Source organism: Periplaneta americana, chromosome 10 (genome assembly GCF_040183065.1).
Source record: "Periplaneta americana isolate PAMFEO1 chromosome 10, P.americana_PAMFEO1_priV1, whole genome shotgun sequence".
NCBI classification, from domain to species: domain Eukaryota; kingdom Metazoa; phylum Arthropoda; class Insecta; order Blattodea; family Blattidae; genus Periplaneta; species Periplaneta americana.
This window is the reverse complement of record NC_091126.1, coordinates 155,216,559-155,288,647: the sequence shown is the minus strand read 5'-3', so window position 1 is coordinate 155,288,647 and position 72,089 is coordinate 155,216,559.

The following is a 72,089-nucleotide window of genomic DNA, read 5'->3' as shown; positions in this document are numbered from 1 at the left end:
CCTTTCCGCTGTAAAGCGCTCAGGCTCTCCTGAGCTCTAAAGCACGCGCTTGCGCCTAGGGGCATCAATTGGCACGACTGCCCTAACCTCTCCGCAGTGCGTTACGTGACAGCACCGGGCTTCCCCTTCTCCCTTCATCTTCATCCATTCTTTACACTTACATGAAGACTTACACATACACTCACCTTAGTATACAAAACTCTCCACAGGTACACATCATGCATAGCGTGGCCCACCAAAGTGGTTTGCAACTTGGAGTAGGCACTGGATAGGCGTACACACTTTTACTGAACGCTAGGGTTACCTTACTCTTGAGTGAAAAGCAAGGCAACAGGTTCGAAAAGCAAGACAAAGACAGGACAAAAATATTTGTAGATGTCCTATTCCTTAGGACTTTACATTCAAAAGTCAAATTTAAGATGCAAAATTGTTATTACTCGTTAACTATCGTAGGCATATATTTAATAATTATCTATAGAATAAAATAAAATAATCAAAATACACTTAAAACAGAATTATATTACAATACCTTCCAGTGCCAGCATTGTTTACAGAAAATAGATAACAAATAACAATCTATTTGTTTTACCAAAGTTTACACGTAGATCTAATTAAAAAATCTACTTCACTGATCATATATTTGTTGACAAATTACTGAAACAATGCCCTTCACTACATTCGGAAGAATAAATTAGCATGTTTACAGTTTTACTGATGCTTATTATGCAGCAGAACCACCGATTTTATGAACAAAGTGCGATCTGCCATTATTTCTTGGTGGCTTGTATTCCAAAGAGAATACTGACCAGAGGAGCTAATACTTGAAACTCTATTGTACTTTTTAGCGAGTTCAGTGTCGGAATAAAATATATGGACGAGAAAATAAACTTTGTTGACCAATAACGGTAGTAATTTTAGCACTATTGTATCCTTGAAGTGAGTTAAGTCTCTGCATAAAATGTGTGAACCAAAAACTAAAGTTTTATTCACATATCAGAATTTATGTTTTGAAATATCTTTATAGAAATGAATTTATTGGCATTTTTTTCATAAAGATACAGACAGTTAACAAATCTTCAAAAACAAATACGGACGACCGGACTCACCTTCAAAATACGAATATGCCCTACTAAATACGAACGTTTGGTAATCCTATTCAACGCACTGCTACATGTGCCTCATTCTTGATATATTATACAGAACATAAGGCGTGGCTTTTGAGACAAACTATGAAGCCTGGAAGGTATCGTCATGTTAATCACACGTTACGCCCGTTCTGGTTGGATGATCCTTCACCTCTGCTGAGGCGTGTTGAAATAAGGCCAATACAAACTGATAGGGTGATAGGCCTTTGTGTTCTATGGCTGTCACTTACAAGATGATGATGATTACCATTATTATTATCATTAAACCGTGAGTCACGTTACAATCTTGCCTATGACTTACGATTTCTGCTTTATAGAAGACGTTGAATTTGGACTGGATTATGTTTTGTATGATGGCCTTGAGTTCCATTGGTATGGACGTTGTCTTGTCAGTTGAGATCTTACAACACGTTGCCTAATCCCGCTATTTTCTGGATTGTGACCTTGAGTTTCCTTTGGTACAGAAATACAGATACTCTTGTATATTTGTCTAATATACTTACGATAGGTCATACTCGTTGAAATGTAAGTGTAAGTTTCGTGCACACTCAGTTGTTTCATGAATCAGCAATAGTTAGAATTATTAATTCAAAATTGATGGGACAATAATAATTAATATACTGTCCAAGTAGAAGATTAGATAATTTTTACGAATACCTTTTAGTTCATTATTTTATATAATTAAGATTATCAATATTTGTGTGTATATTTGTGGCAGATTTTTAGGAGATAAAAACAGATGAAGGATTTTTTCCCCAAACGGAAACGAAAAATAAAATTAATTCTAGCGTTGCCGCCTTATCTTGAAGAAGAATAAAAAAAAACTTGAAGAGCTTGTGGCGAAAATATGTGGTTTGCGGCATGTAATAATCTCTTTAGGCACGAAAGGTGTTTCTCAGTAAAATTAATGTTCAATTGTTGGCAAAAGTTTAATTTTGACGCTACATAATTCAGTTGTTGAAAACCTTCGTTAAATATTACAACGCCAAGAACCATGGATATGTGAAGGGTTCATAGTGGGCCAAGCGCCATTTACTAAAACCGTAGAAAACATGGTTTAAAATGAAGTTATTGCTAGGCTTCGTAATTCAGCTACCTATAAGCTGGAATGAAGTTGCCCCATTCGAAGTATATGTGACGTCAAAGCGCAGGTACAGTTACGTTCGTATACAAAATAGTTTTTCACGCTCTGCCTTCTCGCTCTGATAAGTCGAAGCCGGGACGCAGCCATAGTGAGTAGTCTTATCGATCACTGCTCTTACTAGTCGTATTATTTAAATAACTACATCTTTGTGGCTGATTGAATGTTCATTGTAGAGGTAAAATGCCTTAAGTAAGACCAGTGGCGGCTCCTGCATATTTCTTAAGAGGAGGAAAGAAGTTAACAGCGCAAAATGACACCTTCTTGAGGAAACATGCTACAAATTAGCCTACATGCAATACATGTAAGACCAGGCAGTGTTGGGGGTTGGTCTTCCCTTTTGTATAGCAATAATCTGTTTTTGTAAACTGAATTTCCTAAATTGTCAAAAATATAATATGTTTCCACTTCCATTCATTGTTGAATAATTACACAAATTAAAAATTACAAGGAAATTCAGAACCTTGCAGGATTTTTCACGCACACTACAGCATCACACGTGTTGGAAGAGACAAGCTACTAACACGTAACCGGAAATGGGAATGAGAAATAATCTGTTAGGAAAGCGAGAACACTGCACCCATCCACGTGGTCTGTGTTGCCACATGTACATTTTGCAAGTTAGTATCACGTGCTTTTGAAGATTTCAGTTCTTGTAAAGCCATACTTCCATTATTGTTCAAAGCTGCCGGTGGCCGATTAATTTTTTTATGTTAAAAATAATGTAGTTTGCAGTACTTTCAATTTCAAATATATTTGTACAAAACTGACAACTTGACTGTTGTCCTGACTAGTAGACAATGAATGGAAGTGAATTTCAGGGGCCAAAAAGATCTGCTATACTAACGTAGAACTACTTCCTCTTTGTTTTATATAAATCCAACTTCAACTTTCAGATATTCTCGAAAGTTTCAAACCATGAATAGTAGCTTATATAAAGTGCAATGAATAATATAGTTTGATTTATAATTTTTAAAAGGTTTATATGGTGTATTTCATAGTTTTGCGTTAAAATTGTTTTTATTGTGTCTCCTCCTAGATGTGTTATAGTCTGGTTGAATGAAGCATTGTTAGATGGCAGCGGTAGCGAGCATGCTGCAAGACCAGGCGGTTTCGATTTCCCGCCCATGACTGATTCAGAGGAGGATCTCCTGCCTATCCGTTCATTTACTTGGTTTAAAACTCTGCTTCTTTCTCTGGCCGCTAGCGCGCTGTTGTCTATGTGTGTTAACTGCAGTAAAAGAGGAATGGATTGCCTTTCCTCCACACAAACAATCTCGCATCCTTCTCACAGTTTTCTAGCAGCACATGAGTGCGCGTCGTTTAAAACTCGATCAACCGAGGTTTTCTTATAGCTGTGAACTTAAAAATTATAGAAACTTCCTCGAATTTCAAGGCACATATTTTATTTGGTATTTACTTTCAAAAGAAGAAAAAAGTGAGGAGGACGTTCCTCCCTTCCCTCCTCCGAGGCACCGCCACTAGGTAAGACGCTCAAGCGTGTAATATTGCAGGGCATAGTTGAAGATATTTGAACTAATATTTTCACTTCAAATATAGACAACATTACATATGCATTGTTTAAAAGTGACAAAAACAGTGCACTTAAGGCCATTGCAATACCAAAAGGCACAGAATGCGTGTTGAACCTAATCCAAAAGAACCAGTACCATAAAAATCTGAAAATTATGAAGATATTAACTCCACGTTTAGCATGTATTTGTGTAGCTTACCATAATGTTCAGTGCCAACATCCCAATTAATAAATTACATAGTCTATATTTTAGGGTCCACACCTCTGGAGTGTCCACACTTGTGGAGTAACGGTTAGCGCATCTAGCCGCGAAACTAGGTGGCCCGGGTTCGATTCCCGGTCAGGGCAAGTTACCTGGTTGAGGTTTTTTCCGGGGTTTTACCTCAACCCAATATGAGCAAATGCTGGGTAACTTTCGGTGTTGGACCCCGGACTCATTTCACCGGCATTATCACCTTCATCTCATTCAGACGCTAAATAACCTAAGATGTTGATAAAGCATCGTAAAATAACCTACTAAAAATAAAACCTGTGGAGTAACGGTTAGCACGGTTAGCCGCGAACCCAGGTGGCCCGGGTTCGATTCCCGGTCGGGGCAAGTTACCTGGTTGAGGTTTTTTCCGGGGTTTTCCCTCAACCCAATATGAGCAAATGCTGGGTAACTTTCGGTGTTGGACCCCGGACTCATTTCACCGGCATTATCACCATCTCATTCAGACGCTAAATAACTTTAGATGTTGATAAAGCGTCGTAAAATAAGCTAATAAAATATAAAAAAATATTTTAGGGAATTTTTAGAAAAGTACATAGAAAATTGGTGGGTTTTCAATAATGAGGAACATATGCAATATTCCAACGAAACAGGAAAAATATCAGACAATAGGAATATCTTGTACTACATCATGCACCAATAACTTCATTTGCTATTGAAAGAATTCCTTGCAATATAAGATTATTTTAAGTTACATCCGCATATGTTCAATTTCCGTAACTTATGAATGCACTTTACTATTCACTGTAAAGATCACGACGAAAATGAACAACACGGCTCAAGCATGTGTTCACTAGTATAGCTTCAGAATGTTGGGAGTTGACTGTACTCCACGAACACGAAGCGAAGACCTGTTTGCTTATATCCTTATCCGTCGCATTACCTGCTTCCGGCATCCTATATACCCAATGTGTCTTCAACTTCAGTCTTTTGGTAGGTGGAATACGAAGCCTGGTTTTAGCATAATTCAATGGAAACATATAGGAAGTAATATAAAGTACACAAATTAAAACTACAGTACATGATATGTCAATCTTCATTAAACTATGGTATTCTCATAACTTTAACCCCTGCTTTCTCCGTTTTTAATAGACGGCGTTTGGCCCACTATGGCTCTGAACCCTTCATTTATAATAAAATTAACTATTTTTAGTGTTCTTGCATTACGTTGCAAATTGATGAATTACTGTCACCAGGAAGAAGTCTGAATGCACAGGGACATCATTTTATTTTTAATAACATTTTTAATATTAACCTGGCTATACCTTTGGATCAACACCGTTTGCTACCCCCTTCCACAACTGGAGTTCAATGATACTGGTGTAATATACAAACAAATCACTTTGCTAGGTATAGGAGAGAAGAAAAGTAGTTCATCCATATACGTAAACTAGGAAATAACGCGATTTTGAGTTTGATCATTTTCATTAGGTTTTTGTTTAATCAAAGTACAGTATGGTATTAACAATGAGTGTTTTTACTCACGAACTGAGTTATCCATGCCAACGTATTAATTATGCAGTGTATATTATACTGTCTACAGCACTTTAGCGTACAATATAGAGAAAGAAGTTAAATTGAAAAAATAATCATAATATTAATATTTAAACACTTTTTGAAAATGGTGCCCGTTCATTTCGACACAGGCTTCAGTTCTTTTGTGCATATTATCGCACTATAAATTATTATACCTAATTCCAATTGCCAGTTTCGTTTTTCGTACTAGTAACTCATGTTCAAATAATTCTGTACATACTCAATAAAAGAGTACCTTACTTACTTACTGGCTTTTAAGGAACCCGGAGGTTCACTGCCGCCCTCACACAAGCCCGCCATCGGCCCCCATCCTGAGCAAGATCAAAGAGTACCTTACGTACTGTAAATTCAATCTTCACGTCTGCCCGACCCGCACAGATAACATTACTCAGACACGCTAACTACTGTCCGTCCAAGTGGTTATGTCGTAGGATCGTAGAAAGGGGGGAAGTCACGTGAGAGTTAATTATTTTATTAAAGTTATTTTAGACAGTTGTACAGGGACATCATATTATTTTTACTTGCATTTTTATTGTACCTGCATTTCTGAATGTACTTCACTCCCACCCCTTCACTAATGTCCTTGCTCCCGTCAGACACACAAACTTACGGCCGCTGTTGCGTTCGGAGTCTTCAAGCAGTGAAGTAAACACTTCAGTGTGTAGTGTGTTTCAGAAATATGGTTGCGTTTTCTATAGAAGAAAGAACCTATATTAATAATATCTTACTAAACAATTATATTGAAGAAACGATAAATTCAATTTCAGAGGATATGATTCAAAATGTTTTTAATAATATGCGTAAAGAATTGAAGCCTGCATTGTAATGAACGGCAACCATTTTCAGCAACTTGTTTAAAAATTCATATTAGCTTATTTTGAATTGAGGTGGCTAGAAGCAAAGGAATGCTAGTGACATTTGTAATAACATGAGTTAAGTGCATCCAGTGTAAGCTAAAGTATCTACAATTTTAGTGGCAAAGGGATATTTTAATCGCATCACACATTAAAATTTGAATAAAAATTTCACCGGTTTTACGAAAGCTTAAATATTTAATCCCCATTTTCTCAAAAGTAACTTAAGTGCACTTACAGCCCTTTACTTATGATCCCCTCAATTTAAATGCACTCTCTATATTGTATGTTAACATCAATAATTAATATGCTAAATAAAGTAGACATTACATAACGCACATAGCCGCCTGAAAAGTTGAGTTTTTAGAAAAAAAAAATGTTACTACTCTACTGTATTTTGATAAATTCCGTAAAAGTGATAATCAAACTGAAAATCGTAATATCGTATTTCCCTACAACATAAATGGATACACTACTTTTCTCTCCTCCTATACCTAGTAAAATGATTAGTTTACATATTGCACTAGTAACATCAAACTCCTGTAATGGAAGGGGGCAACAGTGTTTCCGAGTATAGTCAGGTTAATGTTAAAAATGTTGGTAAAAATAAAGTGATGTCCCTGTATAATATTACGTAAACGTCCAATTTCTAACAGAAATTAATGTTCTCACAAAAGAGGTAAGACGACAGCCCAGCCACTAGCTGGCGAATAGAAGCAGGTGAGGGAAACCGGAATGCGACGTAGGCAAATGGACGACAGTACCTGTGCGAAAATGATGCAATATTGAAAGCTCTTTCGTCACTGGAAAACGCGAATACATTTTTGGAACGTACTGTTTACTATGACCGTAAGCTACTATGACTGTATATGCGGTCTTGGATCTGTGTGGAGGACGGTTGAACTTCATTAGTAGAAGGGGTGGGAGTGAAGTTCATTCAAAAACTCAGGTACAATAAAAATTGAAGTAAAAATAAAATGATATCCCTGTATTTCGTGAGCAAGAGCCAGTCTCCGCTGCTCCACGGAGCATTCAATTGCCCTGCCCTGACTTAGAGGAAACAACTAACCGGGAAACCCTAAAGCGCTGCAAGTCAAAAACCAACCTCAATGCTCGGTAAGAATACCGGTAACTTAGGTTTGACTCATTCCGTATTCATCGAACAGCATTATCAGAATTTAGCTACCATCACCACCGCTGCTGTTGATGCTACCACAACTGGATCAGACGTCTGCTATAACCTGTTCCTGTTAGAATATTCCAGAAAACATTCGTCCCCCATTTCTCGCATATGTTGGATATCGACACTGGGTAACCTCTGCAGTTGAAAGCGTCATTAACTAAAGCAACATTACTGCTAGCACCACCAACAGTAGTCTTCTCAATCTGAACACAGACCGGTTTCCCTGTTATGACGCTGTTTGTATTTGTGGCCACGTTTGATTAATTACTTTCAGTGTTACCCTTTGATGTGAAACCCCTTGACACAAATATGTATATGTTTTATACATGTATAATATAATATAGTAGTTGGTTGTTGAAGTTCCGGTTGCATAGCACCCTTCCTGCTGGAGGCAATAATGTATTTAAATACGGCTTTTCTGATGTTGGTGATGAAACGAGGCACTGGAGTGCTCTAACTTGCCGGTCTCATACATCAACCCTCGCTACCCACTCTCTCCAATACATAAACATTCCTTTCCCTATCAGCCTCCCGTATTCTTGATCATTTAACATCGTGCAGAATAATGAACTACACGTTAATGTTTGATACTATTAGAATAAGAATTTGAAGTGATGAGCTTTGTCCCTGTAGTACAAATGTAGCACCACACACAGTGAACACGGGAGTTTTAAGCCACTACAATGATATATATTATTATGATGTACCGAAATACATATGATATTTCCATGCAGATATTCTGCCTCATCATACGATGAAAGAGTAAAGGAACGGAGAAAAACTCTCTCCGGCGCCGGGATTTGAACCCGGCTTTCAGCTCTACGTGCTGACGCTTTATCCACTAAGCCACACCGGATTCCACCCCGGCGTCGGAAGAATCGTCTCACATAGATATCTATGACGTAGTGCAGAGGGCGGCCACTAGAGGGAACCCAAGAGCTGGAACTTAAAAGTGAGACGATTCTTCCGACGCCGGGGTGGAATCCGGTGTGATAAAGCGTCAACACGTAGAGCTGAAAACCCGGGTTCAAATCCCGGCGCCGGAGAGAGTTTTTCTCCGTTCCATTACTCTTTCATCGTATGATGACGCAGAATATCTGCATGGAAATATCATATGTACTTCGGTACATCATAATAATATATATGATCTGCGTAAATCACTTCGTGATTTAAGACGGCGCTTATTCCATCGGATCCCGGCCAACTAGTCACTCATTACGAGTGCACCTCAGCACATGTGTGGACTTCGGTCCCAGGTTCATAGATATCTATGACGTAGTGCAGAGGGCGGCCACTAGAGGGAACCTAAGAGCTGGAACTTAAAAGTGAGACGATTCTTCCGACGCCGGGGTGGAATCCGGTGTGGCTTAGTGGATAAAGCGTCAGCACGTAGAGCTGAAAACCCGGGTTCAAATCCCGGCGCCGGAGAGAGTTTTTCTCCGTTCCGTTACTCTTTCATCGTATGATGACGCAGAATATCTGCATGGAAGTATCATATGTACTTCGGTACATCATAATAATATATATGATCAGCGTAAATCACTTCGTGATTTAAGACGGCGCTTATTCCGTCGTATCCCGGCCAACTAGTCACTCATTACGAGTGCACCTCAGCACATGTGTGGACTTCGGTCCTAGGTTCATAGATATCTATGACGTAGTGCAGAGGGCGGCCACTAGAGGGAACCCAAGATTTGGAACTTAAAAGTGATACGATTCTTCCGACGCCGGGGTGGAATCCGGTGTGGCTTAGTGGATAAAGCGTCAGCACATGGAGCTAAAAACCCGGGTTCAAATCCCGGCGCCGGAGAGAGTTTTTCTCCTTTCCATTACTCTTTCATCACTACAATGATGCCTAACACTCGAAGAGTTTATGAGAAAAGAGAGGAAATTATCATCCGGAAATGAAACGAGAATTAAGGCAGGTTCACAATAAACCGGAAACGAGAATCGGAACGAAAACGAAAACGGTAAAATTGTTAAAATGTGTACATTTAAATGTGAGCATACACAATTAACGAAAACCTTGCCGGCGCCCGAGATCGGGAACGGAGAGTTGGCCAAGTTTCAACTTTGGAGTTCACGTTTCCGATCACAGCCCACTAGATTCATTCTATTGCCATCTAAAAACTATTTTGTCGTCGTATATTTTGTGACAAGAAGACCGTGACATAACCTATGCATTATTTTGTTCTGTGCTGTGCATCATGGAGCAAGTTTTATTTGTTGAGATTCTAAATTTTGAGTGTTGAGGAAAATCCTCACTTTTACGATAAGCGGCACGCCTCGTATAAAGATGAGAAAATGAAGGAGAATACGTGCTTTCAATAGCTGCATCTTTGGACACCGATCGGAAGCGAATCATATTTTATTACTCTATTGGTTGTATTACACACTACATGTTCATGCTTCAATTCATTAGCTACTGTTGTGTTCATTTTTGTTCAATTACAAATGTTTCTTCTCTAATTATTTTACGTTATGGTAGACTTAAAATAGGTTGTGATAATATAGATGCATGGACATATTTATAGTACCGTACCTAATGAAATGTTTCAGTTGAAATTTCGAAGTTGGTTAACCTGTGTTTATGTTGGCTGCCTTGTACTCATGAGAGAACGCCATTGGTTAATTATACACAAATAACATCAGAATGCGTAATATCGACTTTACATATCGTTATTGACATGCATATCGGTATGCATAGTCGTCTACGTGCTCAGTTTATTGTGAATCAAAAATTTTCATATTCACGTCCTCTGCTTCTCGTTTTCAGTCTGGTTCTCGTTACCGGTTTATTGTGAACCAGCCTTAATGAACTACAAGTTAATGTTTGATACTATTAGAATGATGGCCGGTTTCACCAAGTTTCTTTAAATCAACACCAACGATTTGTCAACAAACGGGTTGTTTAATTTTAACGAAAGCTTTAAAAGTTGACTGTTTCACCATGCCTCGTTTCTGTAAAATTAACGTGCGTTTACTAACGTGGAGATTTTGTAATTGAATCTTGCATGTTATATTTCTCATACGACCACGGATTCGAAATCGCCAATTTCATTGGATACATATGATCACGGACGACTTTGTTTCGTTTGGTATGAGGAAACAATGATAGGCAAACGGGTAAACGGCAGTAATTTCAAGAACATCTGAAAGTTCTTAGTTCATGATATTCTTCCTAAATACAGCATGTTGTCATATCGTAATTAAAAACAAAAAGACAGAAGGAATAACGTTAAAAATAATTGATTTGGGTAACATATGAAAAAGAATTAAACAGTTTTCCAAATATAAATAGGAGAAATGTAGATGGTAACCTCAGAAGTAAATCCAAGAAGAAATTTGCGAACAACAAGTTGGACAGCTTTAGAATTTGATGGGATAATTATATACATAGCATTCTCAGTATTTGTTCTTAGGCCTAACTTTAGGACGGAAAATCGCCTCTTCTATAAATTGCATACTACTTTTCCATCGTATTTCATGCAGATTTATGTAGGTACCTGCAACGATTCTGTCTTGTTTGTGTGGCAGGATTCAGGAGAGGTGTTATTAAATTTGATTTTAAGGGGTATTCATTGTTTTCTACGTATAAGTAAACCTCTTTGCACCCTTCCCATTTCAAAAGGCATCCTCCTCTTACATCCTTGGATGTGTACTGCTATTGTGTACTGACTCTGACCATCTATTTACAATGTCGCTAAACCTAGCAGTGAGGTATTCTGATGATTTCGGAAGTGAACATGGATTTCTTTTGTGGCGATGCAGTTGATCGTACCTATGCAAGGCATAACAAAATCCTAAACTAACCTAACCTAACCTGTCTTATGTGTAAGGTGTATGAGTGAAGTACGAAGGAAACTACCTCAGCACTAGTTTAACCACAATTTCTCTATGCGGAGTTTTGATTATGAAATTGTTTCAACATTGAATGAAAAATAGAATCTTCTATTGTAGAATCTTTCGTTCATATTACTGCCAGGAGATACGATTGGAACATGTACAGTACACACTCTATCGTGTCAATGCCAACAGATAATTTATGCTCCACCATGCCGAAATGTAGTAATTATACACCTGGTAGCAGTCCTTTAATGCATGTCATTAAAGTACACCTATTCATTAAAGTTCAGGTTTTCGATTATTCTCGGATATGCATTCGAAAAACGAGGGAAACGTCACGGAGGCTGGAAATCCAATACTGTCGCAGAAGGTTATGTTCTGTTACGGTACTATAATAATTAATGTTAATTGTAAATAATATTCAAATAAATTCAATTTGTTATCTCGTTTTTCAATTCTAAATCAATTTCCAGGTTATATCATAATTAGTTCATGTTATTCTCTAGGTTATATCAAGGTCAATGACATTATTGTTCCTCGGAAAAAAGCAATACTTTCGCGTCTGCGCACATCTCACAATTTACAAGCTATGCACAAGGTCACTTCCGCTCTTGGGTCAGATACGAATAAAATGAATACTTCTGAATAATTTCAAGTCAGAAATATGGTCGTGCATAAAAAGTCGTATGAAACTTGCCTATAATTGTAATTAAGACGCTCGTATGAAAATTATGAAACTCGCTTGCGCTCGTTTCATAAACAAAGATACTCCCGTCTTAATTACTATCATTATAGGCTCGTTGCATAATGTACTATTATGGTAGCTATGGGCCTATCATAAAGATAATGAATGTATTAAGGTCGTAATGTTGATAGTGCACCAATTACTATTTTAAAACTTCCCGTAACATAAAAATTTTAAAGCGAGAAAAATCTGTTGAAGAGGCGTTAAGTGGGTGATTCCTATCTGTCGTATTCTAACCTAAATTCAGTTTCTTCTGTAATAATTCTTACTGCTTATTTCCTTAATGTTTAGCTTTTCTTGGAATACTTTATCACTTAAATCTTCAAAATCATTATTCCGAGTGTTATTACCACATGTAAGTTCGCCATTATGTTTAAATTTTCAATAAATTATTTCAGAATCGAATACGTCCATCATGTTTTTCACTTTTTAACGCATCGTTACTGTTTTAATGCAACAAATAGGTCCTAATAACTTAACGATGAATTTAAAGATGCGTTAGCAATAACAGTGCTTGGTGAAACAGAAAAACTGACTAACGTACCATTAAATTATTTAACGAGACGTTATAATGATAACAAAGGTTGGTGAAACCGGCCATAAGAGTTTGAAGTGATGAGCTTTGTCCGTGTAGTACAAATGTAGCACCACACACAGTGAACAAGGAGTTTTGAGCCACTACAATGATTACTAACACTCGAAGAGTTTATGAGAACAGAGAGGAAATTATTATCCGGAAATGAAACGAGAACTACCTACATGTCTGTTTGTTAGATCCGAACATATTTCTGGCCAATCTTTGTTTTACGCTTCCTGTTTACGTTATCCGTAGGATGTATGGGGGCCCCATTAGGGGTGAAATTGGGGAGTCTGAGCCATCTGCATCTACAATATTTATTTTTTAGATTGATTTATTGACGTGAATATTTAACCTAAATTTTATTCATTGGAATTGTTTGTAAATTACTCTTGAAACAATCAATCATTATTAGACGTTATTTTGTAGAAGAGATAAAAGACTGCACTTGGAAGGCAGACTTTTGGAAAACATTTCTAAACACAAGAGAAATCTGAAATGTTTTATGAAAATTACCCGTATTAGATTATTTCCAAAAAATTACGCACTTTAACAGTTTCACTTTCATTTTGGTGTTTCCAATTCCATTTGAAACTCTAACAGAGTTCAGGCTTTTGGTATCTCTTACAAAAAATACCCACTATTTTTTTTTTTTTTTTTTGTAAATAGGTAGACAAATTTACCGTCGCCCATACAAGTTAAATACAACAAAACTTTTATTACATTTTTCTTTCGATGAAGCACCGTTAAGCAGGAAAAAATAGTCTTTGCCCAATGTTTGCAGCGCTCTATTGCGGCAATGTCCCGAGAGAAATGGCTGATTTCTATACAAACAGACAAGTAAAAATAATCTGAACAGTAAATATCTTAATTTTTTTTTTTTTTTGCAAATTAAACCGCTTAGCCAAGAATTTGAATTGAATAATAGCGAAAATTGTTGAAATAAAACTTACAACGCAGCGCAGATTATAGCAGAGGGAGAGGGGAAGGTAAGGAATGCAGACCGCGTTTCCTTATAGTTATTACGAGGGTACGGATTTTTAGGTAGTTAAAATTAATTTTAGGTACCTAAAAAGCTTAAAAATGTAGGAAAAAGTCTCCAAAGAATTGAAAATAGGCTCAAACAAAAATAATGTTTTTATTAAAAATATGTTCCAAATCATCAGGAATTCACTTCTAGAATTTAATAATTTTAAATGCTTATACACCGTTACCACCACTACTACTAAAAGTACAAGAACAAAAAATATCTAACTAGTTACACATAAACTAAACAATTAAATGTGAAAAATAAATTTTAAACATAAATTCAGTCAAATATAATCAATTTTACCAAGCCTTGTCCGTCAATGTCCATAATTAGCTTCACAATAAATTAATACTTTTTTCAAATTTTCAACTAAAAAGCAATGCTGTCTGCCACTCAACACAAATTTGTATGCTGAAAATGAACGTTCCACATCCACTGAAGTAAAAGGAGCGTATTTCAATTTTGACACTAGCTGTACAGGAATGTTACATTGTAAATCCGTGTTCCTCCCTGCTAGGATATCTGAAGCAGTACGCAGGTCCTTCAGTTCTAAATTTCTCTGTAGAACTTGCTACAGTTTATCCCGTACTTCATTTCCAAAAGTACCAGGAACATATTTGAAATTTAAAATTCAAATTTTCGGAATAAGATTGGGCGTTTTCCCCTATTAGAGATAAAACATACTTAATAGGTCAAAATAGACTTCGTCGTCAAAATAGGCATTTTTAGGTGCTATTAAAATACCAATTTTAGGCATAGTTTTATAAACTTATACAGGGACATCACTTTATTTTTACTTCAATTTTTATTGTACCTGAGTTTTCGAATGTACTTCACTCCCACCCCTTCTACTAATGAAGTTCAACCGTCTTCCACACAGATCCAAGACCGCATATAAGTCATAGTAGCCTTACCGTCACAGTACGTTCCAAAAATATGTTCGCGTTTTCCAGTGACGAAAGAGCTTTCAATATTGCATCATTTTCGCAAAGGTACTGTCGTCCATTTTCCTACGTCGTTTTCCGGTTTTCCCCACCAGCTTCTATTCGCCTCTCAGTAAAGGCTAGTGGCTGGGCTGTCTTAGCTCTTTTCTGAGAACATTAATTTCTGTTAGGAATTGGACATATACGTAATATTATACCCATACAACTGTTTAAAATAACTTAAATAAAAGGCCTCGTTAAGTAATTAACTGTCACGTGATTTCCCTCCTTTCTACGATCCTGCGACATAATCACTTGGACGGGCAGTAGATAGAATGTCTGAGTAATTTTATCTTTTCGGATCGAGCAGAAGTGAAGATTGAATTTACAGTACATAAGGTACTCTTTTACAGAGTAGGTACAGAATTATTCCAACATGAGTTAGGCCTACTAGTACGAAGGACGAAACTGGTATTTGGAATTACATACATTAATCGAAATGAACCGCCACCATTTTGAAAAATGTGTTTAAATATCCATATTATGATTATTTTTCAATTTAACTTCATTCTCTATAGTGTACGCTAATGTGCTATAGACACTATAATATACACTGCATAATGAATACGTCCGTATGGACAGCTCAGTTCGTGAGTAAAAACACCCATGCTTAATACTGTACTGTATATTGATTAAACAAAAACCTAATGAAAAATATCAAACTCAAAAGCTTGATATTTCATAGTTTACGTAAATGGATGAATTACTTTTCTTCCCTCCTATACCTAGTAAAGTGATTTGTTTCTATATTACGCCATCGAACTCCAGTCATGGAAGGGGTTAGCAACCGTTGATTCAAAGGTATAGGCAGGTTAATATCAGAAATGTTAGTAAAAATAAAATGATGTCCCTGTATTTTAAGAATTAAAATAGGTTTTTACTTAAAATCCGAGGCCTAGACTTATATTTACCGTAATGTTACGAAAAGCGTCATAGAAACTTACCGACTTCTACAAAACAGTAAATGTTTGAGAAAAAAAAATATTTTTTTTAAAACACTCCTCATGATCTATTTGTGCAGGGACATCATTTTATTTTTACTAACATTTTTAATATTAACTTGCCTCTATACCTCTGGATCAACGCCGTTTGCTACCCCCTTCCACGACTGGAGTTCGATTATACTGGCGTAATATACAAACAAATCACTTTACTAGGTATAGGAGGGAAGAAAAGTAGTTCATCCATTTACGTAAACTAGGAAATATTGCGCTTTTGAGTTTGATTATTTTCATTAGGTTTTTGTTTAATAAAAATACAGTACAATATTAACAATGAGTGTTTTTACTCACGAACTTAGCTGTCCATGCGGACGTATTCATTATGCAGTGTATATTATACTGTCTACAGCACATTAGCGTGCAGTATAGAGAATGAAGTTAAATTGAAAAATAATCATGATATGGATATTTAAACCTTTTTTAAAATGGAGGCCGTTTATTTCGATACAGGCTTCAGTTCTAATGTGCATATTGTCCCACTATAGACTATTGTACCTGATCCAAATTACCAGGTTCGTATTTCGTATCAGTAACTCATGTTGAAATAATTGTGTACCTAATCTATAAAAGACTACCTTACGTACTGTAAATTCAATCTTCACTTCTGCCCGATCCAAAAAGATAAAATTACTCAGACATACTATCTACTGTCCGTCCAAGTGTTTATGTCGTAGGGTCGTAGAAAGGGAGTAAATCACGTGACAGTTAATTACTTAACGAGGCCCTTTTATTTAAGTTATTTTAAACAGTTGTATAGTATTACGTAGACGTCCAATTCCTAACAGAAACTAATGTTCTCATAAAAGGGCTAAGACAGCCCAGCCACTAGCTGGCGAATAAAAGCTGGTAGGGGGGGAACAGGTATACGACGTAGACAAATGGACGACTTTACCTGTACGAAATTGATTCATTGTGAAAGCTCTTTCTTCACTGGAAAACGCGAACATATTTTTGGATCGTACTGTTTACTACAACCGTAAGGCTACTGTGACTGTATATGCGGTCTTGGATCTGTATGGAGAAGGGTTGAACTTCATTAATAGAAGGGGTGGGAGTGAAGTACATTCAAAAACTCAGGTACAATAAGAATTGAAGTAAAAATAAAATGATGTCCCTGTATTTAGTAGTAAAACTCTTTGTTTACAAAAGACAACATCAAATTAATTTTATATATTTCAAGATTTTAAATTTCAATAAGATTACACATAAAATAAATTTAATAAAAAGTAGAATAATATTAAACGAAAATGTGAGCATGGAAAAGAATGTTGTAACTGTTATTGGTATTGATTTACGTAATTAATATGTCAAGTATGTTTACATGTATGGTGCAAGATGTATAAATAGCCTAAGCAAATAACTTGCTGACAACATGTAGCAGGAATTTAGACTGACCTACTGTACTTCACTGAGAAAATACCGATTCAGCTAATGCAGTGTGCTGCCTATATATCAACAACTGCTAACCTGGATGCAGTGTGATGACATGGAAGAATTAGTTAATAGGCATGTGAACCTATAATTAAACATAAATATGAAAGTTATAATATAATTTAGATGTTTAAAGTAAAAAAAAAAAGAAAAAAAGAAGAAGAAAAATTAATTTAAAAAGTTCGTGGTAGAAAATTGTGAAAAGGGGCGTATAAATAAGTTTTAAAGTTTTAATATTTATCACGATTGATTTAAACATGCACTAAAACCAGACGTAAGTGCAAGTTTAAACAATTAATTAATGAGATTTGCGATAAATTAATTAGTTTAGGAAACTATATTTATTCGGGCTTACTAATAAAAACTCTATATACAGACATTTAACTGTTTTATACTTATACAATGAGTAGCTCGTTTATAAGTCGTGTGTAAATTCCTTACTAATAATCACTACATACGTCGTGTATAACTGTTACACAGCTATATCTTATTTTATTTCAAGGAGTGCAGTTCGGTGGCTCCTTTGAACACCCACTTACAGATTTATGACTTCCTACACAAACAACCCTGACAATTCCATCCTGTCCCCTCGTCCCAACATTGCACAGTTGCCACAATCCTGGTGACCTTCGAAATTATGCAGTGAAACTGACGGGATTCTTGAAATTCGGAAAAGATGCGGCAACTCTGCCTCGACGTCGATTTGACGGGCACCTGTCAATTCTTCTGAACGAGGGTTGTGATTGGTTACTAACAGAAGGCAAGATTTCCGTCTCAGTAAGGAAGAGATTTATTTATGACAATCAATTAGTAGGGGTAGTAGAAGGTCTGTCGGCAAAGTCCTTTCTATGAAACTGCACTCCATGAAAAAATAAAATATACGTCATAGTTTCGTCATTACTTCATTACAAAAGGTAATAGAATATCTGAGGTTCTCTATTGCATCCAGCAGAGCGCTCTAGTGTGGCGTGTTAAGTATCGATAGTACAACTGGTTCTAATCGATGACCACACTATATTTTGGTCAAAGAGTGCAAGCTACAGCAATATTATTTTGTGCTCTTTGGTCTGTTCTTCTGTGGTTACAAGACAACCATCATAATAAAATGACAGTCGATATGAACAGCTGTTAGAGGAGCGGCCATTTTTTTCTCTATATACAACTCTTAAACAAGGGGTTTCGTGTATATAACTACTGCAAAGCAATTCCCATTGCATAGTTACAGTCTGTTTATACATCCATCGCTTATGCATGGTTTATTAGTAACGTTTTCTGTCTCAACTCTGCATAAGTCTCGTATAAAAACTACGAGTATACACTATTTATTCGTAAGACTGATTATGTATAATTACTTTTATGCTCGACCATGCCGAAATGTAGTAATTATACACCTGGTAGCAGCCCTTTAATGGACCTCATAAATGTACACCTATTCATTAAAGTTCAGGTGTTCCACCAATCAGAAAACACCATTGTAGCAATATGAAAGCGCATGTATCGATTATTCTCGGATATGCAATCGAAAGACAACTAGCGAAACGTCACGGAGGCCTGAAATGCAATACTGTTGCAGAAGGTGATGTTCTGTTACTATAATAATTAGCGTTAATTGTAAATAATATTCAAATAAATTCAATTTGTCATCTCGTTTTTCAATGTCTAAATCAATTTCAGGGTTATATCAAGATTAATCTTTATTTTACTCTCTAGATTATATCAAGGTCAATGACATTTTATTCTAGGAAAAGTCATTACTTTCGCGTCTGCGCACATCTCACAATTTACGAGATATTGTACACGGTCAGTTCCGCTCCCCAGTCAGATAAGAATAACATGAACACTTATGAATAAATTCAAGTTAGAAATATGGTCGATCATAAAAAGTCGTATGAAACTTGCCTATAATGGTAATTAAGGCGCTCGTATGAAAATTATGAAACTCGCTTGCGCTCGTTTCATAAACATACTCGCGTCTTAATTACTACCATTATAGGCTAATTGCATAATGTACTATTGCATATAGATCTTTTTTTAATTAATTATTAGGTTTGTACATTTGTGAACTAATGTCAATAAATCTATCACTATCCTCATGATGTATTACCAATTCCATTTTGGTGCAGAGGTTACCATCCACCCTGTATGCAAGGAATGTTTCCTTAAAATTTTAACGTGCCTTTTTGTTACACTCTTCATAAGAAGTTATGTTATTCGGGTTGGTTAGGGTTGATTTATTGCTTTCCTAGTGGCCACGTCATGTCTATGGACTGGTGTCACAATTTTTTAGGTTATTTCCAATGATTTAAATACGTTTCTTCTCCCATGTGTGGTGTGTGATATCGAAGTTTCAGCTACGGGAAAACCCAGGAAATAAACGGCAGAACTGTCGACCCTGGCACGTACTCACCTTGAGTCATGCTGCAGAGATCACGATCCGGAATCCAACTGATGATCCTATACACCAAGATGACACATGCAAACAATCGATGCTATCATGTGTTTGGCTGCGTTCTTCCGCCGAGTCATCGCTTCTAAGCACCGCAAATTCAAACACGCTCGTAAAGGAATAATGAAACGTGCACAGTTAAACAGTCATGTGTCATGTGCAATGAAGCGAGGCTCAGCCAAGGCTTCAAATATAATAAAAACCGAGTTGTGTGACAAATGCGCGTCACACAGATACAACTTTTTAACTCCAGCCCTCCCCGTGGAATCGTGTAGAGATGTCATGAATCCACGGAAGAAAAACATTTGCACATGGCACACAGGAATTTAATGAAAAAGAAAGGCAAAAGAACTAAAGAAAACAAAAGGTGTGCCATTCAGTATTATCCCGATACCCCTGCTGCTGGAGGAATATGTCACCAGAAACTCTGACTAGGTTTCTTTCGTCTCCCTTTTACATAAAACACGCCCTTTGATGTTGGCTATGTAGAATTACCATGGTTAGCGTCAAGTCCATTTACATTCCAGTGTAAAAAATGTTGAACTTCCCTCGTGTTCCTTGTTATTTCTCTCCGTTCGACTGAGTGGGCCCTCGTGGGAGTCCCGGAGCGAAGGCCGCAGGCTACAGACCTCGCCAGTGGCGTATGCGAACGACAACAGCTAACTTGAATGATATTTCGTACCTTTTCAAGTATACTTTTATCTAATAAGATAACATCTAATAAGCTCCCATCGATAACTCTTCTGAAACTGCACTGCTGCATATTCTATACAAAAGACAGTAATAGTGATATACGTTACAAGAGCGGTATGTTGACGTTTTCATGGTCGAGGAAAAGATTGAAAAAGCGAAACGTAGTTGAGCTTTTTTAATTTCCGAGAACATGAAAACAAACATACCGCTCGTATATCGTACATTATTTTGTGCGAAGATCGTTTATTACATACCTGAAAGACGAATTTCTAATTAGTTGCAATGAAATCTCCATCTTGGTTTCTGTTTAATGACGGCAACTTCGGAAAACCAAAATATATTTCTTGAACATTGTTGCTATAATTTTTTTTTTGTGTTTACTATACTCCAGCAGGCAGTGATATACGTCTGTCTTTTTTTTCCCCCCCAGTTTATAAATGCGAACTTAAAACAAACGGTAAGGTTATGTAATGCTTTATTTTTCATTTTAATACTTTAACAATATTATTTATATAACATATTGCAGTAATAACATCAGCATCTGGAATCTTGTTGATTTTTTCACGGCTTCCTTAATGTTACTGGTATCAGGAATGCAATAAGTTTCGTGGAGTAGGAGACTTTACTTAATTTTTGCAAATATTTAAAAACAATAATTAACAGTGCAATTTAGGTGAAATTGTAGTGGTAAGTTTCCAATTTATAATTATTACTATGTTAAACGTCTCTAAAAATAATATGTTAAAAGCCTAAAGCAGTAAAATGAATATGGCGCTTAGGCGGTAAGAAGAGGGGAATTGTTATGTGTGTTACGTTGGGAATACTGAATGTGGTATTTCACACTTACCGCGTATTGGTTCTGTGCGGAAAACAAGCAGATACGCACGATCTCGCACAAATATCATTACCTTAAAAACAATATACTTTGTGCGAGATCGTGCGTATTTGCTTGCTTTCCGCACAAAACCAATACGCGGTAAGTGTGAAATACCACATTGAGTATTCCCAACGTAACACACATAACAATTTCCCTCTCCTTACCGCTTAAGCGCCATATTCATTTTACTGCTTTAGGCTTTTAACATATTATTTTTAGAGACGTTTAATATAGTAATAATTATAAATTGGAAACTTACCACTACAATTTCACCTAAATTGCACTGTTAATTATTGTTTTTAAATATTTGCAAAAATTAAGTAAACTCTACAACACCACAAAAGTTACTGCATTTGTAATGCAAGTAACATTAAGGAAGCCGTGAAAAAATCAACAAGATTCCAGATGCTGATGTTATTACTGCACTATGTTATATAAATAATATTGTTAAAATAATAAAATGAAAAATAAATCATTACATAACCTTACCATTTGTTTTAAGTTCGCATTTATAGACCGGGGGAAAAAAAAGACAGACGTATATCACGGCCTGCTGGAATGTAGTAAACACAGAAAATATTTTATAGCAACAATGTTGAAGATAGATATTTTAGTTTTTAAAAGTTGCCGTCATTGAACAGAAACCAAGATGGAGATTTCATTGCAACTAATTAGAAATTCCTCTTTCAGGTATGTAGTAAACGAACTTCGCACAAAATAATGTACGATACACGAGCGGTGTATTTGTTTTCATGTTCTCGGAAATTTAAAAAGGTCAACTACGTTTCGCTTTTTCAATCTTTTCCTCGAACATGAAAACATCAACATACCGCTCTTGTAACTCATATTACTATTGCATACTTCCACTCGGTAATGAGTTTTGGAATAATATTCTGGGGAAATTCCAGAGATAGTAACAATATATTTCTATTACAAAAAAGAGTAATTAGAATAATAGTATGTGCCAAATCTAGGGAATCGTTCAGTGCTATTAAAAAAAAAACAACAAATAATGCCCATGGCTTGCCAGTATAGGTATCTTTTCATTTCTTCCTCGTATGTAATCGTGAAAACTTTGTACCTAATTCAAGAGTTCATAGCATAAATACACGTTAAAAATGACTTTCATACTCCATCGGCAAGTCTATCGTGCTATCAAAAAGGAGTGCGTTATATGGCAGTAATAATTTTTAATAGCCTCCCTATCGATATAAAAAATGAAACTCCAAACATAAAAATTATTTAGGGCCAAATTAAAGAAGTAAATCATTTCTCACGCCTTCTATTCTGTAGGTGAACCCATAACATTCAATAACACTTCATGAAATTAATACAAAACTTTGTGTTATACTAGCAGACTATATTGTAAATATCGTCTGTATATATTTCATCTAGACTGTGACTATAAATTAAGATTTTATAATAGTATTAAGTTTTTAACTTGTTCCATATTCTAACTGTAAGCAATGTATGAATACCATGGAATGTTAATAAATACAATACAATACAATACATCATTATATTCCCACGCCAGATAGACAAATGCAAAGAAATAGCTTCATATCCATAATCGCATCGTATACGTTAGGGGAGTGATGTCAAAGCAAGCGCATTTTTCTGACCTTGACGTCGTGCGCGTGCATCAAGCGCTAAGTATGGAAAGAGGAAGGGTTGTGTATATGAATAAGCAGCCTGTTGGATTAAGAAAACAGTGGTGCACAAACTTCAAACGGAACGCGAAATTTTATGTCGTCATTTTTATATGGCTTCTTTCTGTTTGATATAATTTTATAGTCTGTAAAACAAAAGTACTAATACCAATTTCTTAAAATTGCAGTTGTGTTTTAAATGTTAATAACACAATAAAGAGTTAAGAAGGAATATTTGCATATATTCCATAGTAATACAACTATACTGTACTAAATGGATTAAACACATCATTCATAAAGAAAGTGATATCCCAAAGAAAGAGATTGAGTATGGCATGATAAGTTGGAATTGATATTGATGGTACCTTTAGCCTTATAAAAATAATCAATAAACAAAATCCTATCGCATTATCCTTTTAAGGTGATATTGATGAGCAACTTCCTATCATCACAATATTAAATTATTTTATCGAAACGTGCTGAAGCTATAGGCTAGAGGTGACATTTTTACAACACATGGGCACGTATCTTTTGCTTATGATGTAACAGTAGTTGCTTTGTTAATTCATTTCCTTACAACAATTTCCATGCGAATATTTTCAAAATTTTCAATACACTATCTTCAGTAATACGTACTTACGGTATATTAGATTTACGAAAACATTCTGTAAGGCTACTAAATAAATAGGCCTATATCTGAAAATTTCACATAACTATAAAAAAAGTTTAGAATATATTTCTTTTGAATAAAAAAAAATCAAACTTGTGAAAAATTAGCATTTAAATTAAAACTTACATTCTTAAAATGCATTTATACTTATCAGAAAAATCTATAAATTAACATGGATACAGTTTTAATAATTTATCTTCCCTTTATCTATTGAACCAGTGCTGGCCATCCCTGAATATAGCTCGACCAAGCGGCATATACTACCTCTTTCGTCTGTCTATTTCCTTTCCGCTGTAAAGCGCTCAGGCTCTCCTGTGCTCTAAAGCGCGCGCTTGCTCATATGGGCATCAATTGACATGACTGCGTTAGGGGGTGAAACCATTTCGGAAATTAACAAATGTAAATACATAGGAATAACTTTTAGCAGCGATCTCTGCTGAGAGGAACACGTTACTGACACAGCGGAAAAAGCATTAGTTGGGAGGCCGGAGGGAAAAAAAAACTTTGGGAAGGCCGAGACGTATATGGGAGGATCATATTAAAATGGATCTGAGGGAGATGGGATATGATGATAGGGTCTGCATTAATCTTGCTCAGGATAGGGACTAATGCCAGGCTTATGTGAGGGCGGCAATGAACCTCCGGGTTCCTTAAAAGCCAGTAAGTAATATCTTGGAGCAACAGTAACAAATATAAATGACACTCGGGAGGAAATCAAACGCAGATTAAATTGGGAAATGCCTGTTATTATTCGGTTGAGAAGCTATTGTCATTTAGTCTGCTGTCAAAAATCTGAAAGTTAGAATTTATAAAACAGTTATATTACCGGTTGTTCTTTATGGTTGTGAAACTTGGACTCTCACTTTGAGAGAGGAACAGATATTGAGGGTTTCTGAGAATAAGGTTCTTAGGAAAATATTTGGGGCTAAGAGTGATGAAGTTACAGGAGAATGGAGAAAGTTACACAACACAGAACTGCACACATTGTATTCTTCACCTGACATAATTAGGAACATTAAATCCAGACTTTTGAGATGGGCAGGGCATGTAGCACGTATGGGCGAATCCAGAAATGCATATAGAGTGTTAGTTGGGAGGCCGGAGGAAAAAAGACCTTTGGGGAGGCCGAGGCGTAGATGGGAGGATAATATTAAAATGGATCTGAGGGAGATGGGATATGCTGATAGGGCTGGATTAATCTTGCTCAGGATAGGGACCAATGGCGGGCTTATGTGAGGGCGGGAATGAACCTTCGGGTTCCTTAAAAGCCAGTAAGTAAGTAATAAGTAATTAAGTAATTATGTCTTGTCACAGTCTTGCTTTAACTTCTTTATTGACGATTTACTATGCTTTTATTCAAAGTTATCTCATTTATGGGACTCTTGTGGTGGAATCATTGCTTCATTCTTAAACTTCTTATTTTGCAGAAGAGAGCTGTAGGGATCATTTGTGGAGTTCCTCTAAGATCGCATTTTAAACCACTTTTTTATCAAGTTGGGTATAGTTTACTTTGCCATCGTTATATGTTTTGAGCTGCCTCCTTTATATGAAGAAAAATGTTTTAAATTCAACCGCAAGTTGTTACCTACATGATTATTCCACCCGTAATAGAAATAATATCTATCCTAATAAGAATAAATTTAGTATTACTCAAAACAGTTTTGATACGGTTGCAATAACAATTTATAACAGAATACCTTCTTATATAAAGGAACCTTCTTTTCAATTATTTAAAAGGTCGCTCAAGACTAAATTAAAGGCTAATCCCCTTTATGGACTTGATGAATATTTTAATATTAATTGGTAGTATATTTTGTTATTGATGTAGCTATACATTTTTAAATGTCTCCAGCATTATCAGTCAGTCAGTCTGTCTGTCTGTCTATCTATCAATCCATCCATCTAAGTTTCTCATGCAAATAACCGAGTCAGGATAAAAACAGTAACATATTCAGGAATATGCCTCTCTAAACATACCGAAACAGTAAAAAAAAAACTATTTTTTTTTTCTGTTTTCGGTAGAAATGACCGGTTTTGTTCGCAACCTCCACAATTGTCGTTTGTCTTCGACTGGAGTTAAATTTAGAGTTACGACCTCCTGAAATTCGTTTTTTATACATCATAAATTTTCACCTAACGTGACTAAAACACCCACTCAATGGAAAGCTCGAGTTCAATTGAATTGTATTGTACACGCATTCAACTTTATTTACCACGACCATCTTCAGCCTCTTCTGATCTCATTTTCCACGCATTCAGAAGTAGCGGAACAACGGGAACATATTGTTATTGTCACTAATTTCATTTCACGGCGTGTTCGAAATGAAAACATGTGTAAATCCGAATGCGTTCCAGTGCTCCATTTAACACGCAATTCATAGTTCATTTGCATATGAAACGAGAGACTCCGAAACCGCCACTGGTTCTCAGGGTGCAACGTGGCGGTCACACCATCTCCCCTCGTATCACATATTACAATGGTGTGCCGAATGCTAAACCTGGTATTAATTCGCTTCCACATTAATATCAGGTACTCCCCATGTATATTAATGCTATTCATCGACTGAGCAGCTGTGAACGCGCTCGTCGAGAAAGGTAATGTTCAATTGGGTCCTGTTTCTTTTGATAAAGTAATAATAAAAGGTTATGGCTGACAACGCATTTGCATGCAAATAGTCTCGTATTTATCATAATCTTGCTACGGACTAAATTAATACGCACGTTTTATTGTCACAAACATTTGCAAAGAGATGAATATCAAAAAATTAAAATGCGTGTTCGCTTGTATTACATATACAAATTTAAGACCCCATTGGTATAATCTAGTATACTTTGAAGTCACTAAACATCGGGTTGGCGGGGAAGGTCGGAGTTTGTTTTCCCCGGTCTTCCTTTGTTGCACTTCTTGCCGGCATTTTAAAATTAAAAATAGTAAATTGAAACTACTGCCGCTACTACAGAAAGCTAGAACCACATCTCGATAAATGAGGCAGGCTGAATCGTCTGTAGTGCGTTCGGAGTTTATAAGACACCATTGGAGTATACAGGGTGTTAAAAATAACGTTTGTGCGAGATCGTGCGTATTTGCTTGGTTTCCGCACAAAACCAATACGCGGTAAGTGTGAAATACCACATTGACTATTCCCAACGTAACACACATAACAATTTCCCTCTCCTTACCGCTTAAGCGCCATATTCATTTTACTACTTTAGGCTTTTAACATATTATTTTTAGAGACGTTCAATATAGCAATAATTATAAATTGGAAACTTACCACTGCAATTTCACCTAAATTGCACTGTTAATTATTGTTTTTAAATATTTGCAAAAATTGAGTAAACTCTACAACTCCATTAGAGTTGCTGCATTCGTGATGCAAGTAACATTAAGGAAGCCGTGAAAAAATCAGCAAGATTCCAGACTCTCATTGATTGGGGAAAAAAAAAGACAGACGTATATCACGGCCTGCTGGAGTATAGTAAACACAGAAAACATTTTAAAGCAACAAAGTTGAAGATAGATATTGTTGTTTTGCAAATTTGCCGTCATTGAACAGAAACCAAGATGGAGATTTCATTGCAACTAATTAGAAATTCGTCTTTCAGGTACGTAATAAACGATCTTCGCACAAAATAATGTACGATACACGAGCGGTACGTTTTCTTTCAATTCTCGGAAATTAAAAAAGCTCAACTACGTTTCGCTTTTTCAAACTTTTCCTCGAACATGAAAACTTCAACATACCGCTCTTCTAACGCATATTACTATTACAACGTTTCAGGAATAATAATAGAAGAGGTAAAAAAATATCTTTTGTAAGTGACAAAACTTTCGCAGATGCGCCGTTTACGTACGTAAGTGTTAGTATAATCCATAAAGAACAATACCAATTGTAGTTTTAGAAGTGGCGTTAAAACTGCCGTCCATTGAAGCCATTGCACAACTGGTACCTTCGTACTATGGAGTGTCTGCAACGCTCAAAAAGGCCAACATTTTCTCTAATAACATGTGCAGCTTCAACAACGTGAGCAACTAAGTCTTCTGTCGTATCGATCGATGTCTCATACACAAAACATTTCACGTCTGCCCACAAAAAGACATTCAGTGGGGTTACGTCCGGTGATCGAGGTGGCCACTGTACCGGTCCAACCCTGCCAATCCAGCGATCGGGGAATGTAGCATGTAGCTGGTTTCTGAAACAAACGATCAAAGTTTGGAGGGGCACCATCATGCTGAAAACATATTCGTTCTCTGATGTTCAATGGGATATTTTCTAAAAGTTCTGGTAGGACGTCGCGTAGAAAAACAAAATAACTACCACCACGGAGAGTGTTAGGCAACAGATAAGGCTCTACAAGATGGTCGTGCACTAACAGAACTAACCAGTGTGTGTTGTGACGGAAGTCAATTCATCTATTCTTCAGGTCATCTAGCGGCAAAATGGCGCATCTGCTAAAGTTTTGTCACTTAAAACAGATGTTTGTTTTACCTCCTCTATCATTGAAACGTTGTAAACGTTATTTTTAACACCCTATATAGGAGTTTTCTTAGCGGACATCCACTTTCTTTGAAATATAGACTAACTGGACTACGTTATTTATGTATTTTCTAATGTATATAAAATAACAGAAGTCAATCTTCTCCTATTAAACGGTTAATTATTTTAATTGGTTTACTTCACGACGTTTTATGACCTGTGATGATTATCTAGCGTTTAAGTGAGTTGGTGATTATACCAGCTAAATGAGTCCAGGTTCTCAGGCGCTGAAAGTTACCCAACATTTGCTCTTTTTTAGGTTATTTTAAAACGCTTTATCAATATCTTAGGTCAGTGATGTCAAAGCAAGTGCATTTTTCTGACTTTGACGTCGTGCGCGGGCATCAAGCGCTAGGTATGGAATGACGAAGGGTTATGTATATGAATAAGCAGCCTGTTGGATTTAAAAAACAGTTGTGCACAAACTTCAAACAGAACGCGAAATTTTATGTCGTCATTTTTATATGGCTTCTTTCTGTTTGATATTACGTATATTGTCTGAAAAAAAGTACTAACACCAATTTCTTAATATTGCAGTTGTTATTTAAAAGTTAATAACATAATAAAAAGTTAAGAAGAAAATATTCACATACATTCCATAGTAGTAGAGCCCGGACGAGAAGTTATGGTATCGGCGCGAGGGACGCAGTTTAGTTCGTTTGCTTGGACTCGCCCTCATAATCAACTGGAGGGGTGTTGGGTCAGTTGGTTACTAGCATTCCGAGTGTTCAGATCGTTCTGCTACTACCGCTATTGCTGATACTGAAAACATTGTCCTTCTGAGCGCCCTCATTATGGCATTGTCTAAGGTGTGAAATCATAGAGTAGTTCATAGTCAAGGACATGAAATAGCATACAATGTATGGAAATTCATGTCAGAAGAGGCTGTAAACGGAATACCAATTCCATTGAAAAGCGTGTGTGCAAGGGTACTGGCTGCCACTGGTATTTCAAAGCGAACCTTGGCAAGAATCAGGAAAGAAGGGGAAAATATTGAGGCAGAAACAGCAGATCTTTCTCCAGTCCGGAAAAATCACAGCCGAAGAAGAAGATTGTTGCAGCTGTAGACAGTTTTGATGAGGAAGTCATAAGAAGACTCATTTATAATTTCTACGCTACGCATAAGCAGAGACAGACTCTGCAATCGCTTCTTCCAAGAATGGATATCGGTTTATGATTATGTGAAGAAAGTAGAGAACAATTACATTGAAAGTGAGCACGTGATGGACAGTATTTTGGAGAACATTTCCATAAACTTAGGGATATCTGATTCCAGCACAGATCAGTCGTCTGATTCGGACGGAGAATAAGAATATAAAGATGGAATAGCGGGCGTAATTCCATTAGGTATCTTCGGACTCTTGAGTAGGAAAGTGGTGATACTAAGGTAAGACGAATGTTTTTGGAAAGAGATGAAACGGATATGCCTGCCGCTCTGAGCTTGAGAACCGTAACCCAAACAACCCCCACTCCTCTACCCTGCTGGCCGGCAATTTAAAACTTCGCGCATGTTGGTGCCATAACATCTCGTCTCAGCTCTACAACTATACTGTACTAAGTGGATAAAACACATCATTCATAAAGGAAGTGATATCCCTCCCCAAAAAAAAGAGAGATTGAGCATGACATGATAAGCTGGAATTTATATTGATGATATCTTTAGCCTTATAAAAGTAATAAAAAACTAATCAAAACAATGCTATAGTACAAAGCAAACTTACCTAGGTATATGTTTTAACTGTAACTAATATTACATAACAAAACTCTTATCGCTTTAAGCTTTTATGGTGATATTGGTGCGCAACTTTCTATCATCAGAATATTAAATTATTTTCTCGAAATCTTCTGAAGCTATAGAGCTAACGTTTTTGCAACACATGGGCACATATATATCTTTTGTTTATGATGTAACAGTGGTTGCTTTGTTTTATTAATTTCCTTACAAACGTTTTCCATGCGAATATTTTCAAAATTTTCAATATACCATCTTCAGTAATACGTATATACAATACTTTCGTATATTATATTTACGAAAACATCGCTTCAGTACCTGTAAGGCTACTAAATAAACAAATCTGAAAATTTCACTTTTCTATTTTTAAAAGTTGAGAAAAAATTCCTTTTGAATAAAGAAACAAACTTCTGAAAAACGAGCATTAAAATTAAAACTTACATTCCTATAATGGACTTACACTTCTCACACAAATCCAAAAATTAACATGGGTATAATGTTATGATTTATTTAACGACGCTCGCAACTGCAGAGGTTATATCAGCGTCGCCGGATGTGCCGGAATTTTGTCCCGCAGGAGTTCTTTTACATGCCAGTAAATCTACTGACATGAGCCTGTCGCATTTAAGCACACTTAAATGCCATCGACCTGGCCCGAACATGGGTATAGTTTTAATACGTTCTCTTCCCTCTATCTATAGATTCAGTGCTGGCCAGCCCTGTAACTTATATATCTCGATCAAGCGGTATATAATACTTCTTTCGTCTGTTTCTTTTCTTTCCGCTGTACAGCGCTCAGAAGCCTGAGCGGTAAAGCGCGCTCTTGCGCCTATGGGCATCAATTGACATGACTGTCTTAGGTTCTTCAGCGTCTGATGATATGAAAGTGATAATGGCGGTGAAATGAGTCCGGGGTCCAGCACCGATAGTTACCCAATATCTGCTCATATCGGGTTAAAGGAAAACCTCGGAAAAAACCTCAACCAAGGTAATTGCCCCAAACGGGAATTGAACCCGGGCCACCTGGTTTCGCGGTCAGACGCGCTAACAGATACTCCACAGGTGTGTACCTACATTTGCTCTTAGTGGGTTGAGGGAAATCACCGGAATCAACCTCAACCAGGTAATTTACCCCAACCATGATTTTAAATCGGGCCCACTCGTTTCACAGTCAGACATGGTAGCCATTACTCCACAGCGGTGGGCCTTATTCGTTTATTGGAAATACAAATAACCTAATATACGTCTATTTATAAAGCGTTTACATTTAAAGTAATGCTTAGCTACAGTATTTACATTAGCCTACTTCTGTTATTTTATATACTTCAGAAAATACGAGGGTCATTTCGAAATTAATGACTCCAATTTTTTTTTCGACCTATAACGTCTGAATCGGATGTTAGTGGATTTGTATTAAAGGCTGAACAATGTATAAAAAGGCCTATATAATAGGATGCGTAACTTATTGAGTTTCCCTTTGCACACGCTAGAGGCGCCGCTTTGAACGTCATCTTCACTACGTATATATAATATAAATTATTATTAATTATCAACCTTATATTTATTGCTTGAATTCGTAAAGTTGAAAGAAAAGTTGAATCGTGTAGATCAGACCTGGAGAACTGTAACCCCTCAGAGCGACTGTTTTACCACCCCTCCTTACCTGTACGGTCATACGTTCTAGTTACGCTTGGCTACATCTACATTTATTCTCGCGGCGGCAGGTATACAGTACGCTATCAAGAATAAAAAATGAACAGATAATAAAATCCTTAGGGAAATACCTTTGGAAAATAAGAGAAAAATGAATGAGGGAAAGAAATAAATTAAAAGACTTGTAAAATAAATGTCAATATGTATGTGTGCATATAATGTAAGAAGGTCTACCTATGTATATATCGTCCTATTACTAGTAAAGCCGATTGAGTCCACTTTTTGTGTAAAATAAGTTAAGTACATTCCCCGACTTGACTTTCCGTGCTCTGTATTCTACTAAAATGAAATAAGTCCGAAATGTTGCATGAAGGCAACAAACCAATTACTTTATTTGAAGAATTTATTATGATTTTTCGTGCATTAATAAAGTTTTAATTCCTGTTTTTACAAAACTAGCAATACTGGTTTTAACTGAGTTTACTAGTAATAGGACGATAAATAAATTGTACGTTGATACATAAAGGATATCTATATGACCGGATGTCAGTGCTGTCATTCAACATTGTAACGCACTCCAGCTACACACACACACACACACACACACACACACACACACACACACAATACGCGTACTGTAGTTTAAAGAGAACTGGAACATGGCAAAATCTAAACCCGTGAAGAAATACTACTTCCAAAGTTAATGGGAATATGATTATTTTGTTGTTAAAGAAGACGAAAGAATTTCTTGTTTACTGTGTCCCATCCAATTTTTTTTCTACTAGTCATTTCAATATTAAACCACATTTCAACAAAGCCCATATTAAGTATTATGGAATGCACAAACTTTCGGGTAAGTTCATTATAACGAACTGTATATTGATTATTTATTTATTTACATAGTGTAAAATTAAGGACGTCATTCGTTGTGTTCATTTTGAATTAAAATTAATAGTGACTTTCAAGGTTCTTTACTTAAATCCTATAAATTTATGTTTCCGACGATGTTAATAGGAGGAAAGTTTTCGAAAACCTAAAGCAGGCTAGGTGCAAAGAAATCTCCCAAGAAACTACCGACAGGAAATCTAGCGTAATTGTAAACCTTGAAACGAGATAATTCATTATAAATACAATTAATTTATTACAATCCTTTTCGAAATTACAGTGCCGCCACAGGCAGAGAATGTAAACAACTCTACGCGGAAGTCGATCATCCCCAATAGAAGTGAAGTGAGGCTGACGTCTTATTTCCCCTACTTACGGCTTCTGCAGGCCTGGTGTAGATACACCTTAACTGTCGTAACTGTAACCTGCAACATTTTTTCAGGATTTTTCCTCATGTCAGTGACTTTTTTGAAGTGTAGAATTATGTTGAACTTTATAAATAAAGTTGGCGAGTTGGTATAACGCTGGCCTTCTATGCCCAAGATTGCGGGTTTGGTCCCAAGCTCCCAAGCCAGGTCGATGGCATTTAATTGTGCTTAAATGCGAAAGGCTCATGTCACTAGATTTACTAGCATGTAAAAGAACTCCTACGGGACAAAATTCCGGCACATCCGGCGACGCTGATTAACCTCTGCAGTTGCGAGCATCGTTAAATAAAACCTAATATCTATACTAATAATAAATCTGTAGCCGAAATTTTTCTGCTAATTTTCGATTTTCCAAAAAATAATTGGTCCTAACATATATAATTAACCACTCTGAAACCGAAAATCGCTTTTTTGAAATTTTTGTTTGTATGTATGTATGTATGTATGTCTGTCTGTCTGTCTGGATGTTTGTTACCTATTCACACGATAATGGCTGAACGGATTTCGATGAAAACTGGAATATAAATTAAGTTCGTTGTAACTTAGATTTTAGGCTATATGGTATTCAAAATACATTATTTAAAAGGGGGATTATAAGGGGGGCTGAATTAAATAAATTGAAATATCTCGGTTATTACTGATTTTTGTGAAAAAATGTTACATAACAAAAGTTTCTTTAAACATCATTTCCGATAAGTTTTATTCTTTGAAAAATCTTGTTAGGACTGATATTTAATGAGATAAAGGAGTTTTAAAATTAAAATAACTGTCATTTAAGGCCGTGTAATGAAATAAAAAAAAAACAAATGACTTCGTCTCTAAGGGGCCTTGGACAACAACAATCGAAAGCTATGAAAGATAGCCTACAGAGAATGTTTCTGTGTTTGTATGAAGTAATTTTTTATTGGGTTATTTTACGACGCTGTATCAACATCTAGGTTATTTAGCGTCTGAATGATATGAAGGTGATAATGCCGGTGAAATGAGTCCGGAGTCCAGCACCGAAAGTTACCCAGCATTTTCTCGTAGTGGGTTGAGGGAAATCCCCGGAAAAAACCTCAACCAGGTAACTTGCCCCGACCGGGATTCGAACCCGGGCCACCGGGTTTCGCAGCCAGACGCGCTGACCGAGTATGAAGTAATATCGGAAGCTAAATTAACATATTCGTATAATTAATTATTATTTCACCATTGGAAATGTAGTTTTTCTAGATGGACATAATGCTATGATGTTATTACAGTAACTTCTGAGTGAGTTGAGGACAGGTAAGATTAAAATAGCTTCTTATGCACAGAAAACTTGATAGGCTATTCTGTATATTTGTTTCCTGTATTTCTTAAAATAATGTTTATGTACACATTCATTCTAATCTCAGAGAATAAACGAACAACGAGAGAGTATTGATTTAGTACGCAGTAATAGTATGTTAGCTAGTATTCCATTATTTTATAATCCAAATTTTAACTATGCTCAATTGAATCGTCTTAAAATACATAAAATACATATGCATTAAATGCAATGCAAAAAAAAATTGGTAATGAACCAAGCAGATTATGTTGCGCTGCTGTAAAAGTTGTTCCTCCTGAGATTCAAGAGCCCCCATGACAAATTAAAACTTACTTATCGGACGATGAAAGAATAATGGAACGGAGAAAAATTCTCTCCGGCACCGGGACTTGAACCCGGGTTTTCACCTCTACGTGCTGATGCTTTATCCACTAAGCCACACCGGATACAACTCCGACGCCGGTTAGAATCGTCTCAGTTTAAGTTCCAACTCTTGGGTTCCCTCTAGTGGCCGCCCTCTGCACTACGTCATAGATGTCTATGAACGTAGGACTGGAGTCCACACATGTGCTGAGGTGCACTCGTTGTGAGTGACTAGTTGGCCGGGATCCGACGGAATAAGCGCCGTCTTAAATCACGAAGTGATTTACGCATATCATATATAATTACTTATCGAGTACATCCGTTATCAACACACTTTTTATGTAATATAATATAATATAATATAATATAATATAATATAATATAATTTAAGTTATTTGAAGGGTTCAGAACCATAGTGGGCCAAGCGCCATTTACTGAATACGTAGAAAACAAGGGTTAAAATTAAGTTATTACCATAATTAGATGGAAACATATAGCAAGTAAAATAAAGTATACACATTAAATCTAAATGATATCAATGTGCATTAAACTATGGTTGCATGTAATAAAATTTAAGAAACATGTTAAAGGAATTGTCATTGCACCAAATGAGTGGTCTCTGGACCAAAATGATCGCATTTTAATTATTTGAATGCAATTTAAATTAAGTAACATCAAACACGAATGTTCCCTGGATCAAATATCCTATTTTAATTATGTAAATACTTTATATTTATTTCTAACGGGTGCAGTGGAGCGTACGGGTACGGCTAGTTTTAAAAATAAAGCAACAAATGTCTCAGGACTCAGGAGGATATGTAATGCAATAAAACTCTAAAAATTATAAATAAAGTCGACACTTATGAGAATATAAAATATGCAAAACAAAAGTAGCTAGTAGTTTAATGTTATTACAAACTAAATTCGATATATTTTACATTGTTTCGATAAAGAGATTACATTCCTTCAAAACTCAGGACCTATCATAATTTATTTTTCAATATGATAAGTAATATTTCAAGCACTATTTTACGTACTGGGCTGAAAAGCGTCTTGAATGTACATTTTATCTTTTTTCTTCCGTCTGTAGACGGCTCGCTTACGGATAGCACATGCATAACCTCTAATGCGACACATTTGTTCAACCTCTCTTCCATCCAAGCTCTCTACTCACTGATTTACATACGCTCGGAGTACAGTGTAGATAAAATCACTGCAAATCAATCAAAGTAAGTTGGAATTTTAAGAAAATTTTATTGGACTCCCGCCGTTAGCGATTGCAATGAGATATGCACCGGCATTACGCCGAGACCCTATTGTGTGCCTCGCGTAAACATAAAGTAGCTCTGACATGTGGAAATGGAGCGCACGGTTCATTGATGAAGACAGTGAGCGCGTTCGGCTGAGTTATGACGGCATATTAAAACTGAATCGTTCCATGCTTCAAACTCAATTCTCTTTTCAAAATACAGGGGATCACAACGTTTTGTATCCGTCGGGTCCCACACCCCCCTTTCATAAATTCCTGGACTACATCACAGAAATGAAAAGAGACTATAAATTTTATTTACTGCTTTATTTAATGACGCTTTCAACTGCAGAGGTTATTCAGAGCTTTTCAAACTACGTTATGATGACCTGAGGATCGGGGAAGCAGACGATACTTATTTATTTTGAAGTCTGTATGATTTGAGGCTTTCTCGGCGTTGGTTCGCTAATATGTTTTCGCGGGATATCAGCCGAGTTAAGATTTTGGAATGCTCCAAGCTTTCGACTGCTATCTCTGCAGCCATCTTCAGGGAAGTGATGTCCGAACAGAAAGTCGAAAGGTTATATAGATGTGGCTGTCTCAGGTGAAACGGGATTGGTTGGCGGATCGGCCAATCCGGGGCCGGGAATTGTCATCGCTCGTAAGCTCCGCCCCTCCCGGGATTACTGCGTGAAGTTTGGCGGGCGGCGGCGAGTGTGGCGAAGTATACATAGGGCAGACTGGCCGCACAATAGAAGACAGAATCAAAGAACATAAGAGGAACCTGAGGCTGTATTACCCGGAAAAATCTGCAGTGGCGCAACACAGCATAGAAAAGGAGCATAAAATACTGTTTGACCACACCAAGGTCATTAACAAATCAAGCCACTACTGGGATCGTACAATCAAGGAGGCCATAGAGATCAAGCTGGAGAAAAACAACTTTAACAGAGACAGTGGACTCCAGCTCAGTCAGGCATGGACACCGGCCTTAGACCAACTCAGGCCCTCTTACAATCAAGGTCATGAAGATCACGGACCGAGGACGGCAACCGATTCCAACCGGCGGAACAGGGCTCGCCGCCCGCCAAACTTCACGCAGTAATCCCGGGAGGGGCGGAGCTTACGAGCGATGACAATTCCCGGCCCCGGATTGGCCGATCCGCCAACCAATCCCGTTTCACCTGAGACAGCCACATCTATATAACCTTTCGACTTTCTGTTCGGACATCACTTCCCTGAAGATGGCTGCAGAGATAGCAGTCGAAAGCTTGGAGCATTCCAAAATCTTAACTCGGCTGATATCCCGCGAAAACATATTAGCGTATTTTGAAGTCATAAGCCCGGATTCTAAGCGAGTTACCTACTAGGAAAAACAGAGTAAGAAATTCTGAATTCAGGTTAACGGGAATCGAATCCTGGTTACACAAACACTGATCTCGTTTGCTATTACACGGGCAGTCTGTTCGATCGTTTAAACTTTGTCGGAATATCTCACTGACAGCACAAAATTTTACCATTCATAAGTCGTATTTGTTATCAAGTCTATAATTGAATCACTTATTTATGAAAGGCCCGTTGTCCAAAAACATATTTTTGTGGGAAATTTATTTATTTATTTATTTATTTATTTATTCAAATTTAAATATACAGAATAAAGAATATAATTACAAACAAACAAGAGAAATAGAAATAAAATAATACAAACAATATAAAACAGGAGATACAGTAGTATTAACAAAATTTGAGACCGAATGAGCAGCGCTCGTGTTCGGTCGCAGTTCAGACATAATATTAATAGGTCTATAAGAGAATATAAAATAAAATAAAATAAAATAGGAAATAGAAAAGTAGGAGTATATTTCAAAGTTATACAATACAAATATAATGTAGGTTAATTCATACACATAGGCTATACATTTATTTAATAAAATTGAAGATATTAACACGTTTCTAATTATCTTGTTATATGTTAGTGGGTTACATGTTAGAAGTTCTGGCTGTAATTTAGTTAAAGCATTGTACAACCGAGGGCCGAAATTAATGCTATGCTTTAGACCAGCAGATGTGAGACATGTAAGGCCGTATTCATAGATATTTTAGGGCGGGTTTCCGGTGGATGATCAGCGTTTTTCGTATTCATAAACCAGTGTTAGCGATAGGATATGATTTGAATTCTGTACAAGTAACCAGTCGATAGCCGGGGCTAGCTTAGTACGCTCGTAGCGCGTGCTGCGAAATGTCTATGAATAGCACTCTTAGGTTCTACTAATGTTAAATTAATATTTCGTCTTGTGTCATAATTATGTGTCTGTAATACAAACTTATTACGATTTTTATGATAAAATTTTAACAGCGTATACTTATAAATTTGTTCAATATTAAATGCATTATATTCGGAATAAATTAATTTAGTTGGATAATCGAAACGTTTCTTCAAACACATTTTAATTATTCGTTTTTGTAGTAAATTTAACGGACTAAGATTAATTTTTGTACTTCCACCCCAAACAATTATACCATATTGAATGATAGACTGAATAATTGCCAAATAAACATTTCGTAGAACTCTAATGGGTAAGTAGCATCGAAGATTAACGAATTTATAAATTGTTTTACGAAGCCTCTTACAAAGATAAGTAATGTGATGAGGCCATTTTAAATTCTGATCAATAATGACACCCAGATATTTGACATACGTGGCTTCTTTCAAAGGTGGACATTTACAAATTTTGGGATCTAAACAATTTTCACTGTGTATTATTAGTCTATATTCATCACTAAATTTTAAATTTTGAACACTGGCAGCTGTTAACGAAAAAGGAACTAAAGTTGATTTAGATATATTTAAAGAAAGGAAGTTGGAATTAAGCCATTTTTAACATTATTAGAACCTGTTTATTGAAAATACCAAATATTTAAAAAAGCTCAAAACATGATACGTTTTACTACAAAATAAAGGGAATATGTTAAGGAAATTTTCGGTTACTACCATCAAAATTATCAAGCATACAGCTTTTTAAAAGGCTGGACAAAGGGCCTTTCTTAAATAAACACGTTTTTTTTTCCATTCTTCAATGAAACTTTTATTACAAAAATAAGAAACAGTAAACATGAGATGTAGGCCTGTGTTTCCTTATTTATTTTACCCCTTCCCTTCTGCGTTGCTTGCACATGCCTCTTACTTTGTTGTTTTTTTTGGCCATGAAGATGTGAGAATGCGGAACAATTTAGGGATTTGGGGGAAAAACCAGGCAGCTCCAATTTTTGTCACTTTTGAGTTATTTATGCACAGAAGACAAAATAATACTCTCTATCGTTTGGTCGAAGAGCAAAGTAGTTCCAAGAATTACATTCACAGTTATAATGCATTTTGGATCTGCCTCTTCTGTACATGCTTATTTTTTGGCGGTAAGTTTTTCTTCATTATCTCGAAAAGTACTGAATTAGAACTGCTTGGTTTTTCCCCCAAACCCCTCAATTCACTTTTGTCTTCGGGAATGTCGGGCAAAAGCGATTTCAGTTCACGAACTTTGTCCTCTGTAATTAGTTGACAAACAGTGTAAGCCTTTTGGTTTGGCAGAACTATTTCTGCTCCAAATGCAAATAGAAAGTGCTTGGTTTGTAATCCTCGAATGTAAGGTAATGCCTCTACCTATCCATTTCTTTCTTTGTCCAGATGAACTCGTGGTATTTTGATATTGCAAAGACTTTTCTCTTTCCTTTTTTAGAATTCTTCAATCTGTGAACTTGACTTTCTTCTGATACAGGAGATTTCTTATACATAGTGGAGCACCAGGTTTGGAAAACCAAGATGTCTTCAGATCTAACAAGCCTAATACGAAATTTGTGACTTGCACTTGCAATAATCTTTATCACATCTCTGACTGTATAACTCTCACAGGGAAGGGTTTCGGCTCGAACAGGAATTTCTTATCCAAATTTGTATACAGGCCCATTCTTACATCTCTGTAAAGCTCACAAAAGTATTCGTTTGTGTAATGTGTGGTTTGTCTGTTAGAGCACTGTACAAGTTGAGGGGTGCGGAGAGCACTGCACAAGTTAAGGAGGTGGGACACCTTACCTGTAAGCCTAGCCTAGCCTAGAAGCTAGTGCGAGTGGTAAAATGTCTAAAGCCCATTTAAGAAAATTTTTCTCGAACGTTCTGTCTGAAAATATTGCACCTAATCAAAAGTGTACACTGTTGTGTGATTCATTGAATGCGCACAAGGATACAACCTTAATAAATGTATCATTCCAAGGCTAGGACAGAGAATGTATGATCATTCCACCTAAAAAAAAACTAAATATATCCAGACTCTGAATATCTATTTCCTTAGACAATACAAAATATATGCTCGGAGGTTAACAGATTACATAAGGACTCTTGCTGGGAATTCAGACCTTAAATTGGGAAATCGAGTGTTTATAATGAAAATGCACTCTGTTATTCATAACCAGTTGTCTGCTCCAGTGTGCCGCCCTATGCTTCAGTATTCCTGGCAGTCAGCTGGCTACGTGAATCCTGAACAAGTCTCGGACTTCAAAAATGTAATTCAGGTAGCATTTGATTTTTCAGCACTGGAGTGTGGTTCAGAAGATTGTTCAGGTGTTGCTTCTGCGTGTTGTGCTTATTGCTCTGCTCCATGCTGTTTCAGGCATTTTATAGAGAATCATCATGTACATTTTTAAAGAAGTGTATTAACCAATACCAACCAAACAGAGAGTTACACAAATGAATGCTTTTACGGTCTTCATCATCATTGTAAGGCAAGCCTCTGTACAAATTTTTAACCAGAAATTCCTGTTCGAGCCGAAACCCTTCCCTTGTCAGATAAACTAAAAATAAAGTTTAGATGTTAGTTGAGTTTCAGGAAAACTTAGTAAATTTAATTTAAGCGGTGGGATACAGCTCTACCCCACGCGCCTAACCATGTCACAAAAAAGAACGCGCCTAACGAAAGGTTAAAAGCGAGCATCGCGTCATTTTCATTTGAGACTTCGCCCCTGAATCGGAATTGGAACGCTGAACTATCCAAACACCACGAAAGCACTTCAGCACAGTTCATTCTTGTTGTTATCATCGAGAATGACGGTGATACAATGCGCAATATCGCATCAAGCGGTCACCTTTCTATTGTGCCAGGCCTTGAGTGCATTGTTGAACGAGAGTCCGGTCCGGCGGGAGGGCCATTAAGCATGGCTGAATCCAGCCATTACTTGAACGGTAACTGCCGGACACCGTCGCTAAATATAGCATGTCACAAAATTCCCTGCCGGCTCACTTTATGGCAATATTCAACATCACTGACCCGGGCATGCGAGACACAACCTACAGTACTCAACACCAGGACCGAGAACTAACTATTGCTCCTCACTCTTACAGAAATTTCATTCACCGACAATTGAAGCGTAGGGCCGAATAACGGTCTATGTTACAATTTTTCAAAATCGATTTTTTAATGCAATAATGCTCTGTATAGTTTTACGCAGCTGTCAGAACTCAGTGTTTTTCAATATCTATACCAGACGCACTTCTTTGGAGAAAATCAAAACTGGAGTGGAATTTAATTGACTATTACACGATTAGAAGAAAGTATATAAAGATTAGAAGAAATAAAGTACTCTAATACAATAAAATATTGACTGAATTGCTGAAATTCTATTTCACTAATGTTAGCTTCACCAAAACGTTTGAACGGAGCCGCCATTTTCAGTTGACTGTCTATGCTGTAAACAAATGGCGATCGCAAAGCGTGTTTTGTAGTACCGTAAAGAATTTGCAGTTTGAAATGTTGGGAAACAAAGAAACAAATGGTAGGAAGTTGATAACAACAGGAAAACCTATATGAAGATTTTAAGAAATGAAGTATCGTAATTTACTTATTAAAATTCTATTTCACTAATGTTACCTTCACCGAAAATGTTTGAACGAAGCCACCGTTTTAGTTGACTGTCTATGCGGTAAACAAATGAATAGTATTATTAAATTATAACAATTTAAGGGTTTAGGTACAGCTTACGGCACTAAAATTTTTGGAAATATTCAACATTTTTTTGCTCCATTACTGTATCTTGTACAATAATGAACATTGTTCTGTTATATGAAAAAAAATATTTTTACGATTTTAAAAAAATATTTACATATTTCTTTTTCAAAATTCAAAATGGTGGCAGTTTACTGTGTAGTGATGAAGCATTTCCCTCATAACTTCTGAACTTCTTAACTCTTTCATGTTCTCCCTCTTTTATTTTATTGTTGAAACTCATGTTGTAGTTTTCGTTGTTCTTTAAATATTAATCTGTGAAACTGTATCAGCTTCTTTTTTTCCGTCTAAGTGGAAGACAAGGCCTGATGGCCTTAACTTCACCAGAAAAAATAAATATATTATTTTTTTAATATCATGCTCTTTCAACTACATTGCTTAATAATTAATATTTTTTTTTATTTTGTGTTAGAAGAAAATACTGATATTTGACCATTTTTTAGAATGGATTTATTTTTTTATCAGACAATCTATCAAAGGCACAGAAGTGATCTTGCATCATATTGTAGATATGGCATGAATAAATACACACAAAATATATCATCACAGAATGTTGGATAGTTTTTGAGTTATATGGGAAACGCTTCATCACTGCACAGTGAACTGAATTTTGAAGAAAAAAAATGTGAATAATTTTTTAAAACGTAAAAATATTTTTTTCTTACACCAGAAGGACAGTTTTTTTACACATACTGATTTTCATTATTGCACAAAATACAGTAATGGAGGAAAAAAATGTTGAATATATCCAAAATTGTACTGCTGTAAACTGTACCTAACCCCTTAATAATTTAAGATCTGAACTTACACGAAAATCTACTGTAGCAACATTCAAGATTCCTTTTAGGCTACTATTTCCCTAATAAGCATTTCCCACAGAACTACCCTTTAGGCCCAATCTCAATGAAGATATGAAGTTAAGATTCTTAATTTTACAAGCTTCTTGCTAAATACTGGAAGTGCAAGAGCGACTGGCAACATCGTCAGCTGCACATTAGCTACAACATACAATAAAGCCTGTTAATATACAGGGTAGAAGTGAAATAATCCTGCAGATTGAAAGGTACGATAGGGTACACTTAAAGGAATAGAAAAACATATATTAAGTTTTGTGATCAAATGAACGATTTATTATAAAATTAAGTTGAAAGTTTCAGCACTCTGGCAACATCGCCGCTAACACAGTCCTCTTTCTTCTCGTAATGCAGATGTAAGATGTCTACGAACTCAGGTACGTCTCTCTACGCAAACCTGCCTCTCTGGCTACGATATTGCAATCTGCTCGCATTGTTCAGTAGCTTGAAATTAGTAGTTATTAAATTAAATTTACACAGAAACCGGCCAAGCTATTAAAATATTTATTTATTTATTTATTTGTTCATTTATTTATTTATTTGTTCATTTATTTATTTATTATTTATTTATTTATTCTGGTGTAGTTAAGGCCATAAGGCCTTGTCTTCTACACACCAGAAATACAAATACAATAACAGAAATAAAAAGAAAAAAAAAACACTATAAACAAAGTAAAGCCACACAAAAATAAACACAGGTTGCAGTCACACAAATTTTAAATTAGTGATTAATTGTATCCTAATACGCCAGAGTGATAAATTATTATTTTTTAGACTTTCTGTCGATATGGGCAAAAATCACGATCCTACTCGCAAAAGTTACCGAATAAGAGGGTGTTAAACATTTCGTAAAAAACATTGTTTTCTGAGAAAACTATGAACTTTCCACCATCTTGATACTACACTTTTTCGTTACATACAACATGAGCTCTTCTCTCTGAAAATCTGCAGTTATTTTACTTCCATCCTGTATTTACTCAAAATTATACAGGGTGTTTCCGAGGTGGTGTTACAAACTTTCAGGAATGATGGCGAGGGCACATGTATCAATTTGAGATCAGGAACCATGGTCCGGAAATGACTGAGTCGAAAGTTATAAGCAAAAATAGTTGTGTGGAAATGTAATTTGTAATTTGGCACCACGTGCCCTTCTTCCCTTAACTTTTGGAACAGTCGTGGAAAAATGATATGGGCCGGATGTCTCCTACGTGGGTACTTGCCCCGATACAATCTGTGAGCTTGTCTACTGTTCCCATTGGCTCATCCGTATTCGAAAATCAGGTCTGCTTATTCCGCTCTCGTGTACTCCATTTCACTAGGACTGATCGACTGGACACTGCAACTTGTACACATACACTGCTGTCTACAGACGTGCATATCAGGACCGACCATGTCCGTTACACATTACCAGGGAACGGATTTATATGGACTAAAAATATATGAAATATGTAAATGTATATGTAGTTATTTTTACCAAAATATGGAATTAAATATGGATTTTTACCAAAATATGGAATTAAATATGGACTTAAAATTATAAAAAAATGACTATGTACGTTAAATATTGGTACATTTTAATCAAACTAAACAAAAAATATAATGGACGTACCTTATCTTCCAATGTAGTTTCAACAAAACACAATTTTTATTGTCTGTTACCATAACAATAGGTTACAAACATTTCTTTCAAGTGCTGAAAAGTGAATCTTCTTCTATTGTCTCTGAGGATAGATTTATACTGACTAAAAGAGCGTTCGACGTCACAAGAAGTAACTGGTACATAATTCAATTTCACAATGTCTGCTGGGGATAAGTCCAAGTTAATCTTCACTGTTGATTCACCACTCATCACAGCAACAACCTTTTGTAGTTCTTCATATCCAGGGTTTTTTGAAAGTACAGTGTCCACCTTAGCTCTTACTGCATCTGCAACTTTACCTCTACCACGATTCAGTTGTTCCACAGTACTATTTATAATTTCAAAACTTTCAGATAGTGAAAGGTGCCTATTTTGGAGACTTTTGAGCGTTTTTATGATGCATGAAAATGTATGCTGAATGTGAGCTAAGTCATTCTTCACACTTATGTCACAGGTAACTGTTTTCGCAGTATCAATTGAGACTGCATCTTCAGAGTCCAATGCAAGGAGAACATTGTTAATAGAGTCTATATGTTCGGCATAATATTCAACTGCTTCTAGCCATGTACCCCATCTAGTTAAAATTGGCTTTGGTGGCAATGGAATTTCGGGGTACATTTCTTTCAACACGTTAACTCTACTGGGAGCTTTGAGAAATACTTTTTTCACTGATGAAATCAACAAATCTACTTTAGGGAAATTGTCTCTGACCACTTCTGCCACACGATGAAATGCATGCGCCACACAAGTAAAATGAGTCAATTTAGGATATACAACAGATAATGCTTGTCCAGCTTTGACCATATAAGGGGCAGCATCGCTAATAAAGAATAACACATTATCGTACATAATACCCTTTGGCCACAGGATACCCATAGCTTCGTTGAACAGTTTAACTATAGTTTTGTTATTGCACTTTTCTAGAACATCACAATGTAAAAGAATTCGTTCAGAATATTGTTCACTTAACAAACCGATAACTACATTACCAACAAGTCTACCTTCTTTGTCGGGAGTCTCATCAATGGAAACCCAAATTGAACTATCTTTAATTTCATCTCTTATCTTCTGTATTGTCTCATCGTAGATGGATGGAGCATACGTCTTCCTAAGTGTTGACTCATCCGGGATTGTATGTTGAGTATATTTTTCAAGGAATTCCCTGAAGACCTTATTCTTTAGTTTGTAGAGAGGAATATCAGCAGAGATGAGAGAACGGCACAGGTCGATGTTAAACTCAGATCTTACATTCGATGTTGTTGGTTGTGTTAAAAACAATTGTCTCTGCTTGGAATTTAGTTGTTTGTTGGCCTGATGTTTACTAGTTGTAATGTGTTGTTGCACCAGGAACTTTTGTGTAGATGATACTGCACACTGACACAAATTACAAAATAATATTTTATTGTCAGTTGATAAACCATCTTCTTTAAATTCTGAAATGTAACTTGTTAGTTTTGATTTTAAATTGACTGAATGACGTACTTTTGGCATATTTACCGTCTTTATAGTATGATTTACAAAACTGAACCTATGTGTACTCTGACTGGCATTTAACTGTTGAGCTGCACAACTGAAGTCTGTTAAAAATTTTAAATTAAATTAATACAGTTTTGTAACTTACTTTCCCATTGTTGATAGGACTGCTAATTTTCAAATAACTCTGATGTTAAAGGGATTACTGAACATGTGTTTAAATCTCTATTGTTGAAATGTATTTTTAAAAGTTAATGGAATTTTGTTTTGTTTTATTGTTAAACCTAATATAATATGGACTGTTTTATATGAAATATGGAAAATATATGGAAATTAACGAAAATATGTACTAAACTCTAAAATATGGAAAAATATGGAAAATAAAAGTAGGATTTTTCAACCCTACACATTGTGAAACATAAAGATAATGCAAAATATAAATTATATTAGCTTTATAAGTAAATATGTATTTACATATAAATCCTTTCCCTGCACATTACGCTATCTGCATTGCTTTAGTGTAGTTTCCTGTCCCCATCCCTCAGACAGCGCATTGAATGGAATACTGTAAGTAGACAACGTAAACAACGTCAGATCAATACAGTAGGTGTAAGATGTACAGATAAATACACGTAAGTAAGGTGTGCAGAGGAATAAAATTATTTAATTTCCTCAGAACTATTTTTCCTTGTAACTTTCGACTCGGTCATTTCCGGGCCAGGGTTCCTGGTCTCAAATTGATACATGTGCCCTTCCCCATCATCCCTGAAATTATGTAACACCACCTCGGAAACACCCTGTATTTTATATTCGTCATTCCTGGATAAATTTGCTCTTACCACATTGAATATGAACAAAATGCGACCAAACAATTTTAGAGGAAAATCCCTGTAGCCAATCAGATGGAGAACATACCTAAACTCACCTTTTCGTTATCAGGATGCTGAAAACCTTTATTCCACATTTCCTCTTTTAAAACTCACATAAAAACAAAGTAGAAAGAAAGTGTACTACGTTTACACGCATCGTTGGAGACTGAATCTCGATAACGAAATATTCAGTCATAGCACGCAGGCTAAAGTAGCGTGGGTGTCTTCTGTGTCAAGCAGTACACAGGGACACAAATTCGCCATCTGCCGCGTTCGCAGACTTTTATATTTCATATTTTTCTCAGAAAATGTTTTTTACGAAATGTTTAACATCCTCTTTCTAGGTAACTTATTTATCGTTTTAATTCGAAGAACAGATTAAAAATTCCGCAAATGAATATTTAAACTTTTAAACTTAATACTGTATTTCAATTCTTAAATCGTATCGATATTTTTCCGATATAAGATCGCAGAATTCTTATTGGGATGGAAAATACTCTGGATTCCTAGTTAAGGGCAGCAGGCTATGAAGGCATATAAAAATTATGACAAAACGTGCAGTGACACTTTTTACAATATCTACCACAATATTTATGATAGCCATACATAAATTTTATCACTGAATCTCGACAGGAAGCTGAATTGAATGACATACATTTCGCTTAATTTAGATTATTCATCTGTCCTAAATAATGTGTTTAATTGTTTCTACAAATCGAAAATACACCGAAACATAAGATCACATAGGTAAAAATTCCTGGTAAACTAATGATCTCATTAGCCCTATATTTTAATAGATCTTATATATATATATATATATATATATATATATATATATATATATATATTATATAGCTATAACAAACTCACTTTTTACTTAATTTGAGAAAGATTTGTTGGTTTTGTCATATTTTAAAACACTAGAGCTTGGAAAAAATAATTTTCACAGCAAGCATAAAATTATGAAACTAACTAAATGTTCAAGTTATAAAAATAAAAACTGAGTTTCACTATCACACGGCAATATGTAAAATCCGGTAAAAAATTGGAACTAATGGCGTCTTTATTTTACCAAGAAAATGTACTTATATGATCTTATGTTTAAGTATATTTTCGATTGAATAATTTCGAGGGAAAAATTGTTCCGCGGCAGGGTATCGATCCCGGGACCTCTGGTTGAACGTACCAGCGCTCTGCCAACTGAGCTACCTGGGAATTCCACCCGACACAATCTCAACTTTTCTCTTTATATCCACACAACTCGCGTGGGCTGACGAAACGCCAGAGACCCACATCGAGTGCACACAAACTCTGTGTGACTTGGAATTGTGGTTTTCTGTTAACGTACTCAGTGACGTATATATTATGCAAATCTAGTCTTTCAGGTAAAGCTTCCTGTAAAGCAGATTTGAATAATTTCGAGGGAAATTTTGTTCCGGGGCCGGGTATGGATCCCGGGACCTCTGGTTGAACGTACCAGCCCTCTGCCAAATGAGCTACCCGGGAACTCCACCCGAAATTAGTAGTTAGTAAGGAAAATCAAAATCCGTTAATAAGTCAGTTTTTTCACTTCCCTTTCGGGTGTCCGCCTCCCTCCATAGGTGCTATGCACGTTGCAGGTTACACAGTGGCTCGGCGAACGACCACACTTTCTCTACGGTTGTCCTAGACCATACGTTTATATCCTAAAGTTGTATTTGAACTCTCCATAAGCTCCTTAAGTTTGTGCGCAACAATTTGAATCACTCTGTAGATTATAATATAGACTATAAAATTATCTCTCCGTTAATAAAAATACGCAAGGGTTATAAACCATATTCCATCAATTATGATGCTGGAAAATTTATGTTCATCACATCAATATTAAAGGCTATCTCAAGATAAACACAGGAAGTCAAAATTCGGTGATTCTCGAAGACGATGTAGCAGTGCTTTGTGTGGAATACGCAGTTCTAACATTTCAGAGTACTCAATCTGTAATATCACTTTTCACTTGCAGTTTATGTTAAAATTAGACCTGTCATAGTAACAAAGCCTTAGCCAAATTTCTTGAGCAGCTGTTAATATGTTATGCAACTACAAGATTCTAAAGAAGCAAATGTGTCTAAACCACGTTATTACACAAATAAAACGTTCGCTTTAGGATTTAATGCCGTCCCATGTGAGGTATTATTGGAAACATCAGCCTCAAGCTTCAGGCATTAAAACAGACATCTTTACAATCTCTACTCAGGAACTTGGTCTATTCATTTCACAAGCACGAATATCTTTAGGAAAGTACATCGCTATCCCACACAAAACACCGACTGTATTCAATGCAGGCCTGTAATTGTAAGATGATTACGATCGCAGTACTCCACGCAAAGTTGTGAAAATTGTACATTTTTTCCTCTGGGGCGTTCATGTTAAATGCCATATCTAGATCCATTTAGCTGCTTTGATCGCTTACGTCCAGAGGGTTAGACTCATGCAAGGGACCCCGGATTCAATTCCTGGCTCCGGCTAAAGGCTGGTTCACAATAAACCGGAAACGAGAATCGGAACGAAAACGAAAATGGTAAAATTGTTCAAATGTGTACATTTAAATGTGAGCATTCACAATTAACGAAAAGCTTGCTGGAGCCCGGGATCGGGAACGAAGAGTTGGCCAAGTTTCAACTTTGGCATTCACGTTTCCGATCACAGCCCACTAGATTCATTCTATTGCCATCTAAAAGCTAATTTGTCGCCGTATATTTTGTAGCAAGAAGACCGTGACATAACCTATGCATTATTTTGTTCTGTGCTGTGCATCATGGAGCAAGTTTTATTTGATGAGATTCTAATATTGAGTGTTGAGGAAAATCCTCGCGTTTACGATAAGCGGCGCGTCTCGTATAAAGATGAGAAAATGAAGGAGAATACATGGCTTTCAATAACTGCATCTTTGAACACCGATCGTAAGTAAATCACATTTTATTACTGTATTGGTTGTATTACACACTACATATCCATGCTTCAATTCAATAACTACTCTTGTGTTCATTTTTGTTCTATTACAAATGTTTCTTCTCTAATTATTTTACATTATGGTAGACTTAGAATAGGTTGTGATAATAAAGATGCATGGGCATGTTTATAGTACCGTACCTAATGAAATGTTTCAGTTGAAATTTCGAAGTTGGTTAACCTGTGTTTATGTTGGCTGTCTTGTACTCATGAGAGAACGCCATTGGTTAATTATATACAAATAACATCAGAATGCGTAATATCGACTTTACATATCGTTATTGACATGCATATCGATATGCTTTGTCGTCTACGTTCTCAGTTTATTGTGAATCAAAAATTGTCATATTCCCGCCCTCTGCTTCTAGTTTTCATTCTGGTTCTCGTTCCCGGTTTATTGTGAACCAGCCTTAACACGACATTCGTGGTGTGTGACGCCAAGATTGTCTTCTCGGGGTTCTCCCGTTTTTCCCTTTTCATTCCTCCAAGAGTCACTTTATTTTTATGACCTCCGGTGGAAGAAATACATTCCGAAAGGTTTCAGTAAAATAGATATGGTATACTGGGTTATTTTAGTACTCTTTACAATTAAAATTTTTATTTCATAATTGCATATTCTTTTTTTTTCATACTGATTGCTTGGGTTCATGTACACGCCTTAATTTTGTAAATAGATTTATTTTGCATTTAATCTGTTCTTATTTTTAGATATTTACTGGAAAAAATAAACCCAATGTTGTATTACTCCAACTGAAATGTGCGTAATGCCATTGTTATAACGTACGTAATTTTTGGAATACAAATATTCAGTTGCAAGCACAGAGGTGATTACAAATCAACACACAATTTCATTCATCATGGATAATAAAATTTTGTAAGATTCGAAGAGGAATATAGTCTTGATCAAGCGCTACAGGCTATTACTAAGAGTGGTCATGATAAAAGTACCCCTGAGGCTATGGGTAAAAGTTGTAGGTTCAAGAGTAATCATTTTGTATTTTTAAAATAAGGTTCTTTTACTTGCTACTGCAGCAGGTTATGATAATTAATTAATTGATTAATTGTCTGAACTTAATAATTAACACTTTATGCAGCAACAATTTAAGTTCTGCATTTTATTTGAAGGAAAGTGAAAGTTAGTGTCATGTGATAATTTAAGAAATAAAAAGAGATATGGAATAAATATTTTGCCATTAAACTAATTACTTAATTATCTGTTTAAACACAACGAGTAGCGGGCGGATGTTGATGACGAAAAAATCTATTTAAAATGATCAATAAAATGTCTTAAAAATAATGGAAAAACGACATAAAATTAAAAAAGAAAATAACATTTAAATATTATTCACCGTACTCGCACCAAAACGTCTTAAACATTAGTCACCTTATTTCAATGACTGCCCTGCAAATGTCTGAGAGAAAAGGCAACTTCCTGGAATTTGACTAAGATAAAGAAAAGAGCATGCGACAAAATGATAGTTTTAAGGGAAAACTATAGATTTAAATAAAGGTTTACAATTTGTTTCAATCAGGGGTGATCCAAGTCAGTGCCTTCATTCTCTGTCTCCTCCTCCTTTCGCTCTTCACTTTTGTTACCAGACCTTCCGAGATGGGGAGTGTAAATGACAAAAATTGCGGGTGCAGAGTGCATTCTTGCAATCTTCGTCTTAAACATACTGTACTGTCTACTATCGTACATCCCTTCCGAACCATATTGGGGACACAACGTCGTATTGTCCAGAAAAGAGTGAAAGTTTCCCCCTTTCCAGACATAAATTCTAAAGACACTCTCGTACCAACAAAAGAACAGTAGTGGTCAAAGTCCTCACTTAAACTAGAGTAAGCTGTTGTCAAACATTTTATAGGGTAAACATTGGTAATTTCGTGATAATTTCATGAAAACTAATTTAAAATGCAAATGTGTATATATATCCTTATTCCGATTGTTTCATCTAAAACACGATAACTTGCTGTACAAATCTGGAGACATAAAAGATTGGATACGTTCTTGAATATGTGCCAAAAACCACTTTTACAACGTAAGCTGAAAGGTTGGTTATTTCGGGATAACCTTGGTAATTTCGTGATATTGCATTGATAATTTCGTGAGAGGTAGAAGAATTGTGGAAAAGTTCATTAAAGTCAAATGAAATTCTCATTTATTGTTACAAGAGTTCTAACATAGTAGGCTAATTCCGTCTAATATTCATATCAAGAAAACATAGATATACATATCAACACATAATAAGAATGAAATCAAAGTAAAAACTGAAATTGAAAAGGGATCTCCTTTGCCCTGAAAGAGTGAACACTTTTATTACGGACTTTACTATAGCCTATATTACTAGGGTAACTCCAAAAGTAATGCTTAACGTTTGTTTAAAAATTGTATTTTTATCCTACAGCATTGCTATTTTCACAGAATGTAGATGCATCCTTAAGGAACAAAATGTCACTTTTCCACATAATCCCCGTCCCTTTCAACTTCCTTACGTAACATAGGAACGAGGGCCTGTAGGCCTGCACGGTAAAAGTCTGGACTAACACGTCTGAGCCACTCTTTAGCAGCGTGCACAAGGGAGTCATCTTCTAACCTCGTTCCGCGAAGGGATCCTTCAGTTTACCAAAGAGATGGTAATCGCACGGTTCCAGTTCAGGACTGTAAGGCGGGTGTTTCAGTGTTGTCTATCCGAATTTTCTGATCTGGTCTGTGGTCTTGTGACTGACATATGGCTGGCTGTGAGTTGTCGTGCAATAGCAGAACATCCTGCTTCTCCCGATGTCGTCGAACACGACTCAGTCTAACTTGAAGTTTCTTGAGAGTTGCAACATACCCGTCGGAATTAATGGTGGTTCCGTGTGGCATGATGTCCACAAGCAAGAGTCCTTCTGAATCGAAAAACACAGTAGCCATAACGTATCCTGCCGATGATGTACTTTTGAATTTATATTTCTTTGGTGAATTTGCATGATGCCACTCCATTGTTTGCCTCTATCTCCGGTCCAAAATGGTGGAGCCATGTCCCATCTTCTGTCACAATTCTTGCAATTAAGTCATCTAGCATTTATCATTGACACTTAGCATGATAAATCAAACAGAAGCTACACTGAACCCATTGTGTCTCAGTTTTCTTTTTTGTTATCACATCTTGTCTTCAGATTTCTAAAATTCCTATTGTAATACAATTTTTAAAATAGTATAAAATGTAACACTTAATGCTCAACAAAATTTCACCTCAAACAGTTAAGATTTCTATCAGTAAAGCTAAGCCTATATGGCGAATACAAATGTATCTAAAATTCCAAAAACATTTCCTAAAATTTCATGAAGATACAATAAATCTTTGTACCAAATATCATATGCTTAACTTTAGTAATAAGCCTGTAATGTAATTACAAACATTCACAAAATTTGTACGTCTGAGAAGTCGACGCTAACTTGCTCTCACCAAACATAAAAGCTCACTGAAGCAACTACAATAGTCACACAAAGCTTAGCTGTATGTTTCTGGAAACTGGGAAAAATATGAAATCCCTTGGCGGAAATTTGGATCTCGTAACACCATTAGTTAGTTCACAAAAGAGCAAAGAAAAAGTATCACGAAATAACCACTGCCACGAAATTACCAATGTTTACCCTATTACTTCTGTTGTATGAGGTGAAGCCTTAGTGAAATGAGGGATGGACTTTAGAGTTTGTTCCAAACTAGTAAAACTCAAACTTCACTCTTATTCACTTATTCAGTAGGAAAGTACTAGTATGGCCTACTACTTATCTGTTTGCTTAGGGTAAGATTTAACAGGCTTATATGTAAAGAAGGAAGTAAAATGCATTCAAAATGATCTTAGAGTTCTTCAAAATATAAAAAATGAACAAAAAATGCAGAAAAATGTAAAAATGACCTATTAGTTCAAAAACATAAAAAATGCAATATAGTCCACACCTGTGGAATAATGGTTCGCTTGTCTGCCCGCGAAACCAGGTTGCCCGGGTTCTAATCCCGGTCAGGGCAAGTTACCCGGTTGAGTTTTTTCCGGGGTTTTCCCTCAACCCAATTTCAGCAAATGTTGAGCAACTTTCGGTGCTGGACATCTGACTCATTTCACTGGCATTATCACCTTTATCTCATTCAGACGCTAAATAACCTAAGATGTTGATACAGCGTCGTAAAATAACCTACTTATCCTACAAATGGAATAAAAGTAATTAATTTTTTACGTTGATATGAACATAGAAAGGATTTCTATATTAATAAGCATCGTCCTATTGTGAAAAATAAGACTTTTCACCAACATCCACCCCCTAATGATGAGCAATTATAGGTGCAATAAAAATTATGGATTTGCTTGTATGTATATAAAATGCATATAGCTATATTTGTCCTAATTATTTATAACAAATATGTATGTATGTATGTATTTTTACAAACATTTAAATGTTCCCAATTCATATTACAATTTTCCTCAATACAAATGACACTGAGGTGATGTTAAAATACCCAGTTTATATAAATATTCCGCCAGACAGTCGTGTCCTGTGGCAATCCTTATGACCCCCTTACGGGGGTGATCAGGAAGTATCTCTGACTTGTCAACAAGACCAGCCCATTTGTTGTCATCATTCTTTATAACTATTTATAACATATATTCTTGGGGTAAAAAAGACCCCAGATAAGTAGCATTGAAGTCTATTGCTGTTAATTCGCGAAGGTTAATGACGGCTCCTATACTCGTGTAACTGCCTTAGTCCTGCAATTCCACAAAAAGTCACAGAATGAGTGAATAAATAAAAACTTTTTTTTTCCGTACAAAAATGCAAGCGACGTGTGCAGACTTTCAAAAATTGCGTTTCGTGGCATCCTATGAATTGCGTGGGTCTATTTGCAGTAATGTGCTCTCATAGGCCATATGTCATCGCAGCGGTCCCTCCGAGGCATGATTAGGTGGTGCAGCGGGCCCCAACACGTCCATCGCATTCTCGAGAAGCTTTATTGCTCAGTAATCCTAGAGAAATGGCGGCCGCGCCATCTTTACAAAGTTATCTAGCGCCATAAAACACATGAAGGAGATTCCAGGTCGTTGCTGATCTATTAAGGTAAGTGCAATTCAAGCTCCCTCGCTCTTTCTGTTGTGCACGAGATGTTACACTCTTTATCAACGAATATATCGACTCAGTTTATCGCACGAAAAAAGAGCCTATTCCTCTGTTTTTCTCTGGCTTCTTATACAACTAACAGGTTATCTCTCTCCGAAGCTGCGCCTGTGTCGTTTGACCCAGATGGAGAAAGTTCTTGAGATATTCCTGTTAGTTTCAATTTTTTTGTAGGTTATTTTACCACGCTTTATCAACATCTTGGATTATTTATTTTATTTCATCAATCATTGTTCACGTCATGGCGGATTAGATGTAATCCAGTTCTTAATCCGCCATCACTCTCTATACAAATGTAACAAAAAATTAATATATTTGAACTTATAAGTATCCTCTGTTTACAATAATAATAATAATAATAATAATAATAATAATAATAATAATAATAATAATAATAATAGTAATAATAATAGTAATAATAATAATAATAATAGGGGCATTCCATGTCAAATCAACACAAAAAAGTGGACTTTTCAACCCGACCACCTCAGATTTTCATTAAATTTGGTGGGATGGTAAAGAACCTTAAGTTAAGTAATTATGTAAAATTTTAGCCCTCAATAATGCACGATATCCATACAGCAATTCTGCCAATACGAGAAAAAATGTAAAAATGTCGCATACTATGTCAATAAAAATAATTCATAACTTCTCTTCTAATTGAGGCATAATCTTAAACTTGGGCTTATTTTAAAGCTAAGGGATCATACGTTTCAATAAAAATAGGTTTGCATCAAAGTAATGAATTCTTGATTGAATGGTCACGTGAAACACATTTTAACATTAAATATCTATAAATGCGGGACATAAATTATTTCGCGAAAAATGTATGTTATAGAGATAAGAGAATTCTCCCCTTGATGTAAGTTTCATTTTGGAAACTTTTCACGAATATCAGTAAAAAAATATATCAATGTATTGGTTTGTAGCACTTAAACCCGTCTTACACCAGCACTGCATGCGCGCGAGTTCGTACTTGTCTGATAAACTGCGTCGTAGATCTGTCAGGCCGTCATGAGTGGCAGTTTATACAGTCTTCAATTTATACAAAACGTGCAATCTGTTTCAAGTGCAGTGTCGTTAATTTTCGTAGTATGTGGTAGTTTTGTGCGATGTAATGGAGTCGCGTTTTAAGTTATAGGTCTATGTTTGCTGCAATCCGTTCGAGAAATCAAGGCATTGTAATTAGAGGAAAAATTTAAGAAGCGTTATATCGTGGATGCTTAATGTATTTCCTGATTTAAAACTGGAATAAAAGGTGTGCGCTATGTGTCGCAAAGAAATAAAAATATAATACAATGCTATTACGCAGAATCCTCATAATGACTCTAGTAATGAAGAATACGTCGACTCTACAGCAAATGTAAGTTCATTAAATACAAGTCTTTTTGACCAAGGTGTGTTCCTTATTAAACAAGAAAGGCTACAACAAGAGAAATATAAGAGAAAGAAATGTGAAAATATTGTAAAAGACAAAGTCTTCGATATTAAAGATGCCGAGGAACCAGGAATTTTCTGATTCTGAAATTTTGTCTCAGTTGCAGGAAAATTTTCAAAATTCAGGTAAAAGTGAGAAAATCACCATTTTAACACTACTACATAAAAGCTGGAGCACAAATAATATAAAAAAGAGTTTCTTTCAGCTTTTGAATACATAATTCGGAAAGCCAAAGTCCTGGCAAAGGGAAAGGGAATTTTGTGTTCACCAAATCCGAAACCTGGAAAACCCTTGCTAGCGGCTGTTGCCGGTAAAGTTAAAGGATTCTGTTGTTCTGACGAGATAAGCAGAATTATGCCTGGTAAGAAATATTTGTTGTGATTAAAGAATCAGGGAGTAAATCACATGAGCAGAAATTAATTATATGCAGTGTTTAAAAATTCTAACCCTGACCAAGAAATTTTATTTTAGTTGGAGTTAGTGGACTATACTGTTTGTGTTTGTGTCCTTATCAGAATGTAAAACTTATGCCGGAAGCAATTTATTAAAGGTTCAGGTCTACGTGGATTTCAAGAAAATTTTTCTTTATACTTTCCAACTTAACATTTCTTGGCTACTATGGTGTGCAATCCTCCTCATATAAATTGCTTGTTCAGGAAATGTACAGGATGTCCTGAACCATTCAAAATAAGAGAGGGTTTAGAGAAACATTTCGTATAAAACTTCAGTGAATCAGTGACCTACAAGCAGTGGATGACGACTGACCGATCAACGCTTGAGACTATAATGAAACCCACAGACAAATTTTTCGACTGTCTCTTGGAGAAACTTGGTGATTTACTGACTCACTCATTTATATCATCTGGACAAAGTAAGTTTCTACGTGATATGAAATCATTTCTACAGCCACGCCTGCTTATTGTGTTATGCGACTTCGCTGAAAACTATTATTTCGTAATCCAAGAAGAAATTCAGTCATATCACAGAACTAATGTGCAGACAACCATTCATACTTTCGTAATATATTATAACGAATCGTCATCCGCGATACAGTATCTATTAAAAATCTGGTAATAATTTCACACTGCCCGAAATATGACACTACAGCTGTACATCTATTTCAAAAATATCTAATGGAGTCATTAAAACAAACATCTGTAATTCACCACAAAAATTATATATTTCTCCGATGGATTCTCTGCTCAGCATAAAAATAGGAGAAAATTTCCTGAACCTCACATTACATGGAGAAGATTTTGGATTTCCAACAGAATTGCATTATTTTTGCATATCGCATGGCAAAAGACCTACGACGTTTTAGGTGGGACACTTAAAAGGTTTGCGGCTTGTGCTAGTTTGCAGAGACCATCCGATAAACAAGTAACTACACCTAGGGAATTGTACGACTGGACAAGGGATCATCTCCCAAACATTAATACCGTTTATGCGACTAAAAAAGGCTATACTGAAGAGGAAAAAATGCTTGCTCTTCGATTTGCAAAATCCACCGCAGTGCCTGGAACACAAGTTTCATACAGTCCTGCTCTTTAGGATGGGTATTATACTTGCTAAGCAGTTTTAAAATGCAGCTGAAACAACGCAGCATCCTGTCTGGAAAGATGATCAGGCTATTTCGTCTCAGCAATGAAAGGTAAGCATTTCTTACAGAACTTCAGGTTTAACAAAATCCATGTGACAATAATTTATTTCAGGTAATAATTTAAAATATTCGAATTATGTACTACATGTTAAATTACATAGTGACATTCAAGAATATGATCAAATATAATTAAATACAACGAATGTGTGGGACATAATTACACTAGTCAACAAATTTTAACTTTGAAAAATGTGCCGAAATGAAACATTGTTACTATCCACATATTTGCCATGCTGAATCCAAAAATGGAACCCATTTTTCAGCAGCACCCTCAGATTTTCAGTTATTACACTTCTGAAAAGTTTGATACAAACTAAGCAGTTCCACATCTTTAATATCTAATGCAGAATGCATAAACATAGTCTGTCACTATTATAGTGGTGTTAATACTAAAAATAAAGTACCCTTCATGTTATAATGATGTAAATAGCTATTTAAATTTACGTAGTGGAAGGAGGCGTCGCTTTAAAGCATTTTTTTGTGTGTGTTTTAGTATTCTCTCTTTGTATGAACGAGCAGTAATCACTCATCATAGGTGGATCCCATCTCCCTTTATAACGCTGTTCCATCGGTAAAATGTCTTGGTGAAAGCGTTGCCCTTGTTCTTCATTCACTGTACCCACGTTTTCAGGAAAAAATCTAAATGAGAGTGCAGGAAGTGAATATTGACAGACATCCTGTATCCAAAATTCTTATAATTTTGAAAGAGACTCTGAACTAGTTGTCATTATTTTCTTCCTTCTTGTTGTCGAGGAACTTATTCACAGCACTTTTAAATGACGTCCATGCTACACGTTCGTTTGCAGTTCGTTTGAAGTTAATTTAAAAAAAAAAGTCGATCACGCTTCATTTTTTTAACCTCAGGTCCAATGAATATTCCTTCTTTTAATTTTGCAGTTCTCAAGCCAGGGAATATTCTTCGTAGATATTTGAAACCTTCGCCTGTTGTGTCCATACCTTTCATAAAGTTCTTCATGAGCCCTAATTTAATGTGTAAAGGATGGAGATATATTTTTGTGGGTCAACTAAAGGTTTAAATTTTACATTGTGTTTCCCAGGAGTGAATCTTCTCTTCTTGGCCATTCCTTGATTATATAGTGATGTTGAGTATCTCGGCTGTCCCAAAGGCACAAAAAGAAGCATATTTAGTGAATCCACTCTGCATTCCACGTAGAAGACTAAGATCCCGCAAATATGCCAACAATGGTTTTCATATTTTAATGACTTCAAGAATACCACGCATGTTTTCGTATGTTTCTTTCATTGCTGCACTGCATGCTACAGATATATAGGAAAGTTTAATACAATTGTGTAACAAAACGGCTTTCAGACTAATTTTAGAAGCATCTATAAATAAGCGCCACTCTTCAGCATTATGTGTAATACCTAGTTTTAATCAGTCCATTTACATCGCTGCATGTACAAACTCCAGAATCTGTAACTATGAAAAATGGTAATAGATCTTTATTTATGTTTCTAAATACTGAAACATTAGCATCTTTATCCAGCACGTTCCATTCCTGAAGACGAGATTCTAGAAGCTCAGTCAGCTGTTTAGTTAAGTGCAAATCACATACCAGACCGTTGAGTTCCACCTATGTTTTAAATGTGGCTTTTCTTCTCTTTCTTCGTCTGGAATGTAGACGTCATCCCTTGATGTAGAGGGCTGCACATCATCAGATGACGTTATGTCAGATTCCGGTTCTTCTTGCCATGTGGAAGGTGGAATGGGAACAAGTAAATTTTCTCCATGAGGTATTCGTCTTATAGCTGATGGGAGACTAGGAAATTGAATGAGTCTCTTATTTTTTTAAGAAAATCCAGTAACATTGGTTAAGCAGAAATAACAGTCATCTTCGTGGTTCTTTTGTTCACACCATACCATTGGTTCGGAAAGTTTTTACAACTACGCCTTCGCTTCTTCATTTTATTTCACACAGAACAGTTCACACTACTAACAAAACCTCTACACCCGAACTAAACAAAATACAGACCGACTGTCTCTGTTTTCATTACCAGGCATCCTGTAAGTGTATATTTTCTTTCAAGTATCAATAAACCATGATTCAGATGTGTCAAGTGAAGAGGGACTTGGTATATGTATACTAGGTATTGAAAAATGTGTATAAATTCTACATTTATAAAGCTAACTTATTGAAATTTATTTCATGTCTACCTCGTTAAATGGGAATACGTATGCATACATCGAAATTAAACGTAGGCTCCTGTAGCTTCCACCAGTTTCCTAAGCGGCCGGTAATGGAATCCACAGACTTCTGGAGGAAGTTGCGTGGGGCATTGGTAATAATGCTCCGAATCCGTCCTTCCAATTATTTGTCTCTGGACGGATTGTGGTATTCCTTCCTTTCTCTATATGGCACAATCTCTGAACGAAAACAACGGAATTCCACACTTCATAGCGTGCAGTTCGTTCGCGAACAAACAGGTGATCGACCATCTTTGCTATTGTTGCGCGAACCGCCCCTCACAACCACCATCTATACTACGGACGCGCAAACGTTCAAACTCTATTTAATGATTTACATTGCACACAATTTTCATTATGGTTGCATCAATATTAAAACTTCCACAGCCAATTAATAATACCTAGTTACTTCCCGTCCACACTGTATTAATGGCTATTCATAAAATACAACATTGTTGCAGTGCTCGGAAACGTGACGTGATGGAAAAAATCTGATTACATATTCGTAATCAGCGCACCAGACTTGGTAATAATCAGCATTCTGTTTGTCGACACAAAAAATGCTGTTGACTAGTGTTATCGCGACTTATACGGTTAGCTTACGCTTTCTGTGACATAATAATTTTTATCTTTGTAACCTATGATGATTCCAAGTAGAAACTTATCAGTTCATTATATCACTAATTGAGGCGTACTATATATTTTTTTCATTAAAATAGAACCCCTGCATTTTTAAATATGAATATATGAAAATTGTTTCCCATGTTTTTTTTAGTGTAATTGAATGCATGCAGAAAACAATATAAGCAATAAAAACTATCATATATTAAGAATGTATCACCCAATTTTTGTAAATTTATCTGGAGACGTTGTTGAGATATATAATTTTAATTGAAGCGGCGTGTTTATAAAAATGTGATTTTTCTTCATGTTTGAAACGCCACTGACAGAAAACGAAAAGCACAGGGCATATGAAACTCGGCAGTTTTAGTTAGCGCGGCAGGTAAAACAAACCCTCAAAATTTGAAAGAAATCTGAGTCGGTCGGGTTGAGCGCCTTGTTGATTTGATATGGAATGACCCAATAATAATAATAATAATAATAATAATAATAATAATAATAATAATAATAATAATAATAATAATCAACTAATAAGCAGTGGCGTATGCTGAACCTGGAGTTTGGGTGTTCTGTTAAAAATATATAGTTGGTCTATCTCGCACAATTATTATAGGCCTAAGTGAAATATCGGGTCAACATTAACTGCCATTTTTAATATATAATTTAGTATTATTTATAAATAATAACTATGGGGCGGATGTTGATGACCTAAAAACCTACTTAAAATGATTATTAAAATGCCCTTAAACTAATGGAAAAATGATATAAAATTAAAAGAAAATGACATTTAAATATTATTCAAAGTACTCGCACCACAACTTCTTAAAAATTAATCACCTTGTTTCAATAACTGTCCTGCAAATGCCGGAGAAAGGAGGCAAGTGGCAACTACAAACAACGTTATTCAAAATTGCATTATTTATGATCAAACAATAACCATGGCCAGCAGAATAACTTGTTTGAACTTCCACAACTCGCTAACTATTCTACAATTTCATATTGTGAAATAGAAAAATGTCTAGTGTATTGTTCGCTTTTTGTTTTATATTGTTGCACTAAATTCGGAAGCGGCGGGGTAGGTCTACCCTTATTCCCTATATGTAATTTCTCTCCTAGTGGGCGAGAAGAGAATGGCTTTTGCAAAAGATCTTTTACAGTGTACATTTCCAAGTGCTATTATCATTAAATAAGTAATTTAAATTGTTCACCTGCGCTGGCACACAACTATGAACCCTAGTAAACCCTAAACACAGTAAATTCACGTAAACACACATGTCAAACGCAATATTTTGTAACGCTATTGACAAGTTGACCTGCCTGTATACAGGACGACCTGCGAGCTTGAGAGAAGCGAGTATCCCCACCATGCCACCTTGCGCGCGCAGAGAATTATATCAGTAACTCTCAGCAGGGGATGTTCTTTTGTACGGACAGGACAACCAGACCAGACCTCATCCCACTTCGTCAGGCAGAGCGTACGTTATAAAACGAAAGCCGTTCTGGGGATGGTGTGCACATTTAACCAGCAGGCATTTAAAATATTTAAATGGTGATAAATTAAAATTATTGTTCCATTATATAAAACAACTTAAAATAAAAAATGAGATTACCGAATTTACAGGGTGTCCAGCGCACACTTTGAACACCCGCAATATACGCCCGTGCTAATAAGTATACCTCTTTTATTTAAAACTCCTACTCTCTTAAGAATTACTGTACTTCACTGCCTACTCTTCGTAGTTTCTTATCGTGTGACTACTCAACATTTATAATTCCATCTCCGTTAGAGCTTTGACTTTCTCTTCTCATCTAACTTTAACTCTAAACAGAAATTTTCCTAATTTATGCAGATTGCTTGCGTTTAGGTGACCATTCATTTTTTTATAAGCTGCTATAGCGTTTATTTGTAGAAATTTTTTATCCACCCAACTGTTTCTCAAATCATTCGTTGCCTGACACTTTAACGCAATATGTATTGCGTCTTCAGCTAGTCCACACAAAGGACATTTATCCTTCTCTGCGTTCCCTCTCCTATTCTTGAGTCTCCAGATACCTCATCTTCACCATGTCATTCCCGTTCTCTCTTCCCTTGAATTTAGTCTAACATATTCTTCCTGTTCCCAAAACTGCTTCACCTCCCTATAGTAGTTTAGTGATCCTAGGTCTTTCATATTACTAAAAATATCTTGTCTTGAAATTTCGTTTGGCCTCTCTTTTACTATTCTTCCAATAGTTTTCGTGTTCATAGACCCTAGTTCTCTCCATAGCCAATTTAGACCTAATCTGTTTATTTCACTTTCCAGCTCTTTCAAGCCAATTCGATTTCCAATTACAGGCTTTCATACAAACGATACATGTTTTCATAACTGCCGAATCATTCCTACACAGAATATTACCTAAATATTTTATTTTTCTTTCTAGAATAACTCCCAGACTCGAATCGGTTCCTATCTCCAGTAACGCTGCCAGGTTAGAAGCATTCTCCTGTCTTAGGTTATTTAGCGTCTGAATGAGATGAATGTGATAATGCCGGTGAAATAAATCCGAGGTCCAGCACCGAAAGTTACCCAGCATTTGCTCATATTGGATTGAGGGAAAATCCCGGAAAAACCTCAACCAGGTAACTTGCCCCGACCGGAAATCGAACCCGGGCTACCTGATTTCGCGGTCAGACGCGCTATTCCTGTTAGTCTCCAGCAATGTTCGAACAAGAGAGAGGCAACCAGGATATTATAAACTTCATCTTATTCCATTTAAAAAAGAAACTAATCTCAAGACATGTGCTAAAATACTTACGGTGATACTTCACTAAAAATGATTTTTTTCCCAATAAATTTTAACAAAATTTTGAGAGCATGTTTACTATTGAAAGAACAACTAAAATCATGATTTTGAAGTCACATATGTTTTTTGCTTTTTATTTTTCTTCTATTCTTTTTACGAATATTTTCAAACCCACGTTTTTAGTGGAATATCTCAATTTTCAAGCTCGGTTTTTTTTTTGGTTACATTCACAAGAAAGAGAAATATTCTTTTTATTCATTGATGAAATATCTAATTTATTTAATTTCAAAAATTATTTTTGAATTTTAAAAACGTTACTTTTTCTGTAACTCATGAAAAAAAATACTAATACATTAGCAGCATGTCTCACTATATAAATGCACAGAAACATGCAGCTATCTCATAAACACTTGCATTAACAATTTCATCCAAATTGTTTAATATTTGGCATAACAAATTGGTGTTTAATCAAGAAAAACAAACTTATGGAAAAAAGTATTTGAAAGTTAAATGAATATTTATGTAAATTAAAATTCTCCTCCGCTACATTAGTCTAATAAATTCAGGCAGCCAACTTTAGAATAAAAAGTTACTAAATTTGTAATCAGAAATTTGCAAAAAAAAAAAAACCTTTGATGAGAAAATAAATTTAACAGCTCTTTAAATGCCACGCCCCCTTACAACCTTAAGTAAAAAAGTAAACATAGAGTATTTGTAATCAGAATTGAATATTTCATCCTGCTTATACCACTGCAGAGTTCCCTAACATGTACCTGCACTGCTAGCTACGCTCACTTTCTTTTCTATAACGGATACTATTACATATCTAACCTTGTAGTTTCTGTGAGTAAATTCCTATCTTTACTATGGATGTAAATCAGCTTCAAATGTTATGGAAATCTGGCTTTCAAGTAGTAGCTCCCTGTAAAGCAGGTTTGAATAATTTCAAGGAAAAATTGTTCCGGGGCCGGGTATCGATCCCGGGACCCTTCGCTTAGCGCACGAACGCTCTACTGACTGAGCTACCCCAGGAACTATACACGCTACCGTCATATTTTTTTCTTTTTTCCTGGGGTAGCTTAGTCGGTAGAGCGTTTGTGCGCTAACCGAAGGGTCCTGGGATCGATACCCGGCCCCGGAACAATTTTTCCTTGAAATTGCTTCAAATGGTTTAGGAACTAAATCATTTTAGCAATGAAACATTTATTTAATAGTTTCATACTATGCCAAAATAAATCCAATACTTTAGTAAAATTATCCTCTTATTGTACCAGTCTCGTGTAATGAAGTCGTCATGCACGCGTTACTTTAATGTTCTGTCACGGACAAAACTGATGCTTTTTTGTAGATTAGAGAGTTTTTCTCTAATATTTCTGCTTCCACAGCGCTACCGTAATAACTAGGGACCGGATTTTTATGTAATATGAAGGTGTGAAATATGTACATATTTATGTAAGAAAAATAAGCTGAATATGTACCAAAATATGTAAAATCATGAAAATATGTAATATCAATATCTGGCAGGTATATGATAGGTAAGACTCTCCAGTTGTGATTTCATAGAGCACACAGATTTTTACCGCACACTTGGCACATTACTATTTTTCCATCTGTAGGGAAAGCTTCGTCCATCGCAATCAATGATTTTATTTTTGTCGTTAGGATTGAAGATGCAGGGACCATTTTTGTTAGTTAAAAGCAGTAGATAAACTCACTTGCACTTTGTACTGTAGGTACTAAAATTAGAGAACTGAGTGAAATTAATGACACAACGAACTGCAAGCACTGTTTCGCTTTACTGGGTTAGGACAAAGTAAGAGGAGATGTGGGACACATGCATTTTAGCTGCTCCCTGTAAGAAACAAAGTGCCTACTAAAACCTCAAACTGTTGTTTGAAAAGTGACATTCCTGTCTCAGAAGAATAGGACTATTCCAGCCGAGAACCATACTTTCTAATTGTTCGGAAAATCCCATTTCCATATAGGTCTACTAAATTTAAAGTAAAGGGTTCAAGCAATAACCTGAAAAGATATTTATTTTAATCTTTCAACATTTTTCCGGTTTGTTCCTTCACTCCAGCTTCTTTTCAAAAGTCGGCTACTTTATTGCGGCTCATGCCAGACTTGACACGGGTTTTCCCTGGAAGGATTAGGAAGAGGGTGGGTAAGGTTGCAAATTACATGGGAACGGCTTGTTAAGACTTGTACAGAACAATTATAGTTCGAGACAAATCATGTAGTCCTCGTCCCACTCCACCACATGGAGGCAACTCTACTTTCTGAGTGATTTTTACAATACAAGGTATTTATATGAGAAAGATTGCCTTTTGTTGACTCATATTCACAGTGGGCGGTATGGGATGAGAGTCTCTATTACTTCCTGGAACTAAAGACGTTACGTTTCGTCCCGAAATATATCCTTTCTTGGTAAGGTAAAATGTTTTTTTTAATTTCTGTATTTTAAATTGTACACTTCCCCAGTAGAATTCTTTTTTTCCTTTTAGAGAAGTAAAAATGAATAAAACCCCCAAAATATGTACATTTATGTAATACCAAGACATAATATGTAATGTGGGGTAAATATGTAAAAATATGTAGTATCAAATTTTAATATATTAATGGTAATTACAAGATTCGCTAAGATTTGTTATTTATATACGGTTAGGTTGAAAGGAATATAATATGTAATTACATGAAAATCCGGTCCCTAGTTATCATGGACAAAACTGATGCTTTTTCGTAGACTAGAGACTTTATCTAATACTTCTGCCTCCCGAGCGCTACCGTAATAGTGTAATTCAAACTACGGTAAACAGCAGCACCCAGTAGTCGTTTTAAAATGAGAGACAGCCTACAGGAGATGGAATTTTTTTTATTTAAATTTAAATATACAAAATAAAGAAATATAATTACAAAACAAACAAGAGAAATAGAAATAAAATAATACAAGCAATATAAAAAGAAGATAAAGTAGTATTAACAAAATTTGAGACCGAATGAGCAGCGCTCGTGCTCGGTCGCAGTTCAGATATAATATTAAAATAAAAAATAATAATAATAAATAAGTAAAATAAAATAGGAACTAAAATATAATTACAGCGGCAATGGAATTATATAATATAATATAATATTAACACTACAGAAGAATAATATCGCACGTGAAAAGTAGGACTAATATATATTTCAAAATTATAGATTACAAATATAATATAGGTTGATTAATTCATACACATCGGCTATAAATTTATTTAATCGAATTGAAGATTTTAACACGTTTCTAATTTTCTTGTTATATGTTAGTGGGTTACATGTTAGAAGTTCTGGGTGTAATTTAGTTAAAGCATTGTACAACCGAGGGCCAAAATTTATGCTATGCTTTAGACCAGCAGATGTGAGACATTTAGGTTCTACTAATGTTGAATTAATATTTCGTCTTGTGTCATAATTGTGTGTCTGTAATACAAACTTATTACGATTTTTATGATAAAATTTTAACAGTGTATACTTATAAATTTGTTCAATATTAAATACATTAAATTCAGAATAGATTAATTCAGTTGGATAATCGAAACGTTTCTTCAAACAAATTTTAATTATTCGATTTTGTAGTAAATTTAACGGACTAAGATTAATTTTTGTACTTCCACCCCAAACAATTATACCATATTGAATGATAGACTGAATAATGGCCAAATAAACATTTCGTAGAACTCTAATAGGTAAGTAGCATCGAAGATTAACGAATTTATAAATTGTTTTACGAAGCCTCTTACAAAGATAAGTAATGTGATGAGGCCATTTTAAATTCTGATCAATAATGATACCCAGATATTTGACATACGTGGCTTCTTTCAAAAGTGGAATGATTTCAATTTCTAGCTCCGATAGTGATCACCAGAACAGACCGATTGTTTTTTGCCAGTGACACAGTTTATCGCTTTCATTCTACTCTCCTGACCTTTCCCCGCCTCTTCCTGAAATGCAATTACTTGTCACCACGACAAGAGACGAGGTAGCCAAGGAGCCTAGGCGGGCTAAGGCTCCAACGAATCTTTCTCTCATGCATTAAATTGAAATAGAAGAACTGGATTTTTTACAACCAGTCTTAAAAGCGTCGTCGGCGAAAGTGGGTCCGTATGCACGGTGAAACCTGACCACCGAAACGTACAACCCTCCGCACTTCCTTCATTTTCAATCCGGCGACATCCTCGCTCGCAAGCAGACGAGTGGGTATTGTATTTTGTCTTGAATTCCCACTACTCTAATTACTTCTCTTCGCCTCTCTTTGTTCCAGCCTCCAGCATTACATTTCCTCCTTTCGCCCCGGCGACAGACATTGAAAAGCAAGCCACTAATAAGACACCGTCCCATTATTCTGTCTGCTGTTTTGTTTAATTGAGTATTAGACATTCAATACACACAATAAAACCACCTTTAATCTTTCTTTAGTAATTATACCCCCACTCTTTGAAAACATTTGAAATCTGTCTCTTTGAAAGAAAATCATTGAACTTCCGAAATTATATATTAATATAAGTCGAGCGCTCGGAAACACAAAACTTGGGTAGTTTCATAATTACACCTGCAGAATATACGCAAGCAGTGGCGGTTCCTGGAATAACGCCTATATAGTCTGGGTCAGCTTACTTCATGCTCTAATGGCGAAGTGCATCAACATCGGTTAAGGGGAATTGGACGTTATCGCATGCAAAATAATGATAAAAATAGCCTATCTTCAAGCAGTCATAAATGTAATACCATTTATCACAGCTATTTCATTTTTTAGTGATATATGTATACATATTAAGCTTTAAAATGAAAAAAGAATGGTTAATCTAGTGTAAATCCTACCCTTAAATTAATTGTCAAATTTAAACATTTTTATATAAATTCACTACATACCTGTGATTAGGTACACTCTATTCACTTATCATAGCACTCATTGAATTAAAATTTTGGCCACTTACTGCTAATAGATACTAAAACATACCCTACTAAAATTATTAAAATATCTGTAATACTATGGGCATAGGGCTTATATTAATCTTCAATTTTTTTAAATTTATTCACGGTGATGATTTCTATAAGTCCTATGCCCATAATATTACAGATACATGAATAATTTTAGTAGGGTATGTTTTAGTGTCTATTAACAGTATGTGGTCAAATTTTCAATTCAATATGTGTGATAATAAGTGAATAGAGTGTACCTAATCACACACATATAGTGAATTTATAAAAAAAATGTGCTTAATTAAAAAAATTAATTTAAGGATAAAGATTTACTCTAGAGTATCCATTCTTTTTCATTTTAAAGCTTAATATGCATAGACACATAGCTAACAAAAATGAAAGACCTCTGATAAATAGTATTATATTTAGGACTGCTTGAAGATAGGCTATTTTTAGCATTATTTTTCATGCGATAATGACTAACTCCCCTTAAAAACGCAGTAATCACAGATTACGAAACGACGGTTAAACAGTAACCGTAGTTAAAATGTAATTTCTGTGCACCATTCATAATCACCGATTACTTAAACATGGTTAGCTGACACCTCATTTAACCAGAGTAAAGTCTATGACGGTACACTGTTCCTACAAAATGACAAAAGGAAAACATCCATACCGCTGCAAAGATAATAGTCAACGTCTAAAAACGACTGCTCTCACTCCGTTCTACATCGAAATGAACGTGTCCTACATTTTCGCGTTGCATTTGTTTGCCTTTGGGCGCTGTTATATTTGCGAGTTGCATTTTTTTTTTGTTTTTCAGTGCTCTTAGGTTAAAATCGTACAAAATAGAAAATTGAATGCAAAAATGATTATATTCCAATATGAAGTTAAATTATCGATAGACTTACTTACTGGATTTAAATATATTATATAAAAAAGAAGGAATATCCATAAAGGAAAAGGATGCAGAAGATTAGTAGGAATGTGTATACGATCCAGGACCTCATTTACACCAGGTTACTGTTCATTATCCTAAGATCCATCCATAACCTCTCTTTGTTCAGCCAGTGACATAGAGAAAGAGATATTCAAGTATTCCCTCTTAAAATATAGAAAATAAGTTATATAGAATCGTAATAGAAGAAATATGCCTGTTTTTGTGTTATTTCAAGTGAGACATTTGTAGATTTTGATAAACGAAATCCCTCCTGAAATGTTCTGTCACCTAATTCCACGTAAGAATTCTCTCTTTCCACTAAAGTAACTTCACACTCACGCTCTAGGCCTATCCAAGTAAGTCAAGTACTGTACAATAACAATCGTCTTCGAAATAAACATCTGTGGCTCTGGCTGCTATTTTGCTTTACTTACTCTACTAATCACTGGTTATCTCCTTTAACCGCTCGCATATGGCCGGTTAGAGATTACTGTGGTTAACCTCCTATTTAAGTCGTAACCGAGGTCGATCCACCGTAAAAATCCTTAACCAGGGGTTAGGTGACAATTTTAACTAGTGGTTACACTAACCGACGTTGATGCACGTGGGCACTAAGGGTGAAACCTAACCATTTTTCCCCTATTACTACAGATGCTAGTGGATTTTGATGATTTTCTAGTTTCCAGGTTGAATTTTCTTTTACCAACTTCGTTTACAATTTCGATACTGATAAATACTACAAATGGTAGTGATTTTGTAATTGTTATGTTGGCAGATGAGACAAATGTTGTCAGTACTGGACTTCCATGAAATTAAAACTGTACTAGATTTCTGAGTCGGTTACTTGAAGCTAGTGAAATTTGAACATACTAATTAATTAATATCAATACATAATAGCTATTTTAAGTGTTGCGTTGTGGTTATAATTCAAAACTATAGTCAGGTAAGTTTTCGGAGTTAGTACTAACAATTTTATGTGGTCAAACAAAATACATTTTTAGGTTAAGTCTCGTAATTCAATTATTGTTTAGTCAAATCAATGAATTTCATATTGCCAGACAAAATACCTAACATGTTGATCCCTTTCTCATATAGTTTGCCTACGAAAGTATGCTACTAATTATTGAATTATTTAGAATAACCTTTCAACATTAAGGTAAAGTACGGTACGTAAATAAGTCATTCAGTACGTAGGATCGTTTGATATCTGGTAACAGTTGGCAACACTGACAAGACGGCAATATTTGCTGTTTAGGAACTGTTCTTACCTGATCCCCACTATACTCACAGAAAATACTGCATTTTGAAAATGTTAATAACCAGTTTGGTGTTATATGCATCACCAAAAATGTTTAACATATTTCATTTAAAATACCTGAACTCTTAAATTTCCCAAAATTTTGCTAATCAGACTCGGCCTAGCTCCCAAGCCCACTGGCTGAGTCTATAGAAGCAAATTCTTAACTATTCTCCTCTTCGTGACGTGGCCGGCAAAATTCTGCGAGGGGTAGAGGGAGGAGTATGCGGTTGTACGTGGGAAATCACAGATTTCTACGCTATGTAGACGGCTAAAATAATTTCGCACTGGTAATTTAGGCTTGCAACAGCCATTTTTAAAGCTGGCAAGAACTTGTTTGGCTTTACAAATTTATGTTACTTTCTATACAGGTATGAGTATACATCCAATAATATCACTGTTACTGCAGGGATGTTTCCGATCTCTGATAACCAGGCTTCGAGACTTAGGACCCGATACAATACGTTTACTGTGCATGTACTATAGGTTGTTGACTCGCTGCAGGTGGTGAAAGGTAGAGATGTGTTGAGGTAACAACGTTACTATTTAGAATAGAGTACGATATTATGGGGAAACATATACATATGTACATTCTGAGAGTAAATATACATTACACAATGACAATGTTAAGAGAATGTGAAAAGCACTTATTCTCCTGTATTTTATAAGCATTTGTGTTTAATTATACACAGTGTTAAGGGTGGAAATGAACACGTAGCAATTTTAATTTCTTCATTTATCCTATTGGTCGTCTTTAGGAAGTGCAGTTACAGTATCGAATTGCAATGTACTACAAGATACATTTTCAGTGTCTCAAACGTAAATATTTTTCTGTTATCTGCGAAGTACAGTTTGTACTGTGAAAAGCTGCGCTCTACGTCGCATCACGTGATAGCAGCAAAACGAAGAAACCTAACATCATTGCAGTCTCTAAGAGACAGTACTTTATTCTCGGGTGACCCTATGTCCACTAATTTGCTTTTTATGTTACACAATGTTCCATATCCGTTATTTTTACATAAAATTAATTTCCACTTCTGTTTCACACGTTCAGTAACCGGTGTACTTGGTGTCTCATTCATTCTCTGTGTCATTTCCTCAACTAATTTGAGGGCTTCCGGCATCTCTTGCTCTGACTTTTCTAACCGTGTAATAGTTTTTAGACACAGTTTGAAAATGGGTTATCCGTCAGAACCTTCAATTCCAGAGCGTTTTCTTTTGCGTATTTATTGGCATTCATTCTACAGTACCCCCACCCACTGTACGCTTTACCACTATACTCAGTACGCCATTATGCGAATTTCCCACTGAACTGCTCTATTGGGTCCGAAGTTTCGAAGCCTACTGATGACGAATTTGAATGACGTCATGTGTGTCAGGAGTCACACGACAGCTGAACTGTGGCGCGAGGTGACAGACC